Here is a 72,089-nt window from a genome sequence, read left to right as displayed (position 1 = left end):
TGCTTATGAAAAGGTTAATGGAGGAAATGAATAAAATGCGTGAAGAATTAAAAGGAGATAAAAATAAAACAGGTTATGGCCATTTGTAAAGAAATGCAGGAAGGCACAGCCAAATAGTTTGTGGCTTTCAGAGTGGAAATGATTAAATCACTAAAAGAAATAAAAGAAACAGGAATGTTCAAACAAACAGCAAAGGAATTGAAGGAAAATACACTCAAACAGATGAAGGAAATCAACAAAACTGTTCAAGATCTGAAGATAGAACTGGAAAATTACAGAAAACCAATATGGAGGAAATCCTGGAAAGGGAGAACTTAGGAAGGAAAACAGAAACTACAGAGGTAAGTGTAACCAACAGACTACAAGACATGGAAGAAAGAATCTCAGGTAGAAAAGATACAATGGAAGAAATCGATGTATCATCAAAGAAAATAATAATTCTAAAAATTCCTCACACAAACCATCTACAAAATCCAAGACAACATGAAAAGACAAAACCTAAGAATAATAAGAATAGTGGAAAAGATTCCTGACTACAAGTCCAATAAAATATTTTTTTAACAAAATCATAGAAGAAAATTTCCCCAAATTAAAGGAGAGGCCTATAAGCATAAAAGAGGCAAACAGAACACCTAATAAATTAGACCAGAAAATAAAATCTTCTTGCCATATAATATTCAAAACAGTAAGTATACAGAACAAAGGAAAAAAAAATACTAAAAGCTGCAAGGGAAGAAGGCCAAGTAATATATAATGGCAAACACATCAGAATTACAACTGACTTCTCAACAGAAACTATGAAAGCCAGAAGGGCCAGGAGAGATATCATGTAGACCCTAAGATAACATAGACATCAGCCCAGGCTGCTATACAAAGCAAAATTCACAGTCCTCATAGATGGACATAACAATACTTTCAAGAACAACAACAACAACAAAAATTTCAAAATTAAAAAAAAAAAAAACAACAACAAATTTCAACAATACCTACACACAAATCCAGCGATATAGAGAACATTGGAAGGACATATACAACCCAAGAAAATTAACTAATTTCAAGAAAACACAACAAATAATTAACCTCACTACAGAAAAACAAAAAGTAGCCAAGCACACAAACACACTACAACAGCCAACATCAAAATCAAAGGATCTAACAGCCACTGATCATTAATCTCTCTCAACATCAATGGACTCAATTCTCCAGTAAAAAGACACAGACTAACAGAATGGAGGCATAAACAAGACCCAACAATCTGTTGCATACAAGAAACACACCTAAGTCACAAAGGTAGATATTGATATTACCTGAGAGTAACGTGCTGGAAGACTGATTTGCAAGCAAATAGACCTAAGAAGCAAGCAAGAGTAGCTATTCTAATATCTAATAAAATAGACTTTCAACCAAAATTAATAAAAAAGAGATGGGGAAGGACACTTCATTCTCATCAAGGGAAAATTCCACCAGGAAGACATCACAATCCTAACCATCTATGCCCCAAATACAAGGGCATCCACATTTGTATAAGAAATATTAATAAAACTTAAACCACACATAGATCCCCACCCACTAGTAGTGGCAGACTTCAACACTACACTCTCAACAAAGGACAGGTTAACAAAAATTAAACAAAGAAACAATAACTCTAACACACGTCATTAAAAAGAAATGGACTTAACAGACATCTATAGAACCTTTCACCCAAACACAAAAAACTTTACCTTCTTCTCAGCACCTCATGGAACCTTCTCCAAAATAGACCTTGGAGTTGGTCACAAATCAACCTTAACAGATACAAGATTACAATAATCCCTTGTATCCTATCTGATCATCATGAATTAAAGCTGGACCTCAACAACAGCATAAATCACATAAACCCTACACACATATGGAAAATGAACAACTCATTACTCAATGACAGCTGGGTCAGGGAAGAAATAAATGAAGAAATTAAAGTATTCCTAGAACTCAATGAAAATGAAGGCATAACATACCCAAACTTATGGGACACAATGAATGCAGTGGTAAGAGGAAAGTTAATAGCACTAAGTGCCTTCAAGAAGAAATTCGAACATCTCATACAAGTAACTTAATGGCTCACAAAAAGTCCCAGAAAAAAAAAAAAAGCACTCATACCAAAGTGGAATAGACTGCTGGAAATAAACTCAGGGCTGAAATCAATAAATTAGAAACAAATAAAAGAATTCAAAGAATCAATGAAACCAAGAGCTGGTTCTTTGAGAAAATCAACAAGATAGACAGACATTTAGCCAAACTAACTAAAAGGCAAACAGACACTATCCAGATTAACAAAATCAGAAATGAAAAGGGGAACATAACAGACACTGAAGAAATCTAACAAATCATTAGGCCTTATTTCAAAATTCTATACACAACAGCATTTGAAAATCTAAAGGAAATGGGCAATTTTCTTGATTCAATTCCACTTTCCAAAGCTGAATCAAGACCAGGTAAATCAATTAAATAGTCCTATATCCACTAAGGAAATAGAATCAGACATCAAAAATTTACCATCCAAAAAAGCCCAGGGCCAGATGATTTCAGTGCAGAATTCTAACAGACCTTCAAAGAAGAGCTAACAGCAACACTCTTCAATCTATTCCACAAAATAGAAACAGAAGAAACACTATCAAACTCATTCTGTGAAGCCACAGTTACCTTTGTACCTAAACCTCACAAAGACCCAACAGAGAAAGATAATTTCAGCCAATCTCCTTTATGAACATCGATGCAAAAATACTCAACAAAATACTTGCAACATGAATACAAGAACACATCAAAGATATCATCCACTATGACCAAGTAGGCTTCATCCCAGGCATGCAGGAGTGGTTCAACATATGAAAACCCATCCCTGTGATCCAGCATATAAACAAACTGAAAGAAAAGGCATGATAATCTCCTTAGATGCTAAAAGAGCATTTGACAATATCCAACATCCATTCAGGTTTAAACTCTTGGAGAGATCAGGGATAAAAGGCACATACCTGAACATAATAAAGGCAATATACAGCAAGCCTATAGCTAACATCAAACTAAATGAAGAGAAGCTTAAAGCAATACCACTGAAATCAGGGACAAGGCACGGCTGCCCACTCTCACCATATCAATTTATCATAGATCTTGAAGTCCTTGCTGGAGCAATAAGACAATTAAAGGAGATCAGGGTGTGACAAATCAGAAAGGAAGAAATCAAATTATCACTGTTTGCAGATGATATGATAGTGTACATGAGTGAGTCCAAAAATTCTACCATGGAACTCCTACAGCTGATAAACACTTTCAGCAAAGTGGCTATATACAAAATTTACTCAAATTCAGTAGCCCTCCTATATACAAAAGACAAAAATGGTAAGAAAGAAATTAAGGAAACAACACCCTTCACAATAGCCACAAAGTTCATGAAGTACCTTTTTTGTGAACATAACCAAGCAAGTCAAAGACTTGTATGAAAAAAAAAAGAAAATCCCAGTCTCTGAAGAAAGATTTAGAAGAAGATATCAGAACATGGAAAGATCTCCCGTGCTCATGTCTTGGCAGGATTAACATAGCAAAATTCACCATCTTACCAAAAGCAATCTATGGATTCAATGCAATTCCCATCCAATTACTAACACAATTCTTTATAAATCTTGAGAAATTCTCAACTTCATTTGAAATAATAAGAAACCCAAAATTGCTAAAACAATTCACTACAATAAAAGATCATCTGGAGGTATCACCACCCCTGATCTCAAGCTGTACTATAGAGCATCAATACTAAAAACGTCTTGTTCCTGGCATACATACTGACTGGTGAATTAGTGGGATCAAATAGAAGACCCTGAAATAAACCCACACACTTATGGACACCTGATATTGACAAAGATGCCAAAATAATTCAATGGAAAAAAGATAGTATCTCCAACAAATGGTGCTGGTCTAACTGTATGTCTCATGTAGAAAAATGCAAATGGATGTCTTAGTATCACCATAAAGGAAACTAAAGTCCAAGTGGATCAAAGACCTCAGTATAAAACCAGACACACTAAACCTGTGAGAAGAAAAATGTACCTTGAACCCATTGGCACAGGAGACAACTTCCTGAACAGAACTCCAACAGCACAGGCTCTAAGAGTAACAATCAATAAATGGGACCTAATGAAACTGAAAAGGTCCTGTAAAGCAAAGTACACTGTTATCAAAATAAAACAGATTGAGAAAGGATCTTCACCAAACTTATATCTGACAGAGGGGTAATATCGAGAATATATAAAGAACTCTAGAAGTTAAACAGCAACAAATCAATTCAATTAAAAAAATGCGATAAGAGCCAGAGAATTCTGAATAGAGGAATAGCAAATGGCAGAGAAACACTTAAAGAAATGTCCATTGTCCTTTGTCATCAGGGAAATCTAAATCAAAAAGACCCTGAAATTTCACTTTACACCCATCAGAATGGCTAAGATCAAAGACTCAAGTGAGCTAGCAGTGTACCAAAGCAAATGCTGACTCATAACCAAAATTTGGGTAGAATGCAGGGAATCATATGAAAGAAGGGAGAGTTAGTCAGACTTGGAAAGGACAGGGGTTCCACAAGGACCAAATATATCAAGACATAGGGCTCCTCTCTGAGACCAATTCTCCAACCAAGGTAAATGCATGGATATAACCTAGAACCCCTGCTTGGACATAGCCCATGGCAGCTCACTATCTAAGTGGGTGTGCTACTAAGGGGAACAGGGACTGTCTCTGACATGAACTCAGTGGCTAACTCTTTTACCTCCGCACCTCCCGTGGGAGGAACAACCTAGGTAGGCCACAGAGGAGGACATTGCAGCCAGACCTAGGGAGACCTGATAAGCTAGGGTCAGATGGAAGGGGAAGAGGATGTCCCTATCAGTGGACTTAAAGAGGAGCAGGCAGGAGTTGAGGGAGGGAGAGTGTAATTGGGAGGGATTGAAGGAGGGGACTACAGCTGGGATACAAATTAAATAGTGTAATTCATATAAAAAATTAAAAAAAAAATCTCAACTGACAACACATGCTGGAGAGGAAGTGGAGAAAAGGGAACCCTCTGCCACTGTTGGTGGGAATTTAAACTTGTACAACCAATCTGGAAATCAATCTGGACTTTCTCACACAATTAGGAATAGCACCTCCTTAAGAACCAGCTATACAACTCGTAGGTATATATCCAAAAGACTCTCAATAATACAACGAGGATATTTGCTCAACCATGTTTTTGGCAGCCTTTTTTATAATAAAAAAGAAGCTGGAAACAGCCCAGATGACCCTCAATTGAGGAATGGACACAGAAATTGTCATACATCTACACAATGCAATATTACTCAGCAATAAAAACAAGGAATTCATGAAATTCTCAGGTAAATGGTGGGAATGGAAAAGATCATCTCGAGTGAGGATTCCCAGAAGCAGAAAGACACACAGGGTGTATATTCACTCATAAGTGGATATTAGACATATAATAGAGGATAAACCTACTAAAATCTGTACACCTAGAGAAACTAATCAAGAGGAAGGACTCTGGCTAAAACTGTTTACTTCTCATCCTAGCATTGGATCCTTCCTCTTCAACTACCTTTTGTCCTTCATCAGTGAAAACATTAAAAATTAATTAATTTCCCCTAAGAGTAGACAGCTGAACTCCAACACACAGGACAACACCAATCCCCTCCTTCAAAAGGTTCCTTTGCTCAGACTGCCAGAAACAGCTTCACAGCACTGATCTGCAGGTACCTCTAGAGAAGACCCATTGTGATGTGTGATTTTCCTATTGAGATGAATTTTTAAAATGCAATAGAAAGGAATGGAAAAACAACAACAACAAACACTGCATAGTCTGGAAACAATCCAGATGTCTCTCAGGTGAGGAATGGATACAGAAATTGTGGTACATTTACACAATGGAATACTACTCAGCAATTAAAAATGAGGAAATCATGAACTTTGCAGGTAAATGGTGGGACCTAGAAACGATCATCCTGAGTGAGGTATCCCAGGAGCAGAAAAAGACATACATGGTATATACTCGCTTATGTAGACCTATAAGATAGGATAAATATACTGAAATCTATAAACTTAAAGAAGATAAACAAGAAAGAGGACCCAAGTTACAATTATCAATTCTCCCTTAGAAAGACAAATGGGAGGTGCATTGGATGAAGGAGCAAACAAGGAACAGGACAGGAGCCTACCACAGAGGGCCTCTGAAAGACTCTACCTAGCAGTGTATCAAAGCAGATACTAAGATTCATAACCAAACCAAACCTTGGGCAGAGTGCAGGGAATCATATAAAATAAGGGGGAGTTAGTGTGCCCTGGATAGGATAGGAGCTCCACAAGGACCAAATATATCTGGGCACAGGGGTCTTTTATAAGACTGTTTTTCCAAGCAAGGACAATGTATGGATATAACCTAGAACCTCTGCTCCGATGTAGCCCTTGGTAGCTCAGTATCCAACTGAGTACCCTGATAAGGGGAACAGGGACTGTTTCTGACATGAACTCAATGGCAGCCTCTTTGACCTACCCCTCCCCCAAAGGGAGGAGCAGCCCTTCTGGGCCACAGAGGAGGACTTTGCAGCCAGTACTGAAGATACCTGAAAAAACAGAGTCAGATGAAAGGGGAGGAGGTCCTTCCATATCAGTGGACTTGGAAAGGGGGGAGATGAGGAAGGGAGGGTGGATGTTGTAGGGAATGAGGGAGAAGAATACAACTGGGATACAGGGTTAATAAAATGTACAGATGGAATACAGAGTTAATAAAATTTAACTAATAATTAAAAAATAATGAAAAGAGAAAAAATAAAGAAAAGAAAAACATAAGTCAATATAAATGGTTTTTAACTAAAGAAGATCCTTTCTTTTTTCTTATCTTTCTTTCTTTTTCTTTCTTTCTTTCTTTCTTTCTTTCTTTCTTTCTTTCTTTCTTTCTTTCTCTCTCTCTCTTTCTCTTTCTTTCTTTCTTTCTTTCTTTCTTTCTTTCTTTCTTTCTTTCTTTCTTTCTTTCTTTCTTTCTTTCTTTCACAATAATAGAATGGTAATATGTCCATACGTTGGCATCAACAGGCTGAGCCAGATAAGAGAAACAAACAAGGAAAATGCAGTCTTTTTACAGATGACCTAATACTTATAGACCACTTCTCAAAACCACTTTAAAACCCTCTAGAAATGATACCAGCATATTCTTTTTTGAGATAGAAAGATACAGAGGGAATGGGAGCTCCACAAAAAGAACAACAGAGCCAAAACAATCTGGGCCCAGGGGTCCTGCAAAGATTGATACTCCAACCAAGGACCATCCATGGAGATTGCCCAGACCCCCTGCTCAGATATATCACATGGCAGCTCAGTGTTCAAGTGGGTTCCTTAGTAAAGGGATCAGTAGCCTGTCACTGACATTAACTCTGTTGCAGGCTCTATGATCACTTCCCCCTGATGGGTGCAACCTTTCCAGGACACAGAGGAAGACAATGCAACCAGTTTTGAAGACACCTGATAAACTTGGGTCATAGAGAAGGGGAGGAGGACCTTCTCTATCAGTGGACTCAAGAGTGGCATTGCAAAAGAAGATGGAAGGAGGGTGGGTTTGGGAGGACACAACTGAAGGGTTACAGGCTACAGCCGGGTTACAGATTGAATAAAGTGTAATAAATAATAATAAAAAAAGAAAAAGAAAGAAAAGGCAAACTCTAGTGATTTAATAAAATCTACAAAATTTCTGTTTATGAAATAATGAGTATTGTCCTGTTTGCTGAACTTCCATCAACCAATTAAAATTTCATCAATTAAAAACAAGAATTGTAATAGAAATCTGGTTTCTTTGTACGTTTTCTAATTTTTTTTTACTTTTTTATTATTAATTACAGTTAATTCACATTGTATCCCAACTGTAGCCCCCTCGCTGTTATTCTCCCAATTCCACCATCTCTTGCTATACTTGTTTGTCTTTTCCTTCTTCTAAAATCTGTGTGCTGATACGGGAGGTCCTCTTCCCCTTCCATATGATCTTAGTCTATCAGGTCTCATCAGGAGTAGCTGCATTGTCTTCCTCTGTGGCCTGGTAAGGCTGCACACTCCTCAGGGGAAGATGATAAAAAAAAAGGCCACTGAGTTCATGTCAGAGACAGTCTCTATTCCCCTTCGAAGGGAACCCACTTGGTCACCGAGCTGCCATTGGCTACACCTGTGCAGGGGTTCTAGGTTATCTGCATAAGTGGTCCTTGTTTGGAGTATCATCTCAGAGAAGTTGACTGTTCCCAGATTTTTTTTCTCTCTCTCTCCTTGTGAAGCTCCTGTCTCCCCCCGATCCCCGAGACTTTGAATTTTTCTCTTTTCTCCTTCTTTCACAAGATTGCCTGCACTTTGCCCAAAGTTTGTTTATGAGTATCAGCCTCTGGTTTGAAACCCTGCAGGGTAGTGTCTTTCAGAGTCTCTCTGTGGTAGGTTCTGGTCCTGTTACATGTTTTCTTCCTATGTCCATCCCATTTGCCTTTCTGAATGAGGATTGTTCATCTCACCCATTAGCTTCTTTAGGTGTGCAGATTTTAGTATGATTATACTATATTATATGTCTAAGATATACTGATAAGTGAGTATATATCATGTGTGACTTTTGGCTGCTGGGACACCTCACTCAGGATGATCTTTTCTAGTTGCCATCATCTGCATGCAAATTTCATGATTTCCTTGCTTTTAATTGCTGAGCAGTATTACATTTTGTAAATGTTCCACAATTTCTGTATCCATGCCTCAACTAGAGACATCTGGATTATTTCCAGCTTCTGGCTATTACAAGTAAACCTGCTACGTACATAGTTGAACAAATGACCTTGGTGTATACTTGAGCATTTTTGGATATATGCCTAAGAGGTATAGAGCTGGATCTTGAGCTAGCACTACTCCTAATTGTGTGAGAAAACACGAAATTGATTTCCAAAGTGGATGTACAATTTTACCTTCCCACCAGGAATGAAGGAGCGATCCCCTTTCTCCACATCCTTACCAGCATGTGTTGTCAATTGAGTTTTTGACCTTAGCCAATCTGGTGGGTATGAGGTGAAATCTCAGGGTCATGCTGATTAGCATTTCCCTGAAAGCTAAGGATGTTGAGCATTTTTGAAGTGTTTCTCTGCCATTCATTATTACTCTATTGAGAATTCTCTGTTTAGCTCTGGACTCAATTTTTTTAATTGGATTAATTGATTTGTTGCTGCTTATCTTCTTGAGTTCTTTATATATTCTGGATATTAGCCCTTTACCAAATATAGAGTTGGGGAAGATCCTTCCCCAATCTGTAGGTTGTGGTTTTGTTGTGAGGACAGTGTCCTTTGCTTTACAGAAAATTTTCAGTTTCGTGAGGTTTCTTGATTGTTGATTTTAGAGCCTGTGCTGTTGGTGTTCTGTTCAGGAAGTTGTCTCCTGTGCCAATGAATTACAGGCTCTTCCCCATTTTTCCTATTAAAGGGGATGATGTGTCTGGTTTTATATTGAGGTCTTATATCCACTTAGACTTCAGTTTAGTACAGGGTGATCAGTGTGGTTTTATTTGCATTTTCCTACGTGTAGATATCCAGTTAGACCAGCACAATTTTTGAAGGTGTTATCTTGTGTGTGTGTGTGTGTGTGTGTGTGTGTGTGTGTGTGTGTGTGCTTTTGGCATCCCAAGTGTGGGATGTTAGATGGACTACAGTTTGTTCAGAGCAGTTAATTGTCTAGTTTGGGGTATGTCATCAGGTAATGGCTTTCTAAGTGCAGAATAAAGAGGGCTGTGTTCTAGTCCTCTGTGAGTCTAAATATGAGGCTGAGAAAGAGACTTTGTGACTCATAGAATTTTAGAGAGACCAGAGACTTTGAGGTAATTTGGAACAGCCATAGAGAAACAATTAGGTGCACAGAGATGTAGAGGAGCCTGCTAGTTGTCTCTGCAGTTGACAGAGATTTATATAAAGCCCTAAAAGAACCTTTGGCCATAACTACCCTGGGGAAATAAAGAGGTCTGAGCCCCCTCTACCCACTAAATTTTTTCTCTCCTATTTAAGGTTGGTGGTTGATGGTTTAAGGGAGTTACAGTGAAAAGCACCCAAAGTAAAGTAGAATTTTAAGCCATATATATATATGAGCATATATATGAATTAGAATAATATGTATATATAAATTAGAATAAAATAGAATAAAAGACAGCTTATAGCTGTCTTGCATCTAAAATTCTTGTTTTATTTACAGTACTTTCACATTTGAGCATTAGAAAAATTCAAATCAATAAACAATCACTGCAGCTTCCTTTGTCTTACTATGTGTCTATTGTGATAAGTCATTATGGTTAAAACCTATGTGGGGGTTCAAGGCTTTATTTCAGCTGACATTTACAGTCCTGCCTGGAAGGGAAGTCAGGGCCAGAAATCAAGAGCAAGAAACTGGAGGCAGGAACTGACGTAGATACTGTGGAGAGTACTGCTTACTGGAATGCAGCTGATGGATTGTTCAACCCCATTTTACAAATTCCAGGACCAACTGCAGGGGTTTGGCACTACTACATATATCTGGACCCTCCATGTCAATTGTCAATCAAAATAAGTGCCCTCCAGAGTTGCCTAAAGGCCAGTCTAATGATTGTTCCATTTAAAATTCCCTTTCACCAGACATGTTCAAGTTTGTTTCACACTGACAAAGAAACAAACATACAAACAAAAACCAGCACAATTGATCTGGTGTCAAATTGACACACAAATATCTTTTAGTAAACCATGACTTTCTTTTCTTGTTCATCCCCAAATTTCATATTAGTATCTTAATGGCACAATATAAACAATAGTACAGGGAGTTCCACATTCTCAATAATTTCAGAAATTTAAATTCCAACTTATTTGTTTAACTTATGTTTAAAAGTTCAATGTTGCTTTACAAGTTCAGTCTCTCAGCTGCAAACTCATACAAAACATAAGTCCTACTCTCTCACTACAAAAGCTAGAGAAATGGCACTGTCAGAATAATACTAAAACTGAATTCAACAGTGTAAAGACCTTAGTATCTAATATCTGTAACTGCAGATCTTCTGGGCTCCAGAATTCCCAGGCAGCTCCATGTCTCCTGGTCTGTATTCACAGAGTTTAACTCTGAGAATTAGGAAGCTCTATCCACAGCTACAGCTATTCTTGGTGTTCTTCTAACGACCATGGTTTCTCCAATACACTGCGGACCCCACTGCAATTCAGGCTGTACCCTCACCGAAGAAAAGTTGGGGCTGGCATTTCTCGAATATTTTGGAATTAGCATAGTATAGAAGCACATGAGGATTCTTGGTAAGGAACTGAAATCTAGGTGGGAGTTCAGAGTTTCACAAATAAAATGTATAAAAGAAAATTAACTTCAACTTGAAGGAACCTGAAAGCCAAGCAGGGGTGTTGATATCCTGATAGGAGCCATAGGTCAATGGAGGACCATGGGCCTCTTTTGTCAGAAAAAAAAAAAAAAAAAAAAAATGGAACTGACTTTTTTTGCTGGACAAGAACTACCTCCCAAATTTGTGATGAAACTGGTTTTTGTTTTGTTTGGTTTGGTTTTGTTTCTTGTTTTCTTCTAATCACCAGAAATCCTTCTAAACTTTTTCTTTTTTTATAATTTTTATTTTTATATTAATCACAAGTTATTTACTTTGTATCCCAGCTGTAGCCCCTTCCTTCATCCCTCCCATTTCCACCCTCCCTCCATCATCTCCTCCCTGCCCCTTTCCAAGTGCACTGATAGTCCTCCCCTTCCATCTAAACCTAGCTTACCAGGTATCTTTAGGACTAGAGGCAATGTCCCCTTCTGTGGCCTAGCAAGGCTGTTCCTCGCTCTGGGGTTTGGGAAAGTCAATGAGCAGCCATTGAGTTCATGTCAGAAACAGTCCCTGTTCCCCTTATTAGGGTACCCACTCGGATACTGAGCTACCATGGGCTACATCCAAGCAGGGGTTCCCTACATGGTCCTTGGTTGGAGAAACAGTTTCAAAAAAGATCCCTGTGCCCTGATATATTTGGTCCTTGTGGAGCTTCTGTCCTTGCCAGGTCATACTAACTCCCCCGTCTTTCATATGATTTCCTGTACTTTGCCAAAGGTTTGGTTATGAGTCTCAGTATTTGTTTTGATACACTGCTAGATAGTCTTTCAGAGGCTCTCTGTGGTAGGCTCCTGTCCTGTTACTAGTTTTCTCCTACTTCCAATGTCCATCCCATTTGTCTTTCTAAGTGAGGATTGATCATCTTACCCCAGGTCCTCTTTCTTGTTTATTTTCCTTAGGTGTACACATTTTAGTATGTTTATCTTATCTTATAAGTCTAGTACCCACTTATAAGTGAGTATATACCATGTGTGTCTTTCTGCTCTTGGGATACCTCCCTCAAGATGATCTTTTCTAGATCCCACCATTTGCCAGCAACTTTCATGACTTCCTTGTTTTTAATTGCTGAGTAGTATTCCATTGTGTAAAAGTACCATAATTTCTGTATCCATTCCTCCTTTGATGGAGACCAAGACTGACATTTCAGCATATCTGCTTTCCCTGGGACCTAAAATTTTTAGAAAACCTGATTATTTTCTTTACATCTATTTATGTTCACATATAAAGTAATAGTTATAGTATTCTAATTCTGATTTCTTTTTATTTACCACAGTGCAATGTATCAGTCATAGGAAGTCAGCATTATGCAGCAAAGATAGTTATGAAGAACTTTACAATTTGGTACAGTTTTGTTATATTAATTAGTACCGTAAAAATACATACATTAAAGAAACTACGCAGTGTGCAGGAGGCAAAAATGATTACTGCCACACTAACTCCAGAGTCTACTTGAGCATAAAAGTGTGCTATATAAGCATAAAATTATGTTGCTAAGACAAGGAGACACATTTCCTACAGGAATCAACTCCCTGGAAGGCCCTGGATGTTCCCCTTGGCCATCTATGCCAAAAAATTGTACTCTGAAAATCCTGCTTTCTCAGATGGAGGATTGAATTAATGAGCCTTTTGATTTTTCTCTATGATTCCTTGTACAGCACAACTAACTATTCAAGGAAATATATTTTTGGTAGATTATTAAAAGCTTTAACAAAAATAAAATGGTAGAAAACTAATTTTAAAAGAAGTAATGAGTCAGATTTAGTATTAAAAAGCATTACAAAATAGTAAAAAAGATAATGGGCTCCTTTTTAGGAAAAGATGGCATAAGAAAGGACAGCTGGCTCGAGCATGCCTCTCTTTGGCGTCTTCTTGTTTCTAAGGAAGATTATAAATCTTTAGCAAGACATGTGGGAGGATAGTTGACCAAGGTGTAATTAGACTTTAATGTAGAAAAAAGGCTTTAGCAGGTATTCGACTTGGCTCGGAGGACTATTACAGCTCCTGACTTTCCCCTTCACTAGTCCGTGATAATGAAACCACAGTTTGAGGTTTTTGTTTCTTGTTTGCGTTGATCAGAAAGTTTCTAGGCGAAGATTTCTTGTGGGCATTGCTTTATGCTTAGCTGCACTTTTGAGTTAAAACATAAACTTTGTATCCTTGGTAAGAGTCTAAATGTTTTGGGAAGCTTGCCAATTTTATGGTGCTTCCTTATGAAATCACTATAAAATTATTAACTTGACTTCAGTAAAATTGCAACAGAATCACCCTTAGGTGTTGCCTCTGTCTGTCAATCCACTGAACCTGGGTCTAACCTGGTATCCAAAGCCCTGATTTTCCAGCTGTTAGTGGGACCCGACTGGGTAAGTCTGTGGCAGGTTACTATTAACAAAATTCACTCATTTTAAAAACAGGCATTCTAATTGTAAAATAACTGCCCATGATTATTATGTGGAAAAGGATTACTAGATATTTAGTATAAATATTTACGGAGCATCTCATAAATTGTTTAAGTCACAATTATTTGGCTCTAGGATTTAGCATATATTTATAAACATGTAGAGTCCTCTGTAGTCTTCAAAGTTGTCTTATTTCTCTATGCATGAAGCATTCTGACTCAGATAAGCAAATTCATCTTTACAGTTTGCTGTGAAATTTTTCACATCAGCTAGACTCTGACGTTCACAATGTTCATGATTTCTACATGCTACTTTGGTCAAGTAGACTTTCACTTGGTTAAAGAACTAAGAATTGAGACTCTTTGAGCATGAATAGAAATTTCACAATGTTTTACACAATTATCCCTCTTCTTTTTGCTCCTGTATCATTACAGTTTTCTAGTCTATACTTCAACGTTCTATCTGTATCTATCATCTATTTATATATCATCTAGCATATATAACATACATTATACATATATGCATATATGGCATTAAGAGACTGTTATTCCTGAGGAACTTGTTGTCAAAAACAGTTCTATAATAATTTTGAAGGCAAAAGTATGAAAGAAAATGAAATGCATGTGTCATTTTGTCAGTTACTTCATGAGCTTTACAGTGTTGACATCACAATGGTGTGACACTATGACTACTCCAGAACCTTCAGACTTCAGTAGTTGGTCTACAAGCTACTGTAGTGCCTGCAGCTACTTGTGTTTCGTGCCAGAGTGAAAAGCCGAATTTCACGCTCATTGAGAGTTTCTTCATTCCAGGCTCCACCGTAAAGGTATTTTTTACATGACTATTATGATTCTCTAATGGTTTCAGGAAGTGTTGTGTGTTGATTCCTCCAGATCATGTGAACTAATTCTTAACTCAAATGTGGCTTCATGGGAAGCTATGCATGCTAGCCATATTCAGTAGCATCCCCCCAAAGACACAAAGTTATCATGTCTGGAGAGGTATGCTCTGAGCTGTATGTAAGAATGTTGTCTGGATATCTTCAAAATTTGTATGTCCACAATATGAGAGAGGAATATTTTCTGCTCCATCCAGTTGTTTTCCCTGCTATGATCACAAAGCTTAATTAGAAACTCATCAAATTTCAACCCCCAAAATCTAAGAACTCTGTGGTTTTCAAAAAATTTCTACTTTTTCCAACATATAGAGTGTTCTTTGAAACATAATTCTCATTATTTGACATAGATTCACAACAAACGGGAATATATTTCACGATCTGCTCATGCACTTTCAATTTTTTTAATGATGAAACTGATTTGGTACAATTCTTTTCTAATTATTTTTTTATTAATTACAGTTTATTCACTTTGTATCCTAGCTGTAGCCCCCTTCCTCATTCCCTCCCAATCCTGCTATTCCTCTCTCATCTCCTCCTATGCAGTTCTCCAAGCCCACAGATAGGTGAGGTCCTCTTTCCCTTCCATCTGACCCTAGGTCTCATCTGAACAGGGTGCATTTTCCTCCTCTGTGGTCTGGCAAGGCTACTCCACCATCCAGGGGTGTCAATCAAAGAGCTACCCACTGACTTCAGGTCAGTACCTACTTGGATACTGAGCTGCCATGGGCTACATCTGAGCAGGGTTTCTAGGTTATATACATGACTGTTCCTTGGTTCAGTCTCAGTAAAGGTCCCTGGGCCCAGATATTTTGGTTTTGTTGCTCTCCTTATGTTGCCCCTGTCCCCTCCAGGTCTTTCTCTCTCCCCCTTCTCTTAGAAGATTCCCTGCACTCTGCCCAAAGTTTGGCTATCAGTCATAGCATCTGCTTTGATATCCTGCTGGGTAGTGGCTTTCAGAGGCCTTCTATGGTGACTCCTGTCCTGTTCTCCTGTTTACTCCCTCTTCCTGATGTCTGTCCTGTTGGTCTTTCTGAGGGAGGAATGATCATCTTACACAGGTGGGTTTTCAAAACATTTAAGAACTACTTTTGCTTCCCCTTCAGTTAACCTGGAAGCCAGACAGCGGGTTAAATATCCTGATAGGTCACAGGTTATTGAAGAGCCATATGTCCTTTTTGGCAGAGACGTGGGAAATGACTTCTATTTATTGACAAGTTCTATCTCAAAAATTCTTAATGAATAATGTTGGCTATTTTTTGTTCTCTTTTGTTTGTTTGTTTCAAAACACCATAAATCCTTCTGTCCTCTATCTTGATGTGAACAAAGTCTTTTATTTCTGGATAGATGTGCTCCCTAAGGTCTATCTAAATAGTTTAAATCATTAGGAAGACCTGAGTTTTTTCATGTTTATTTATATTTGCTTACTAAGAATTGAGTTTAGTTTAGGCATTCCAGTACATAAATTTCTTTCTAATTTTATATGATATGCCTGTGATTGTAAGGTTTCCAATGAATCCTACATATTCAATTATGAGATTTACAGAGTACCTCACACATTCTTTCAGTCATATTTTTAAGTGTCTCTAGGATTTAGTATATAAAATTTCCACTAATAATCATGTGTCTTTCTCTATACTCCTCAAAGATATCTAATGTCTCTATGCTTGGACCTGTCTGACTGTCTCAGTAAAGCACATTTCACTATAAAATCCCCCGTCCTTTATACATCTCTTAGAGTCTAAGTTTAACAGGGTTAATGATATCTGCATCCTGCTTTTTTCAATTTGAACTTTGATAGGTTAAAAATATTAGGGAGTAATATGTGGAGAGAAATATATATTTCACCACGTTTGTCACAAGTATCCTCCTTTTATTGTACACATAATATTGCAGTTAGAGTGAACTATGATATTCATGTTACTACTCTACTGGCCAATGTTTAGGATTTGACTATTTTGACCTTCATTGGGTGTTTGACATCAATCCATCTTTTTTTGTGAATCTCTCAATAATGTGAATATTTCTTCTTCTGTGCAATAAGATACCTTGCAATGTTTCCTGCTTTACTTTTTAAAACATGAAAAATGTTGGTAAACCCAATTTTAAAAGAATATTTTTTTACTCATTTATTTAAAAAAATGATTTTAATTGAAATAAAATTACATTCCCTACCCTTTCCTAACCTTTGACCAGTGGTTCTGAAATTATGGGTCCTGACTGCTTTGGGTTTGGCATATCAGATATCTACGTATCAGATATTTACATTAGGATTCATAAGAGTAACAAAATTATACTTATGAAGTCGCAATGAAATAGTTATTTGGTTTTTTTGTCACCACAGCATGAGGGATCTATATTAAAGTGTTAAATCATGTGGAAGGTTGAGAACCATTGATCTAGACCACACCGACTGCCTTTCTTCAAACTTTCCCCACCACCCACATGTCGATAACTTCTGAAAAAAGCCCACTCCTTCAATGTGTTCCCAATACATCTTTTCCTAAGTACCTCTTCTTTTCTGTTATTTTTTTCCAGATAATCAAAAGGATTTTTTTAAATTATTTTTATAAATTTATTCATTTTTTAACCTGATGGTAGGCTCCTCTCTCAACTTCTCCCAGTCTTATCCTCCATATCTCTCCTCCCTATCTTCTTCCTCTAGACCACTGAAAGGGAGAGTTCTCTTTCCCTTCCATCTGACCTTTACTTATCAAGTTTCATCAGGAATGCCCAGATCCTCTTCCTCTTTGGCCTGACAAGGCTGCATTGCCAGCCTACAGTGAACAAAGAGTAGGCCACTGAGTTCATGACAAAGGCACCCACAGGAGATTGTGCTGCCTATCAGCTACATCTGAGCAGGAGTTCTAAGTACTCTCCATTCATGATCCTTGTTGGTCCATCAGTCTCTGCAAACCCCCAGGGCCCAGATGTTTTGTCGTTGTTGTTTTTATGTTTTATTTAAAATCTGCCTCTACTTCAAAAGACTCCTGCTTTGGAGCCTGTGTTTTAAAACTATGCACCTCTGAAGATAAGTAATAACTATGAACTGCATGACTCTTCTAGGTGGAGACCTGTATGAAGACAATCCTAATTTTTCCCACATGGGAACCCAGAAGGAGTTCAACACCGAAGCAACACACCGTACCTTGTTATGCCAGGGCCCTGTAGAAATCAGAAGGGGATGGTCAAAGAAGAAACGATATCTTTCTTTATTTGATGACCTTCTGGTTATATCTACTAACCTGTGAGTATGTGTGTCCTGCCAGCCTAACTATGCAAGGACACAATTGATTAGGCTTTAATATGCAAAAATAACGTTTGTATATTTTGTGTATTTTGATGTTAGAATTCATTATTTAAAACCCCTTTTTCTTTTCTTTTTACTTCTTTTTATTTTTTATTAGTTACATTTTCTTAACTCTGTATCACAGCTGTATCCTGCTCCCTCATACCCTCCCACACCCTCCCACATCCTCTCTGCCTAGCAGGACTACTCCTTCCTTGGGGGATGAGGCGGTCAAAGAGACTGCCATTGAGTTCCTGTCAGAAATAGCACCTGTTCTGTTCCCCTTAACTATGGGAAAACAATTGGTTACTGAGCTACCACCACTTCATCCGAGCAGAGGTTCTAGGTTATATACCCTACATGGTTCTTGTTAAACACCCTTTTAAAAATATTCCACATCCTCCATATTCCCTTCCTTGTTCTATAAAAACAAACAAACAAACAAACAAACAAACAAACTCACGGTTTCTTTTTTTAATACTTGTTGTTGTATACATATGTATATTGAGATACATATCTGTTCTTTTAAAATATGTATTTTACATAGATGACTATAATCTTCTCAGTCAATATAATCTTAAATTGTATATATGTTTTCAGGATTGTACATTTGGTACCTGATACACAATTTGTCTGCTTTCTCTACGTAGGAGTATTTCTTTTACCCTTGAAATTACTCAGGGTCCCATACTACTTTGAGCAGGCTAGAGGCTTAGTGGACTTTCGTCTATGCACATTTTTCACTCTCTTTTCACAAACTTTCAGTCATACTGAAAATAATGAATTATTTAAGGTGCTGTTCTGCAATTTGAATCTGAGAAAAGTATAGCAACAAATTTGAAATGGAGGCAAGTGTGGTAGCACATGCCAACAATTCTAGCAATTTTGAAGCTGATTTATGAGAGTTGCAAGTTTATAAACTATGCTAAGAAATTTTCTCAAACAACATATTAAAAACATTTTCTGTTGTAAAGACAGATCGTTGAAGTTGGGGGGGAAAGTCCTGGATTATAACAGTTGCTCAGCAGGGACCACATATTTATGCTCCTCTGAGCTCATAACTTCCAAGTTAGCTTGAAGAGATGAGAAGCAGATTCTATCCCTACATTCATTAGGGAAAACTGATGGAACAAAGTAGGTGATTCTTGGTGATCCTGCAGATGCTACACAAGTCTGCTGTGATTGCACCTTTTACATGGTTGCATTGTCACATATGAGCTTGGAGGTGTTTTCTCGGAGCACATCATATATAATCTCCAGGTGCCATGACTATAGCCTTCATGCTATTTGGAAAGGTATGAAAATGGTACCAATCTCAAGTAAATAATTTAAGGGTATTCTAATAAGTCCATCAATGAATGGATTATAGGACAGACATCAATACAATTCTATTCAGTTTTGGGGGGCAAACTTTCTGGTCATCAGAGAATAATACTCCCCAAGTTCCACTTCAAAGATCATGAGGAAAATGAAAATCCAGGAGAGCATTCTTTTATAAAAAAGACACAACCAACTGTGAACATTATCCTCTCAGCCCTGGTCAGTCACTCTAAGCTACAAACCTAGAAAATGGTAACTTAGGGTATGACCGATGCAGGCTAAAATAAGTGAATGACCCAGCTGTCTGATAGTCTGTCCATCTTTCTTGTGATTTCTTCTCAGCTCCCCTTCAGTCTACAGTTGGAATTCCTCAGATTTTATATATAAAAGATAATAATCAACTCATTTGAAATGTAAAAAATATACTGATCATATTCCACACAGAGTAGTTGGGAAATAAGTGAACTACATTTTGTTTTTTGAGAATAAAGGAAACTAAATTGGTTAGTTTTCTAAAAGACTGCACATTTGTATTTCTTCAGTTGTTAGAGTTGTATTTAATACTATTTTGAAATTGTAATTTATATTATGGAAAGAGTATCATTAAACACTTAAGGTCTGATTGAAATTATTTTCATTTTCAAGGGAGATTGTCTCTTAGGAGAAATATTGAAATTAATAGTTACAGGTTTAAGCATTTTTTCTAATTTTTGTTTCATATATATGCACATATGTATATTTATATACATTTACAAAATATATACACAATTAGATGTCTTGACGGTAGAATGCAAATATAAAATTAATGTCTTGTATTTCTGTGACACTTGTGGGTGTCTCTGTGCTTGTGTGTGTATCCTGAAGCAAATGGTGTATGATATGGTTGAATTTTGATTATAGTATGTCTTATAAGATGGGGGGGGACTTTCTCCTTAGTATCGTGTTAGTCTTCATGTGTACTGACTTTAGAAATATTTACAAGTAGGATTTTCTTATTGTTGTTGCTTTTTTAAGACCTCTGTGTAGCCTTAGGTGTCCTGGACTTTCTTCAGAGAGCAGACTAGTCACTAACTCACAGAGATCCACCTGCCTCTCCCCAACCCCCAAGGTATGGGGTTACAGGCAGTTGCCACCATGCCCAGCTTACATCTCTGATTTTGAACCAGGGTTTATATTTGTGACACACAGTCTCCTGAATGTGAGAGAGGGAGAGTCATGATCTTTAGTTCTATATCTACATTTTGGCTCACTAATATCCAATGGAGAGTTTTATATCCAGGTTCACATAACAAATGACTCAGATGCTACTCAGTGCATCATAAAAATAGCCAAAAATATTTACAAATGAGAGAAGGGGAGCTGTTAGGAGATCTGAGAGAGTGATAAAAGAAAACAGAGCACCTTGTATACATATGTAAAATTCCCAAGAACTAATTTCACATAAACAGAGTGAAAGAATGGAACTTACATTCCCAGGTATTGTTTACAAGAGGATATTGATAACATCAGAATGCTTGAAAGGAAGACATGTTTATAATCACTTGAGAAAGTTCTTGGAAACCTGAATCCTCTTTGTGTTCCTTGTATGAGAAGCACACCTTGTGTTCACTGAAGTCGCAACAGTAGTGAGCAGAAATGACTTCTTAGATCAGGGTAAAGGACCCCAGAAATGGAAAATTAGTACATCAGATAGGATTTCTACAGTATTTATTTTGAAGAGATTATTAAACTATATTATCTAATTATAATTTAAAAATTAACTAATTTTCTATGTAAGCAATTTATGGAAATAAACAAAGGAAAAAATGTTAGTGTCCCACTAGATAGAGGGTAGATATATTGAAAGATGGGTTTCTAAGAATGCTAAGCCTTTAAAACCCATGGTACAGTTTTCCCTTAACACTCATTATTCAGAAAAAGATTAGTGTATGGCTAATTATGAGCATTGAAACTTGAGTACTCACTCACTTCTTTCATCAGAGGCTTTGCTGAGATCTGTCTACCGTGGCATGAGCTGTGTGTGATAGGATCCTAGAGATGGATGAATCCTCTGTTCTGGGGCAGGCAAAACTCTCTGCTTGTCATAAGACAAGCAATTCTAACTGCAATGAAAAGCAAACTAACAGATACTTGATTCTTTTTCTAGGTGCAAGAAAAAATTTAAAATAAAAAATATCATCTCCCTGACTTATCTTTGGATTGATGAATATACAGATATTGTTGAGACAGAAAACAGCTCTGCTTCCAAGTCGATTCCCCTATTGTGTCCTATGGGAAATTTTTTGGCCACTTTTCGGTAAGACCTACAGCTTGGACCAGTGTTCAAAAAAGGCTGGCTGTAGAAATTCTGGGTCAGTTTAATGCTTACTTACAGGCAATATAGAAATCAGTTAATCATAATTACAAAATAAGAATTTCTTATAGTCTCATTGTATTCAGGCTCCCAACTCAAGTGTTCAGCTCCTAAGAAGAACAACAATATGTACTTTTCACCACGCACATTCCTAAATGAATGGAGGTTCCTTAGCTTTTGATCAGTATTGCTCATCACGATGTCCCAAGACCCTTGGGGTAGAAATCAAGGACATTGTGCTCTATGAGGGATGTGACAGGAGCAGGGCATGCCCCACATTTTTCACTCCAAAATGACCAGGTATTATCTGGGTTTTGAAAATAAACAAATTGATCTCTCTCCAAAGATTTTGTGTAGTATAATTAAATTTAAAAAATCATGCTACAGTGTCACGATTATTTCCTAAAAATACAGTATATAATTCTACAGATAAAAATAGTAACCCTTAGATTGTTCAAGGTCCTGAATGTCTGTTCAGTAGAATATCACTTGTGTCTATAGTCAACAGATGAGTTCCAGTGTCATTATACCATCAGAGTCACAGTTGACTTGTGCACTACAGGTAAATTTCAAATTCACTTTTTGGTGATATCTGATGTGTTGTCTATGTTCACATGAGGTTGGGGCCACGGGTATAATCTACCCTTCTGATCAGAATGGTTTCAGGCAGAATATAGAGTGGGGGAGCAGTTAATAGTAGAAACTAGTCTTTTGTCAAGAATCAGTCCATAGCTCCACAGGATGTTACAGAGAATTTCAGTATGAATATGGCACTGACATTATGAATGTAGTAACATGGAGAAAGGAAAAGAATGTTCCTAACCACATAAATCACAATTTTCATCAAGGAGAAATAACTCATATATTAAACGTAAGAATGGAACAACAGTACCTGGTATAGGTGTTGTGAGCAAGGAGAATTAATAATAGCGAACTAGAAAAGGACTATCCTCCAGATAAGAAAAAGATGTTCTTTTTATGTTGTCTTGGATTTCTTGGATGGTTTGCGTCAGGAATATTTTAGATTTATTATTTTCTTTGAGGGATACATCGATTTCTTCCATTGTATCTTCCACACCTTTCTTTCTTCCATCTCTTGTAGTCTGTTGGTTATGCTTACCTCTGTAGTTCCTGTTTTCTTTCTTAGAATCTCCCTCTCCTTGATTTCCTCTGTTTGTGTTTTCTTTAATTCTTCCAATTCTATCTTCAGATCTTGAACCGTTTTGTTGATTTCCTTCACCTGTCTGACTGTATTTTCCTGTTTTTCCTTCAATTCCTTCAGCTGTTTGTTTGAACTTTCCTCTGTTTCTTTTATTTCTTTCAGTGACACAGACTGTTTGGTTGCATCTTCTTGTAGTTCTTTACGGATGACCATAATCTGTTTTATTATATCTTCCCCTAGTTTTTTACACATTTTCTTTACTTCCTCTATTAACCACTTCATTAGCATAGATGTAAGGTCATCTTCTTGAATTTTACTTATGTTAGGGTGTCCAGGACTACTTGCTCCTAGATAACTGGGTTCTGGGGATGCCATGTTGTTTTGCCTTTTGTTGGTTGTGCTTTTTCGTTGGCCTCTACCATCTCTCTGTCTCAGGTTGTCTGTTAATTTGTGGTACCTGCTGAGTCCTGGGGTGGAGAGAATCCACTTGGTGGGGTTCTGAAGTTCTCTGCTTTTTGGGTATGGTCAACTGAATAGTGGTGCTTCTCAGGAATTGTCACAGTTCACTTCAGGTGTCAGACAAGTAGGAATAGTGCTTCCTCAAGATAGAGCTATACCACTCCTAGGAATATATCCAAAAGATTCTCAAGTACACAATAAGGACATTTGCTCAACTGTTTACAGCAGCCTTATTCGTAATAGCCAGAAACTGGATCCAGCCCAGATGCCCCTCAGTGGAGGAATATATGCACAAATTGTGGTATATCTACACAGCAATATACACAATATACACAACTGTGTATATCTACACAGTTTTTTTTATTACTCAGCAATAAAAAGAAAACAAGGAAATCATGAAATTTGCAGGGAAATGGTGGGATCTGGAAAAGATCATCCTGAGTGAGCTATCCCAGCAGCAGAGGGATGCACAGGGTATATACTCACTTATATAGACATATAATATAGGATAAACCCTCTAAAATCTGTACACCTAAAGAAACTAATCAAGAGGGAGGACTCTTGATAAAATGCTCAATTCCTTTCCAGAAAGGCAAAGAGGCTGGATATCAGAAGAAGGAGAATAGAAGGAAAAAGTCAGGAGCCTGACACAGAGGACCTCTGAAAAGCTCTGCCCTGCAGACTATCAATGTAGATACTGAGAATTATGGGCAACCGTTTGGCAGAGTGCATGGAATCTTAGGAAAGAAGTGGGAAACAGTGAGATCTGGAGTGGACAGGAACTCCATAAGGAGAGCAACAGAACCAAAAATCTGATCACAGGGGTCTTTCCTGAGACTACTATTCCAACCAAGGACTATGCATGGAGATAACCTAAGACCCCTGCACAGATGTAGCCCATGGCAGTTCAGTATCCAAGTGGGTTCCATTGGGATAAGAACAGGGAGTGTCTCTGACATGAACTGATTGTCCTGCTCTTTAATTATCTCCCCTGAGGGGGTGGACAGCATTACCAGGCCACAGAAGAGTATATGGCAGCCATTCCTGATGAGACCTAATTGACCAGGATCAGAAAGAAGGAAAAGAAGTCCTTTCCTATCAGTGGACTTGGGGAGAGACATGCATGCAGAGGGTGGAGGAAGGGAGGGATTGGGAAGGAGAAGGGAGGGAACAACAGGGGGGCGGATACAAAGTGAGTAAAGTGTAATTCATAAAGAAAAATAAAAGAAAAATAAAAAAGAAAAAGATCTTCATAAATAAATAATGTTGACCATTATAAGACACTCTAAATATATCCAATATCCCTGAGGTCCAACCCATTCAACCTATAATTTGCATTCTCTCAAATATTAGTGTGGTGCATTCTTCTTTAATCCATTTAAATTTGAGTAGTACATGCTACAGTAAAATAGCGGTGAGTTTATTACTATTTAGCACCAGAAGATTTGATGTTATGACTCCCAAAAATGAAGCACTAGTTTTCTAGGAACCTAATGCCTTATATGTCAATTATGTAATTCATGTGAAGAAAAAACAATTTTTTTTCTCATAAAAGGTATTTTCCCTGGTTTAAGTGTGTTCAAACCAAAGTTCACGTGATTTACAGGAGGTTTGTGTAATGGCACCTTTCCTTTTTTTTTTTTTAATTATTAATTTTTATCATATATCCTGGCTGTAGACCCTCCCCCATCTCCACCTAATCCCATCCTAGCACGCTCTTACTCCCTCTATGCCCCTCCCCTATTCCACTGTTACAGGAGGGTCACCTCTCCTTCTATTTGACCTAGCTTGTCATGTTTCATCAAGACAGGTTCCATTGTCTTCCTCTGTGACCTTGCAAGGATGTATCCCCAGAGGGAGGTAATCAGAGAGCCTGCCATGGAGTTCATGCCAGAAAAAGTCCCTGCTCCCCTTACTAAGGCACCCACTTAGTCACTGAATCTATGGGATACATTTGAGCAGGGTAAAGGTACCTTTCGATGTGAACACTACCTCAAGATTTAAGGGGACACTGTAAGCCTTAATTATCCTTTTAGACATATGAAATAAAGTTTGGAGTAATTTTTGGCACAGCCATGGTCACAGAGTTCTTGTTCCATGGTTATAGTCAAGGCTTGTATTTCCCCACCAGCATCCACACAATAGTTCACTTCTTACCCTGTAAGTTTCCAGGGAAATAACAGGATTAATAGCTACCCAATCATGTGGAGAATGTCACCTACACCAGCATGCTCAAGGATGGCAATTGTCTTATAATATTTGTATGAGGAAGACTGGCTCTTTGGTCACATCCACTTGGTTGGGGGCAGAACAGCCTTGACAGGCCCCAAAGGAAGAAAGTGGTAGCCTGGACTGATGAGACCTGATGGACTAGGGTCAGATAGTAGGGTAGGAAGACCTGTCCTATCAGAGGACTAGAGGTGGGGCATAGGGGGAGAAGGAGAAGGGAGGCTTGTACAGAGAGGAGATGAGAAATGGGGCAGAGCCTGGATATGAAGTGAATAAACTGTGACAAATAGTAATAATTTTAAAAAGTGTGAATAATTTTTGGCATTTCTCAAGAGTGTAATTTTTTTTCACTTTTTACATTACAGCTCTGTGGAGCAGAAAGAACAATGGTATCGTGTTCTCCACAGGTATTTCACTTGTTTAGTACCTTAATTTTTTAGTGATGTATGAATGACGTTCTGAGTACCATATCTTTTATTAAAATTGTATTTGGTAGTTTTCGCCAAGTGTGCTGTTGATTACAGGTTTTCTGGCTACTAGTTTAAAGTCTCCTGTTAAAGTGAATATTTTGTTTAATTTTGAGGAAATTCTGCATGCTGTGCTCTTTATTGTAGTGAACTCTCTTCTGCTCTCAGTAAAGATTACTGTACCATGTGTTCTCCAACCACCTGCTGCTTCCTAGTTTGAAATCAAGCAGGTTTCTGACTTTCTCTTGCAGAAAAAAACATTTCGAGACTGGCTTTGCTTGCTAGGTCAATGTGCTGTTACCCAACCATGTCTTTCTTTCTGAAACATTTTTGAATACTTCCTAATCCAATAATGCATACCACTGAACTGTAGTCTTGTATTTAAAGGCAAGATGATACTGATAAAATATTAACAGTGATTACCTTGAAATATTCTACTAGAGAATTCATCTGACTGTATTGTGTGTCTTGATTGCATTTGAGCAGATCCATCGAAGATGCCAAAAAGGGCAACAAGAAAGCTCTTCCCCTGAAAATATTCATCGAGGACATCCCAAGCTGTGACAATGTATGTGAATATAAAATGAAAACTAATATTCCAAATTCATGACTAGAAGAGAGACTGTTTGTTGAGTAATGAAATAAGAAGACATGAAAAGAGAGTTGAGGAGAGAAAGTGAGAATTTAGGCAGTGGTACGCCAAAAATTAGAATTTGTTGTTGTTGTTAAATGCCTGAAAATTGAGTCAGCTAGATCCAACAACATACATTTTTCAATCCAAGTATTCCTCCTAGAATTCAACTGTTTTCTCCTGTCTTTATAGCTTACAGTCTTTATAGACTTACTCACGTAGTGTTTGCACGATTGCTTATATTTTAAAATATATTTGTCTATTCATAAATGTTTAAATAATTTTTAAGCAAAGTGTTATCAATAATTACATTCACTCTTCATATTGACCTGTTTGGTGACATTTTACCTATTCAACTCTGCTCTTCCTTTCTCTCACTCTTCATTGTCCCACCGTATTTGAAGCTCAGGTACTACATAGTCATGGCTCCTTATCCTCAGATACAAGTGAATCTCCTAGGTAAAAAGATATCTTTTCATGTAACTTCTGCTCACAAATCACCTTTATAAATTTGTAAGAGTGAGAGAGACATGGACTGAAAGAGAGAGAAAGAGAGAGAGATTTTCTTCTGTGGATAGTGCTTATGGTAGAACCCAGGACCTCACATATACTACAGAGCTGTTCTGTCTTTGAATATTAAATACTCAGAGACATACTATTAAAATAACTATATATTCTTTCAATTTTCATTTTATTGTTCTATTTTCTACTACTGGAGTCAGTGTCGATCAGCAATTGAACTATTATGTAGAATGCAGAGCACTGAAGGCCTTTCCTACTGTCATACCAGAATAGTATAGCTAAAAGGATCACCGTGTTTCTGAACTTCATAAGTGCTAATGGCTATTAAAACACATTTAGAGTCAATTTTCTAAAGTGTTACTATTGGAATTGCACTAGAGAAAACAAGGTGTTAAATATGAAGAAATTTTAGTTCACAAAGTGATGTGTTCTTCATACCTCATTCTCCATATTCTCCTGCGAGTTTTCAGCAATTATCTTTCAAATACATATACATATATGTATATATATATATATATATATATATATATATATATATATATTTATATATGTAGGTATATGTATGGGTGTGTACTTTTCTATGGAAAAATTAGAAAAATGTTTTTTAAGCTATTCTTACTCTAGGACTTTTTACCTCCAAAATTTTCTGTTGTTCTTATTAAAATTCTTGGAATTCAACATAGATCCTTCATATACTGCTTATATTTTGAACACATCGATGAAGATGATTTTTAAAATCATCTTCATTTGATAATTATATAGATGTGTACAAAGTCACTGCCAACTCACATCAACACTCCTAATATATCCCCCAACACTTCACATCTTCTTGTGTTCCTGCACTCTTCTCTCTGCCTGTCCTTCTGACTTCAATTACAAGTATACGAAATGCTGATATTCTGACTTAATATTTTGCAGATAACAAATATCTGCACTCTCAGTATGAGTCATTGGTTATGCTATGGCTGGAAGAGAGAATTTCACTACATGCATAGATGACTTTAATGTATTTTGAAATTCATGCCTTTTTAGTAATAGCAATTATATTATTTAAACTTATCACTGTTTTTCAGTGATAAGTTACTTTAAAGTGTAATTTCAATACTACAGGTTTTCTATTTCTATCTGAAAATATACTTAATTTTTGCATTGAATATATTTCCTTTACATCACTGAGCATTATTATAAAAAGCTATTATTTATATTTTGAACATGTGAGCAATTGTGAAGTTGCTCATTACTCTTCTTTTAGTTCTCTCTTATGTATTATTCATTACAGTTCATTCGCTTTGTATCCCTGCCCTAGACCCCTTCCTTATTTCCTTCCAGTTTCACCCTTCCTCCCTCTTCTCCGGCTATGCCCCTACCCTGTTCCCCTGATGGGGAAGGTGCTCCTCCCCTTCTATCTGACATTATGTCTTGCTGTATCTTCCTCCTATGTGGCCTGGCAATCCTGCACACCCCTAGGGCAACTTGATCAAAGAGCTGACCACTGAGCTCACGTCAGAGACAGCCCCTGCACACATTACTAAGGAAACCCACTTGAAAACTGAGCTGCTGAGGGAATACATCTGAACAGGGGGTCTAAGTCCTCTCCACCTTCTTCAATAAGATTCCCTGAACTCTGCCCAAAGTTTTGTTATGGACTCTTCACATCTGCTTGGACACTCTGCTGGGTAGCCTTTCAGAGGCCATTTTGGTAGGCTCCTGTCCTGTTCTGTTTCTTCTCCATCTTCCAATAGTCGTCACTCAATAATTATTTGTATGTCCCTGGTTCATTATATATCAAGTTTATTTTAACATATATACCAAATTTTAGATTATATTTCCTTTAAATGCTTTAATAAGCAGTATTTTTAGAAATTTTTGGTTTAAAAAGACTCTTTCTCTTGAACTGTGTTTGTTTTAAAACATAAAAATTTTATCAAAGGAAATATACACATCATTGCAATCTTAATTTAGGTCTTAATATGGTCCAGATGTAGGTAATCTGTTCTAAATTCTCTGAAAACACGACTTTACGTGATGAGAATGAAAGGCTACTACCCTATCACATGTGTGTTTTTTCTATAAAATATTTCACTGGTTAAAATGATAGGGAAGAGTTTTTAGATATTCAACAAATTGTCAGAAGCTTTATTTATCTTTAAAATTTTTACTCTTACCATATTTTGTGTGTGTATGTATGTTTTTATGTGTGTGAGTAGTTTCAAGTGTGCACACGTAGGTCAAAGTGCCAATTTTGAGGTAAGAAGGAAACTTGCTGGAGATTGTCTAGTTACTTCTATCATGTGAGCCCTGAACTATCTTTGTTTCCAGAGATGATTAAATCCACATTCTGAGAGGAAACACACATTGTTCCTTCATGCTTGCATTAGTACTACAAGAGTAGAGCTCTTCTTTCAGGGGTGCTCTTCCATACTTCCTAGCCTATAGTTAGTAAGTTGTAAAATCACTAAGTGTAATTTATCCTTGCTCATAAAATTCAATTAACCTGGTATGTTATGGTAGGATCTGGGGTAAATCGTCAGCAACAACAACAACAACACACACACACACACACAGACACACACACCATTTTCAAGGGAATATTTTATGCCTAGTGTTTAAAAGATAATGAATATAAACACATTGAATGATACAGGTTATCCATTAGTGTCTTTTGGCCTTGTTTATTTTATCTTTATTTTTTAATTGTGGCTGCCGAGAAGGCATTTGTTCTGATTTTCTTTTTAAAGGGACAGATTCCTAGATTCTTAGAAACTTTAGTGAAGATAATCTGATACTATCGCAACTATCTGCATAAAATGTACCTATCTACTCATTGTTATATTCTATGGCGACAGTTTATAATTCCAGTATATCAGTGGTATCAATTCAGATCAATCCCTACCATTTGAATTTATTCCATTTTCTTCAAGCTGTCTTCTTAGGTCTCTGGAAGCACATTTAAATATGAAGGCAGTAGAAAGCTAATATTATAAGCCCTTGTTTATTCTCGAGAATATGAAGTGATGGGGTTTCATAACTAAAATATTTATTTTGTATTCCTACATAGATGTAGGAATGATAGATCACTGCGACAGATTTTCAACATTGTATATCAACTCATTACAAAGACTGATATAGAGAACATACACATTCACATTGGCTGAAAGTTCATAGTTGAATGTCCACTTCTTATCCTGATTGTCCTACAACTGTGCACATGCAGTGCATGAAAATAAATTAGTAAAATGGTGGAAGTACAGTCAGGGAGGCAGCAAATGGTTCTGCTCTCTTTCTACTGCCTCCAACCCCTGCTGCCATGCTGAAAGAAAAGAGTTCCAACACCCATGGCTCCTCAGTCTGCCTTCATCATACACCACATGTTACCTGTTATGTTTGAGGACCTGTTACCCAAGTACTTAATTTAGATTTGTGAAACTGACAGTCTTCTAGCATTGAGTTATAGCAATTATAAAAATTTAAGGTATTTAGGCTACATTAGGTTTGTTATTACAGGTTGTACATTATAAGTAGTGATTAATAATAAATAATTGTATAATCGTGTGACTTAAGTTATGTCATAATATTTTTTCTCTGTATTTTATAGCCATTATATTTAACAGCAACAAACACTGAAACAGTGAATGATATTATAGAGAAGGTGGTGACAATGATAGGAATGCCTGTAAGTTACTTTCAAACTACTTCAAGTTAATATTCAATTTTGTTTTTGAGTTCTGCATATGTGCAGATATGCATATAAATGGATACAGAAGATACTTGATCATGACTAATTTGCCAATCATGCTTTACAATATCCTTCAGTATATTAAATCATCTAAGATATAATAATAGTCTTTAGAGAGAGACTTTGTTTTTTGAACTGTTGTCTAAGGTTCATGTGAAATAAAACTCATACCCCAATGGCATTGAGCTACACTTTTAGTTTCACTAGCTAATTGACATTGATTGTAATAAATAATTGAGATTTGTTGGCCATATGCCCATATCTGGTTTAAAGGATGCCAATCTTAGAGGAAAGTAGGTTTTTCTTTTCATTTAAATTACATTGTATTTCCTCTTTGGTATAATTTCTTCTCTTATCCCATTCCTTCTATTTTCATTCTTGTCTGTGTTCAGGTACTGGTGTATAAGATTTGAATGGTTTTTCTTTTTTTTTTTTTTGAACCTTTAATAAATATGTCTCTGTTCTTTCTGCATTCATATCAAAAAGTGTATAACCTTTTCTTTCTGTTTTAAATGTGCATGTATATCTCTGTGTAATTGTCACCAGCCAACAGTGACACCTGAATACCACCTTAGAGAGGGCTGGGAAAGAAAGAGACAGGGTGACACAGAGGACACCAAGTCTATGCTTTGTTCAAGGTGTCGATTTAATGGACGTCAAGTTAACACTTAAGTAGGCAAAAAAGTACAAGCAGTTTCTCAAGTAGGAGCTTTACTTGGTCAAAACATAGGAGAGCTCACTCAAGGTTACACAGAGCCTGCTGTCTGGTTACTATGGTTGCACAGTTTCTCGGGGTCAGAGCAGTCTGCTTTAGGACCATCAAGGTCAGTTTATGAGAAACTGGACTTTGGAAAATAGCCAAAGCCAAGAGGCCGAATTTCACTGCTCAGATGCCAATAACTCCAAATTTGCCCTTAACTCCAAAAAGGCTGCCACATGTAATTACGTCTCTCTATCTGGGTATGCTTCTCCATATGTGTATATGTCCTTCTCCATCACCTTATATGAGTTTGTAGATCTTTGTCAGGCTGTCTCTCTGTCTCTCTGTGTTTCTCTGCTTCTATCTCTGCCTCTCTTTCTTTCTGCATGTGTGTGTGTTTTTGTGGACGGTTTTGATGTGGGTTTCTACCTGAGTGTGTATGTCTGCTAGTTTTACCACTTAAGAATCTTATAGGGCATGACAATGGCTTGTAATCAGCAATCAACAATAAGTAAAATTATTGATTAGTCCAATTAGAGCATATTTTCACTTTAGCCAGTTTTTAAGGTGTTAAATATTTCAAGAGCATATTCTATTTAAATGATTATGTCAAATGGATTCATGGCACTGTAAGCAGTAGCTATGTTGTGGAACTTGTTTTCAACATCTGGCCTATATTCCAGGTTGGACACATATCCTCCTTCTCCACAGATTGACCATGTCTAATGAAAGCCAAAAGTTTACTGTTTTGTTTTGTTTGTTTTTCATTCCTAGGCACTCTGAAAGCTTCTCTGTGTTTATTTTTTGTTGTTTTGTTTTCTTCTTCTGTATTTCCTTTTCTCTTTGTTTGTTTGTTTGTTTGCTTTTTCCTATATTGTTTATTGTTGCTGGATTTGCCCAAGTCATCATAGCCACTGTGGGTGTAAGGCACTCTGGATAATACATTATGTAAAGGCATCAAATTATAGTTCAATGTTCCACTTACAGGCTGGACAGACAGATGTAAGAAATCTTAGTTGACCACATTCTTGGCTAATGTGTATGGCTGAATGGAAATTCTTAGGCCATAATAATTCAGATCCAATTACAATCAGTAGATCTGGGCTCCATCAGAGATGAAGTACTCAGGATTTTCTCCTGAAATCAGCCCTATTTACTCAAACCTGTGGTTATAAAACAAATCATTAATACTGCTCTTATAAACATTTCTGCTAAAGAGATGAAACTGGTTAGGAAAGAAATGACAAGACTTTTCCAGAGTCCACTGTCAGATGATTTGTGATTTTTTTTAACCCCCTAGAATGTTCAAGATTATGAACTGTGGTTCTGTTGTGGCCATAAAGAAACTCCCAGACCACTGCAAGGTGAGTGGCAGAAATATCTTGAGTTCAGTGTACTAATCTTGAATTCCCAATGCTTACATTTTTATTCTTAAATTTAAATACACATTAAAAACAAAGAAACTTGGAAATCATTGTATTCATTTAAGTCATAATTGACAATAATTTAATATAACCTTCAGACACATGATAATTTCTCTTTATGTAACATTTTGAGGTCTGGTGAAAAATTAACTGGAATTTTCCTGTGCTTTTTCCATTTGAGAAACAAGTGTTCTAAAAAGACAAACAAAACAAAACATTGGTTGTCTTGTTTCTGGTGAAAAAAAAAATCATTTGTTGAACATTAATGAAAATCTAACCAGCTAGGGAGGTGTGTCAGTGGCTCCCAGCATCCACATGGTAGCTAGCTCACAGGCATTCAAAGCTTCACAAGGATTTGATGCTCTCTTTCAACCAGCTCAGGTACAAGGCACAACATTGTACACAGATATACTTGTTAGCAAAACACTCACATACAAAAATATGTCTAAAATTAAAATGTAACACTTTTAAAAATTCTCTGTATGCTCCATAAAATGTGAATTGCATTTTGGACAGCAAATCTGAAATATAGTCATTTCTGTGAATCTAATTAAAAATATTCAGTTCACAGTCTCTCCACTAACAGCATTTTCTCCCATTGCATGAGAAACCATGTTCATATTCCTGGAGCCTTCCCGACTGAATCACCTCCTATTCCATATGCTGTGATTTTCTGGAATTTTTCACCAGATAATTGACAAATAAGTAATATTAATAAAATCAAAGAATGCATTAATGTAAGAATTATGAATATGAAAACGCCAATGATCAAACAAGCCTGACTTTCTAATTTTAGTTTATTTTCTAAATTTTTAAATTAATTACAGTATTCCACTTTGTATTCCACCTGTGGCACGCTCCCTCATCCCCTTCCAATCCCAAGTTCATTCCCTCTTCTCCAATCATGCCCCTCTCCCAGTCCACTGTTAGGGGAGTTCCTCCTCCCCTTCCATCTGATCCTATTCTATCATGTCTCACCTGGACTGGCTGCATTGTTTTCCTCTCAGGACTGGTAAGGTTGTCTCCCTCCCTCAGAGGGAGATGATCAAAGTGGCAGACACTGTGTTCATGTCAGAGACAGCCCCCTCTCCCCTTATTAGGGCACCCACCTGGACCCTGAGCTGCCATGGGCTAAATCTGTGCAGTGCTCCTAGGTTATCTCCATGAATGGTCTTTGGTGAAAAAGGGGGAGATAGAAAGACCTGGACAGGACAAGAACTCCACAAGGAGAACAACTGAACCGAAAATTCTTGGCCCAAAGGTCTTTTCTGAGACTGACCGTCTAACCAAGGACATTCTCTTTAATTAATTAATTAGTTTATTCAATTTACATGTATGTTGTAGTCGACTCCAATCTTTCCTCCCAGTCCCACCCTCCCTCCTTCAGACACACTCCCCCACTTCTGAGGAACTGGGAGACTCTTACCCCAATACCCTGGCTCCTCTGGTATCCTAAACACAATCTGTGGAACATTCTTGACTATTCAAAGTGTAAAGTAAAACTAAACTACTATGATTTTCTACAATACTTATTTTTAGAGTTTTAGTGTATTGGATATACACATGGGGTATAAAATATCCACACTTTGGATCTTTTCTTGTTGTTTTGTTTTAATGACAAAGTGTACTGCACTTATGTGTAGAAGGTAAGGGTCTGTCTCTTAATCTTCTCTGTCACTAAAATCCTCACTGTCAGTATAATTCTAACTGTCACTATAATCAGTCCTGAAAATACAGACACATGCCAAAAAAAAAAAAATTCTGGTCCTTGTTTTTTGTTTTGTTTTGTTTTAATTTATTTATTACATCCCATTTCAGCCTGACCCCCAGCCCCCTTCGTCCTGTTCCTCCCCTCATTCCTCCTCTTTTGTATTCTCCCCTCTCAGTTTTCTTAAAGGAGGGACCCTAAGTGATATGAAACATCCAGGGACCTCAAGTTCCAGTCCACATTCACTATCGTTGGAACACAATTCAAGAACATAGTTGTGCAAAGGAAATTCTGAAAGATTTTGAAAAAGCATCAGGAAAAACAGACTAAGGTGTTGAAACCTCAGTTTCCTTGAAAGCACTGAACTTTTCTTAAATGTGTTTTCAAGTCCCTCGCAGGTGAAGCAGACAGGACTAGATTTGTTTCAACTGTTGTTATTCACATGCCTCTATGGAAAAACAAATTTTTGCCACATGCTGCTTGTTCTTGTGGTTGTAGACTCTACCCAGGTGACTCCGATTCTCTGAATGAAATTGGCTATCACATGAAACTTTCATCTGCCTCATTTTTAGGATGAACTTTCTAGGAGCCATGCCCCCAACTAGAAAGTTACACAAGTGCTGTTGTGTCCAGAACGCTAAATGTGTTTTGTATAGCAAACAGCATCAACCTGACCATCGGCAGAAAGAACAGCAGCTGGAGGAAGGAGAAGCCATCCTACTACACTGCTCTTGAGAACACTGTTCTCAAACTGGGAATGGAAATGGATTCTTTATAAATGTGGCAGACATCACGAGAGAGAAAAAAATGTACAAAGCAGTGTTTCCCATGGCGAATAGAATTAAAGAGTGCAGGCCCCCAAACTATATAAACATCTTTAATTTTATTATATACAAAGGGTGGTAAATATTCAACCTGATTAATACAAATAAGGACAAATGTAGAAAGCTTCTAATGATGTAAGAATCTTAGTGACATCAAGGTTGAAGCTGGAAGGCTTTAAAACTTTCAAAGGGGAGAACAGCAAAAGCCCAAATCCACAAACACACAGTTTAATGATGGGCCTTATGTTCTCCAAACAAAGCGAAAAGTTTTCATTTTCCTTCCCAAATTTTATGAGTTCTCAGTTACACAGGCTTACTTTGTCAGAGTATCCCAGCGAGAGTGCTAATTCTCTAGGGTGTCCATTGTTCTGTGTCCATAAGTACAAGGGAAATAATATACAGCAGTGCATGCTAAATCCTATTGGCAGGTTTGCTCACACTTTTTACCATTAGTTTTATATTCACATTGTCTTCCCATAGGACATGAGATCCCACAGGTCATACTTTTGAAGAACATAGAAAATAATTTCAAACAACGGGAGAGGAACATCAAAGCATTTCCATCCCTGCCTGGAGTGTACGGGAATCATGACAACTTGGAGGATTATGGACGCTTTGTCTTAAAGATCAGAGACCCTGCAAAAAACCAAGAGCAGAGCAGTGAGTTGATGCTTCCTTGGAGTGCCCTAATCAGTTCCCACTTCTATTCTGCATAATATGTCAACGCCCAGTGTCATTTTCTTGCATGAGAAAAGGGGCACCATAGAAAACAAAAACATACAGCATTACAGCTCAGTTCAGGCTCACGAGCACACTAAATTGTGATGTCCAGACTCAGCTAGTTTTTAGGGAGAACTTTTTAAAAGTAATTTACATATTAATCACAATTTATTCATTTTGTATCCAAAATGTAGCCCCTTCCCTCCTTCACTCCCAATCCCACCCTTCCTTCCTCTTCTTCTCCCATGCTCCTGCCCCAGTCCATTGAGAGGGGCCATCCTCCTCCAATTCTCTGTGACCATAGCCTATCAGGTCTTATCAGGACTTGGCTGCATTGTACCCCCCCATCAGGGGAGGTGATCAAAGAGCCAGCCACTGAGTTCATGTCAGAGACAGTCCCTATTCACCTTACTAGGATACCCGCTTGGACACTGAGCTGCTATAGGCTACATCTGAGCAGGGATTCTAGGTTATCTCTTGGCATAGTCCATGGTTGGACTATCACTTTCAGAAAAGACCACATTTTTTTGGTTCTACTGTTTACCTTGTGTAGCTCCTGTCCCCTACAAATCTTTCATCTACCCCTTCTTTCATAAGATTTAGGGAGAAGTTTTCATTTCCAACTTTCAGGTAGATAGTCAACACAGGGAGGAATGCCAAGGCACTGTGTACACGAAATTGTGTGCACACATCTTTTGTCCCATGAGAATATGATTTCTAAGAGCTGGATCCTCATATGTTCCTTATTTTGTGGGTTTCATGAGCAGAGCAGAAAATTCCCTAATAACTGCAGGTAGACAAACCTATAAGGAATGTTATACAGAAAAGTTAAATGTATGGAATGGAAGATAATTCATTTCTGGGCTTGTGTGAAAATGGCCATAGGCTCCAAGGCCAGGCTTTAAGCTCATTTCCGTTCCCACATCAAGGATGTTCTACATGTGTCTTTTAAACCTGGCTCTGGACTAGAAATTGTACTAATATTTATACACTGGAACATTTGAATTTATTTTACTGTTTTTCCAAAATATAATATGCTTCTGTTCTATAGTCTCCTTTGCTGAACTTTCTCCAATCCTCTCATGCATTTCCCTTGATGGCTTCCAATTTCTTGTCTTCTTTACAAAGATAGTTGAGTATGTATATGTTTTAGCACTCATGCATACACACACACAAACATGCAAACACACTCACATATATTACTCATCTACCCAATAATACTTGTGTATTTAGGCATGACTATTTTGTGTTAGACAGTCACCCAGTATTTTCTACTCTGAAGAAACCTATATTATGTTTTATGAGTATTTTTTTTTTTTTACTCTTAATGCATTTGTTCTAAGTAACTTATTTGAGATTTCAATTTGGTCTTCTATTCTAAAATAAATCTTAGATGAACAAAGAAAAATGTTTAAATGATCTATTTATTTATTTATTTTATTTTATTAATTACACTTTATTCATTTTGTATCCCCCCATAAGCTCCTCCCTCTTCCCCTCCCGATCCCACCCTCCCTCCCCTTTCTGCATGCATGCCACTCCCCAAGTCCACTGATAGGGGAGGTTCTCCTCTCCTTTCTGATCTTAGTCTATCAGTTCACATCAAAACTCGCTGCATTGTCCTCTACTGTGGCCTGTTAAGGCTGCTTCCCCCTCAGGGGGAGGTGATCAAAGAGCAGGCCAGTGAGATTCTGTCAGAGGCAGTCCCTCTTCCCATTACTATGTAACCCACTTGGACACTGAACTGCCATGGGCTACATCTGTGCAGGGGTTCTAGGTTATCTCCATGAATAGTCCTTGGTTGGAGTATGAGTCTCTGGGAAGTTCCCTGTGTTCAAATTTTCTGGTTCTGTTGCTCTCCTTGTGGAGACCCTGTCTTTTCCAGTTCTTACTATTTCCCACTTCTTACATAAAATTCCATTCACTCTGCCCATCAGTTGACCATCAGGCTCAGCATCTGCTTTGATAGTCTGTAGGGCAGAGGCTTTCAGAGGCCCTCTGAATGCTCCATCTGAAAGTATACCTACATGCCAAAAGAAGGAAATAGATCACACTATAGATGGTTGTTAGCCACCTTGATGTTGCAGAGAATTGAACTCAGAACCTCTGGAAGAAGAGCTAGTGTTCTTTACTGATGAACCGTCTCTCCAGGCCCCACAAAGAATCTGATCTCAGATTTGAGCTGAAACTATGGGAACAAGAGTCCAGAGTCTGGCAGACAAAAGTAATCATGCATATTTCCTCATGAAGGGCACATGCTGATGATTAACAAAATTTGACTCAGTAAGAAAACTAAGAATGGGAAGAGATGCACTGAGACATTGAGGACAATAGAAAACTTTCTAATATGAAAACCAATGAAGGTAGCTGTGGAAAAGGACATGACCACTGAAGCAACTGACTGTACATATATCTCAGGAAGTTGGTTCAAATGTGTATCAAGTGCCTCATGATTCAATGTGGGAGTTATTCAATATTATCTTGTGAGAATTCCAACAGGCAAACTCATTTCATGTCTCTAACATTAAAGACAGTATAGAGTATAAGGAAAAAGAATATCCACACAATACAAGATGACTAAGCAATATTAGTATGTGGGGAATGTTCTATTACAAATAATGTGTTTGTTCATTACGACAGCACTTCATGCAATTGTAATTGTTTTGTATTTTTGAGGTTGTATAAATTATACTGCTCCATGTAATAATCTCATTCTGTCTTTAGATGTGGAGGAAAAAAAACTGAAGAAAAGATGGCCCCACATGAGTTCGCTCTTTCACAAGGGCTCTGTGCCCCAACCTGACAAACTGGTGGAAAAGCAAGGAAAATTGTTTAGAAATAGTCTAGTGGCTATTTGCAATGACGGCAATCTGCCCTATGCAGTATTGGTGGGTCTTACAAGGTTCTTTTCTGGCTGTCTTAAGGATAAGATCTGCTTCTTAAATACCCCCTCCCTAGCCTTCAATTCTGTCCTCAAGTTGAGAAACTACTGTGATTCAAAGGGTTGGCTTCAGAATAGGGAGGAAAAAGAGGGTTATTCACCTGAAACAGGTATTGGGAAAGTTGGGTTTAATCTCTTTACAATGGTGGACAGCCTGATAAGAGAATGTTGCCTGGGGCTTCAGAGTTCTCATTAAGGTGGTATAAGAATAACAAGAGATGGAGGCACCCAAGCAGTTCAGGGTCCTCTTCATGCCAGCTTTTGCATTGCACCAGTGAGCAGGGTTGGTCTGGTTCATAAGAAGCAAAGAGTGCCCTGTGCTGTCGATGAAATGACAGGTACTTCCCTTTCTTCCTCTCAGGACATGCTGTCAGTCATGAAGAACAAAGGGCCGAACACTGAGGGTATTTTTATGTTACCAGCTAATGTCACTTCAGGCCAAATTTTGAAGGAAAAACTTGACCATGGGCAGTATGTAAATTTATACATGGAAGATGTTCATGTCGTTGCTGCAGTCCTAAAGGTAGGGTGATTCCTTGTGTCATCTACCCTCGGATTCCTCTAGGGCTATGTCAGTAGTTTCTTCATAATGCATTTCCCGACAGACAGTAGATACCACTGGTAGAAATGTGGTAACCTCAAAGGTTCCCCTGATTTTCACAACAGAAGGAATAAGGAATCCAGCATAAAGCAGCCATCATAAACTGTAATGTAATGAAGAATATTCCATCCTCCTCATGGGACAAATGAGGACCATGAGACACATATTATTTCAAAATAATAATAGTGTGTGTGTGTGGCGGGGGTCATTTCATATACACATGTGTCACCTGGTATGCATGCCTAGTCGCATGCCTTTGGTACCAGTGTTCTTCAATTAGTGTCACTAGTTTATTTCTGAGAGGCAAGTTTTTCTTTCTCAATATACAGCATGTGTCTCCTTCACAGATATCTTCATGACAAATCCCTTTAAGACCTCAGGATCTCTCTCTCTCTTTCACACACACACACACACACACACACACAACTGTACTCAAATACAAATCTTCATGACAGGGAAATAAGTGTTCTTAATCACTGACATATCCCTTCAGCTGCATAAAATGATATTTGTATTTTATTTTTAAAATTAAAATTCAATTACAACATTTCATTTCTTCCATTTCTTTGTTCTAAGATTCTTTCCCAACACCCTCAGACTTCCTGTCAAATACATGGCCCATTTTCTTTGTTATTATATAAATACATATAAATCCATAATATGTTCAAACATCCTGATGAGTCCCCTTATGGTTGGTGGTATATGTATTATTTCTGAGCTAACCGTTCGGTATTAGATTACCAATTATGGATTTATCTTGTGGAAAGACTAATTTTCTCACACACAGTAGTATTTATGTGCATATAGTTCTTTGTCTAGAGTTTGGCTTTATGACATTTCCTCATACAACTAACTTGGATGATGTTTTTCATCAGGTATTGTTAAAGCAACCATATTGTTGGACTATCATGACTGAAGCCTGCCCCTCATTTTTAGGAGACCCAGATTTAAGACAGATTATCTGATTCTCTGCTTTAGAGTCTTTCTGAGTTTTTTAACTGAAGTTCCTTGAGCCCACTGTTCAAGAGTTATCTCGCATATGTGTCCACTGGGCTGTGAACCACGGGAACATTAGATCTCTGTATTTTGAACAGCTATAGTTATCTGTAATAATCTCATTCCATTGCAAAGAGAACCTTTGATGAAGGGGGTAAGAGTAACATTATCTGAGAGTATTAGCTTAAATATTTAGAATGCCTTTAAGACAAGTCCTTCTCCTCTAATAGGCATGACCTTAGTTGCAAGGTTTCCAGTACCGGGCATGGTTTTCTGAAGCTGAGAAACTACGCAATTACTTAACACACTTGTCATTGTTGTGGTTCATAGGTGCAGTTATGTAGTATTACTTTTTCCTGGCCCCGAGGCCCTACTGTAGCTTGCATAACACCTTTGAATACTGTTAAACCTAGTCCTCAAGAAGGAGCTTTACATGTCAGCCCCAGCTTAAATATTTCATCCCCTAAGTCTGAAGTTCATGGTGTGTTCAGCAATGGAGACTTATTGTCAACTTCTGTGATCTACCCAAGGGTAGGAACAATAGCATGTATACTTAGAAGAATCTCTTAGACTCTGAACCATGTCGAATGTGATTTTTCAAGCCTGGTTCTGGGATGTTTATTAGTCTTCGTCCATTGTGTGGAGCATTGTTATCCTTAATTTTAATTTTTATGTATACTTAATACAAAGAAACTTATGTGAGTTATGTGCAAGTTTGCTAAATAAAACAATACTGTGATTTTTTTATAGATTTTTCAAACAACCTGAGTGACTTTTGCTGTTCCCTTTCTTTCCTTCTGTATTTGTTTCTCTTTCCTCCTGAATTAAAACTCTGCCTGCCCAAGTTTATAATACATAGATTTTTAAACAATAAGCAAGAATTATTCTTTCAATTATTCTATAATCAAAACAAACCAGAGGGCTTATGAAGTACTCTATTCATTTACTGGCCATAACCCTTCCCATCTTCAAATACTTTTACTTTGATGTCTGTCTGAAAAGATGACTCGATGGGTGTGCCCTTCACTGTTATGCTATTAATTCAGTGTAGTTATTCATCATGCCACATGAGAAACGTTTTCTGCATGCAATCATTTTGGATAGGTCTGCTTTATATTCTCATTGACAAAGACTAATTTGAATTTTGATTTCTGAAAATTAAATTGATTTATGCTTAAAAAGAGTGATGGAATAATAAAATAATTGTATAAATACCTTGAAGAGAAAACATTACAATAGAGTAATAATTCATACTGATGTATGTTAAGAGGTTTTAATTATGTTAATATTTAATTATTTTTTATATTTTGTGTCCAATAACATTTGCCTGCATATGGGAAGGTGTCGGATCCCTGGAACAGGAGTCTCATACAGTTAGGAGTTGCCATGTGGGTTTTGCTAATTGAACATGGGTCCTCTAGAAGAGCAGCCAGTGCTCTTAACTGCTGAGCCATCTCTCTAAATCCATATATCTCTGAAAGTAACCGTTTCTGTTACTCAGTATTTCCATGACCTCCATTATGATATGGTTACATGATAAATGGCAATATTTCAGAAATACTTTACAGCAGATCAAGTCATCTATCCTATAGGTATATAAAGGACTCAGGTATTGCCTATATGTGGTACACACTGAGTGATTTGATAATATAGCAACAGCATATATTAACAAACACTACACTTTCTAAATTTTTCCTCATAATACCTTGTCACATTCTCAGAAAGTTACCTTACCCTATTAATAAATATGGTGTCAGCACCACATAGAACTAGCCATGTTGAACAATGCAGATTGCCAAAGAAGGTTTGAAGCATCTATTATATATTTATGATATAAGGAGATGGTAACTGAGAGTTTCTTCACTGGTCTATCCCAAGTACTTCAAACCATGCCTGGTATATAGGCCAGCTCTAAAAATATTGGGCTACTCTAGAAATTTCTGAACTGAAATCATAAGAATAGAGGGGTGCTTTTCCTGAAAGTTAAATCTGTGAGACCTATACAAAAGGCATGTGTCTGGAAACTATCAAGGTGATTTGAATTCTTCTCCCTGTTTTTGAATGACTCAGCAGGAAGGTTCCACTGAATTTTCTCTAACAAAGAATTATCCAGATTGTTGCTGTATCTCCAGGGTTGAGATCTAACTTTAGATTGCTGTTTTCCTGTCCTGAGCTCTGAGTTCACACACTCATTCCACTATGGATCACAAAGTGTCACATTCCCAGGTTTCTGATTTTTATTTACAGTCATTACAAAAAAAAATAAAAATAAAAATACACATTCCATTTCCTCCATCACTTACAGGATGTCACTAGAAACATTTCCTCTCAAAGTATAAATTACACAAGTAAGTCCAGGCTTACTCAGCCTTGGCTTTAAAGTACGGGGACACATGCAGTTAGATCTCTTGATGAGAAACCATTAAGGTTAAAAGCAAAAACCTTTGACCTGCAGAGTTTACCATAATGTGTCTCTTGATGTCATTTAAAAATAAGAGTTGAGCTGGGATATTGGTCCCTTCAGTGTGTGCTAGTTGGCTCAGCTGTCCAATAGAGGCACTTTGAGCCAAGGGAATATCTCTCTGCAGTAGCAGCACTACTGAAAGATCTGCTTTTACATTTCTAGTTTTGATGGGCCAGACTTAGCGGACCTCCATGTCAATGAAGGTTCTACCTTGGGCACAGGTTGAGAGCTATGACAAAAGTTTTGAGTTAATTTATACTTTAAAGTAGTTTATGTAATTTCTTTGATTAATATCTTTTTCACAAAATATTTCCTTTCTATGTATATAAGGAGTTCTTACAAAACCTTGAAAATAGTCTGATGACAGCTGAACTCTATGAGGAGTGGCTGAGTGTGCTAGACTGCCTCACAGAACAGGAGCAATTGGCTGCTGCAAAAAGGTAATGCCGTGCTAATTTCTTAAACAACATCAACAAAAGCAGACATAATGTTTGCTTAGACACATTAGAGTACATATCAGAGAATTGCTTAGTAAAATTAATTACTGACACTAAAATTGACAATTGTTCACACACCAGAAAGAAATGTTAAGAAGAGTCATATGGTGAGTCACAGTGTCCCATGATCATAATCTCAGGATTCATACAGAAGTTAAATTTGTCTTTTTTATTGTTTGTGTGTTTCCAAAATCTTTATTTGCAAAAGGAATAAAACTTCAGAGCATGGTTGTAAGCAGGGAGACAGATTTCTAATCTTTAGGTAGTGTTTTCAAAATCCATGCTTAAACTTGGGGCCACACTGCACTGTCAAACATTCCAAGAGAGGAAGCAAGAGTGAATAGCAACTTCTTTGGAAAGGCTGTCTGGGTGCAAAGATATTCTTAGATAAACTTGTGGCCCAGGCAGGAAGCTTTTTCCCTGCTGATAATGGAGGATGTTTTAGTTTGCTTTATTTGTATAGTACAATTTATTCACTTTGTATCCCAGTTGTAGGCCCCTCCCTACTCCCGTAAATATGCTGTGCATACTTTCTCTTCTTCTCCATTATCCCTTCCTCAGTCCACTGATTGGGAAGGTCCTCCTACCCTTCTGCCTGACCTTAGCCTATCAGATCTCATCAGGACTGTCTGCATTGTTTTCCTCTGTGGCCCAATAAGACTGTCCTGCTTCATGAGAAGATGATCAAAGAGCAAGCCATTGAGTTCATGTCAGAGACAGCCCCTGTTCTCCTTACTAGGAAGCCCATTTGGAGACTGAGCTGCCATGGGAAAATCTGTGCAACAGTTCAAGTTTAGCTCCTTGAATGGACCTTGGTTGGAAAATCAATCTTAGAAAAAGACCCCTGTATCCATCCAGCTTTTTTGTTTCTATTGCTCTCCTTGTAGAGGTCCAGTCCCATCCAGGTCTTTCTATCTCCCTCTTCTTTCATCATTTTAGTATGTGTATCCTATATTATACCTCTAATATCCACTTATATGTGAGTATATACCATGTGTGCCTTTATTCTTCTGGGATACCTCACTTGGGATGATCTTTTCTAGTTACCACTATTTGCCTGAAAATTTGATGATTTCCTTATATTTTTGTAGAGTACTATTGCATTGCGTAAATTACCACAATTTCTGTATCCATGTCTCACTTGAGGGACATCTTGGTTATTTCCAGGTTCTGGCTATTACGAATAAAGCTGATAAAAACATGGTTGAGCAAAAGTCCTTGTTGTATACTTGAGCATATTTTGGGTATATGTCTAGGAGTGGTATAGCTGGATCTTTAGTTAGCACTATTCCTAATATTCTCAGAAAGCACCAGATTGATTTCCAAAATGGTTGTACAAGTTTAAATTTCCACCAGTAATGGAAGAGGGTTTCCCCTTTCTCCACATCCTCTCCAGCATGTATTGTCATGTGATTTTTATTCTTGCCTATCCTAATGTGTATAAGGTGAAATCTTAGGGTCCTTTTGATTTGCATTTCCCCAATGACTAAAGATATTGAACATTTCTTTAAGGGTTTCCCTGCTGTTCAATATTCCTCTATTGAGAATTATCTGTTTAGCACTCTACTCCCTTTTTTAATTGAATTATTTGATTTGTTGCTTTTTAACTTCTTGAGGTTTTTTATATATTCTGGTAATTAGCCCTCTGTCAGGTATAGGGTTGGTGAAGATCCTTTCCTAGTCTGTAGGATGTTGTTTTGTTCTGATGACAGTGTCCTTTGCTTTACAGAGCTTTTCAGTTTCATGAAGCCCCATTTATTGAATGTTGATCTTAGAGCCTGTTTTGTTGGTGTTCTGTTCAGGAAGTTGCCTCCTGTGTCAATGAGTTCAAGGCTCCTCCCCACTTTTTCTGCTAACAGGTTGAGTGTTCATATTTAAGTCTTATATGCACTTGGACTTTTTTTTTTTTTTTGCAGGGTGATAAATATCGATCCATTTGCATTTTTCTAAAGTAGACGTTTAAATTTGGAGAAATATTCCAAGAACATTCCTACTTTCATTTTATTCTCATAAAACCATTAATAAGATAGAATTACCTTGTGCCCATTCTTTATTTTTGCAAATCAATGAGTAAAATTTACTTGTTGAAAGTAACTTGTCATTGGGTTCAGTCTTCTAGAAAAAGTGCCACCTGTGAATGCCCTTCTCATCATACATCTCTTCAGAATACTTCACACAATTTCTAAAAATTCAGAAAAGAATATGATGTGCAGTGACCGGTTAGCTTTATGCCTAGCCCCAATTCTGCTCTGGAGCCCTGGTTCAGGATTCGGGGAGAAATTTGCCAGAAAGGTAATGATGCATATATTTAGCTATAAGATTAACACGTCTACAAAGAGAAAGGAACAGAGGGTTATCCTGGAAGTCTGTTTTGGTTTTGTTTTGTTTTAAATAAATGTACCCTTGAATTATTTTCCTCTGGGGAGGAAGAATCATTGGTTTCTTTTAAGTAATTAGACTGAAAGTGGGTGTTTGAACTCATTCTGTCATTTGTCAATTAAATGACATTAAATGGCAATAAAAATATCCTATACTTAAGCTAACCCACAGAGAGCAAATGTTGTAAAATGATGCAAACTCGTGGGTGCTAGGTCCAGCAATCAAAACTGAATCATCATATCTTTACAGAAGAATGAGTGAACTCTATTTGATTCTGAACTGGTTTCCTCATAAAACAGGCAATATGGGTTCCTTTTAACAGATATGGTTGTTATTATGCTAAGAGCGTGTCATTAGTAAGTTGCTAATTATGGTTGATTTAGAGAAATTCTGGTGAACACGTTTTTATGGTACATACATTTCATATACTATTATTTAATGACTAAATTTATAGGAGATATATATATATATATATATATATATATATATATATATTCATCAAGTGGTTATTTTGATTACCAGTATTTGAGTTTCTGAGTTATTATTGCTTTTGGACCTGTAAGGTTTACATTAGAGGAAAGCATAACTCAGAAATTATTTTCCTCATAGTGTGCAAAATGAAAGGACAGGAGAAAAAGATAGGGTACCTAAGAACTGGCATTACAGGAACATGATTATCCAGTTTTCTCCAAAAAGGCCTTATTTCAAATGCCTCTCAATACAACGGGCCTGTGGATGAGGCTTTGACCATTGAGTCTGCACTGAGCGATCAGAGACTCATGAAGGCTGCTGCTTAGTTTTATTTTGCCTCTGTCTTCCTTTAAATCCCCGAACAGGATCTTTCAATAGGATGGTGTCTGCATTCAGAAGTGCTACATTCCCTTCTGAGCTGTATGTTTCTATGAGCATCCTTTTCCAGCATGCTCAGCCATGCGGGTGAGAAGTGGAATTAAAATTACTCAGATGGACAGTAGATACTAGCCATCACAATGGGAAAACTGGAAACCATCCTGTTATGTAGTCTTGCACTTTGATGATCATATTTTAAAATCTGATCTCAAAAATCAACTTTCAAATTTTTAACAGACAATCCCCCCTTTATCTTATAACAGCTGACTCTTTCTCAGAATTTTGGACTGCATATTTTTAGCCTACAAGACTTATATATCAAATGTGATTTCAAGACCCTCTTTTTTTGCCATGTTTTTGTCACAGGTTTCTTTAGTATCTTTCCTTATTAAAAATTCACCATATATATTTGGAGAAGACATCATTTTCTATGAAACATCGTTTTTTAATTCTTACGGTAATAAAACTTCAAGTGTCCTGCAAAAAGAAATAGAGCAAGAAAACCGCTCCCACAGTGGGATGACATGCCCCACAGAAAGTGACACAGTGCCTGGAAGTACAAGGGCTTCTCTTGAAAATAAGGAGATTCTAGGTAAGTATAGAAGTTCCATTATTGTTAATTTTTTTTCACCATTTGTTTTAATGTTTCTTCACAAATGGTGACAATACTAAAGTAGAGACAAGGAATAATAAAAATGTTACTGCCAACATTATAATATGGAATTACACATTTAAAACATTTTCTGGTTTAAAAATAAATCTGGTCATCAGTAAAGCACAACAGATCTCTAGTAAGGTGGGTCTCTATATTCCTGAGGGTGTTCCCTTTTTTCCCTATCCCAGGGCTTTCATATCTGCCTGATCTTCCTCTGATGGAAGGTCCAGGAGATCCCCCACAATCAGCGCCTCTTTCTCCACCAAAGCCACCTCGGTCCAAGAAAGGGCAACCTCAGAAGTATCATCTATCTCAAGATAAGAACAGTCCTGCAGGTCCACCAGGGTCCATCAGTCCTTCTCCTCAACCTCACATGGCAGCAGCCCCAAAGTCACCATCTGGAGGTGGGAAGGGTGACAGAAGGAAGTCCTTGGTGTTAGGGGTCTAATACAGATTGCATTGTATTCCCCAGCAAAGTTCTGGTTTCCAGAGCACATACTGAGATACTGTCACTCTCTAGTTCTGGGCTGGACTAATCTTCTTCCAGAGGGGGTTCCCTCTTGAGCCCTGGGATCCATTTCAGGGTGAAGTCTATTCTTACTCTTCCACAGCCTCCTATGTGGCCGTGAATCCTCCAAACTTCCTTGGCCTCCAGGTTCTTCACAACATCACAGCTTGATTCTAATGCATTTATGCATTGCATTCAAAGCAAAAAGTAGCATTTACAGATTAAACCTAAAAGGATGAGCCATATGCAACTAGCGATCGAGTGCCTCATGATGCAATCTCTTTTTAATACATGTTAAAATATTGATTATTTTCTGTGTATTTGTGGTGAGGCACAAGTTATACATGCTATGAAAAGAAAAGAGCATTCAAGCTTAAGTGAGTTCAATTGAGATGTACAATGATTGCCCATTTTTCTTAGATTCTGTGACATCTGAGGGTAGGACACCAACATCAAGACCAGAAACGAAGGAAGAATCTCTGAACATCACTCCCCCAGAGGAAGATACTACGGTGTTTTCGCCCTCTCCACCAGGGCCATTTGTGTCTCCACCAGGACACCTATTTGGAAGATCTCTCAAAAGTATATGTAACAATGGAAACCTGCCTGCTGTTATACTTGTAAGTTAAGTTTTGGTCTCCATAGCTGTCCTGTCCAACATACTTGCTGGGGAGCCTGTTCTCTCAATTCATTATCTTACAAACATAACCTATCCATGAGGGTGAGATCCTTTTAAAATAGTGCCTCCAAGAAATAAATCCCAGTGAAATTGGAGTCGTGTAATTCAAAAAAATTGAAAACAAATGTATAACATTCCCAAGGTTCCCCCTGATTTCCACAGGAATCCAAACCCCCCATCTAGTTGGAGGAAATAATTCTATGGATGGGAGTCTCCTCTGAGTCCCAAACTGTCAAATCTTCCAGCTTCTTTTATCCTCCATATTATTCTGGAGTCTCCTGTAATAGTGCTGCCTCTGAGATCATTCAGTCTTATAATTCAATATATCTAGAGTGCTTTGTTTTACTTTACCAAGGAATTAGGTGTAAACATTTTTCTTTGCTTTATATTAATCCTTTCATCCTAGAAAAATATATTTCAAAGTCATCTAATATGGCTTGATCTATTTTAAAGAAGTTATTAAATTGCCATAGAGAATGAATGTATTTACTGTGCAGCAAGCATTTTAAAGCTATATGGCAGCATGTCAATAGGATTAAGTCAGACACATGATAATTATTGCACATACCTTGAGTATTTTACAGCAAACTCTTCTGCTAACCATAACTATAATCATAACCCAACCATGAAAATATTGAGTAAAGATGTGTATGGTAGTCAATGTTACATGGTGAAACCATGGAAGAGGAATCGAAATCTCCTTGAGTTCTTGACTGGGACATCTTTCTATATTGATAGCTGAAACTAAAAAGTCCCAGGAAAAAGAAATGAAAGTCTTTATGAAAGAAACTTTCCTGAAAGGCAAAAATCTTTCCTGACAAGAGAGATATTTAGATTTCCAACAGAAAGCAGCACAGGCAGGACACATTTGCATGCTGAAAGGGAAATATTCCAGTAGTAACTGAGAATGGCATGCTTGGGAAGAATATTCCTATAGAAGAGGGAAAAAGTAAGGGAGGACCCATCACCAAAGTTATTTAGGGAACCTAATTGCGATTCAATGCCAAGGAGGATCTGATTCCAACAAACCCCAATGTTTAAAATTGATATAAAAGGATTAGGAGAGAAAATGTATTCAGAAGTTAAGAAAAATTACAAAATACAATATCTTCTTCATTCCTCCCGGTTGTAGTTACTGACCTATAATTGCCATTGCTCTAGTTCACAGTAAGAGACACATTTGTTCTTCAAACTATTAGATGTGTAATCATAGAAGCATGTGTTTATCTCATACAGGAGATGATTTCAATTATTCATGAAAAGGGACTAGATGAATACCGTTTATTCAGGTATTTGGGGACCAAAGCATTCTGGGACCTACGTGAAAGGATTGACACTCAACAGGCTGTAAATTTAAATCAGGAATCTGTGAATGTCATAGGAGCGGTCTTAAACGTAATGTTTTTAGCCTCCTTCATACTTAGCATCCCTCTAGACATGCCTAAGTACTTTCTTTCCTTGAGACAAATTTCTGATGATAGATTATTTCAGCTGTGGAAACTGATGATCTGAGGACAAGAGGATGGTAGATAAAGGTCTGACAAGCTAAGTGATTCATCACAAACATACCATTGAAAACCTTCTGTAGGAAGTTAACTTGCTCATAGGTCAGATGTGCTTTGGTTTGGCATTGCAAAACACCCTGCTGATTTCACCTCTGAACACAATATTTGAAGTCATAACAAAACAAGTAATAATAGTGGTAAAAGTGAGATTGACAAAATTCAAGTCTTAAATCATACATACCAAAAATATATCCTTCATAAATAAAAACAGTTCAAAATGGCTAGTCCATCACTGACTTGTAACAAGTTCACAGAGAGGTGGATAATGCCCCCGTCCAGTACATACATGAAATTGTTCTCCTTCTCTACCAAAAAATTAATCAAGTACTTTTATAATTGCTAGATCCTTAACCCTTGTCAGATAATCAACAATTTTCTTAACCTACTTAAAATACTCTTTCACACACTGAACTTACACTGGAGCAACCAGTGGCTCTAGAGAAACACCATTGCTTGATTTTAATTGGGCCATGCTCTGAATTCACCACTCAGCTTATTCTGGAGCTGTAGCCTCAGACATAAAGAGAGAAGGTACTGCTCTGAGAGCAGGCAGGATTAGTAACATCAGACAAAGGTACCACTGGATCCCTCCTTGTTCTGGAGCTTAGCAAGTATGGTTTGCTCTCATTGCCAGAAAGCTGGGACCACATCCTGGGAAAGAAAGTGAAGATCAGTGATCACAAGTCAGGGCTGTTCATTCAGGGTACTTTAAAGGTACAGGAACACCTGGACTTTTCCTATTGTTCTCATTTCTCTATCCTTGGAACCTCAAAATATGGCTGATCCTTCACAGCTCAGAAATCTTTAAAATGAATCAACCTTTACTGAATTATGAACATGAAAGTTGGTTGTGGATTTACTGAACTAGTTAGTCCTGAACAGTTTTGGGCTGTTTAGTAAGAAGAGAAGATATGCTAGTTTTAAGCTATGTAAGGTAATTTGATACTTCTTTTTCTAACCCCAGTAATTAGGGATTTCTCCAATTTTTGTTGTTTTCTTTATTTTTTATCTATTTACTGTTTGCTTGTTTGTTTACTTATCTGTTTATTTATTCATCTACTTTGAGTCTTGTCTGTGTTTGACACTCACTCTAATCTCTAACCTAAGGCCCAACTGCATCATTATGCGTTCTGAGTTTCTAACTGTATACCACCAATGCTTGCCTAGGCCTCACATATTTCAATATACCTAGGCTTTTAAAACTGCAGTGTATGTGTGACCCAGTACCAGAGTTAGAAGGAATTAAAGAAAGAGACATTTCTGCCCATCAAACAAGCTGTTAGTCACTCTTTATTTAAAGATTTGAATCTTTATACATTTAAGGGAATGGATGTGAAAGTGTGAAAGCTTGTCTCATGAGACACAGGAAGCTCAAGAAGGAATAATGTTCTTCCCTACTCCAAGTGTGCCTGTAAGCACATTAGAACCTTCATTCTATGAAGTATAAGCACTGATTCATCAAGTTATTGAATCAGGACAAGACATTCTCTTGCTCTGCCTGTTTGGGATGCTTGCTTATTCCAAGGAAGAACACTTTGAACATACAATAGGTTTATTTCATTGCTACCTATTCCAGAACTGTGCATCTGTGATTCCAACCTTAGATGAGAAAACACAAGCTCCTCCTCTTGGGATTTACAGTTGAGCCAAGAGTCTGGGTAGGTGACAGGGTGGGACGCTCTTAAGAGAGTAGACTCTAAACCTGGGTTCTCAGCCTTCCTAATCCTGTGGCCCTTTAATAATGTTACTCACTGCCATGGGCTATGTCTGTGCAGGGGTCTTGGGTCATCTCCATGCCTAATCCTTGGTTGGAGTATCAGTCTCAGGAAAGACACCTGTGCACAGATTTTTTTGTTTCTGTTGCTCTCCTTGTGGAGTTCCTGTCCTCTCCAGATCTTACTGTTTCCCACTTCTTTCCTAAGATTCCCTGCACTCTGCCCAAAGGTTGCCCATAAGTCTCACCATCTGCATTGATAGTCTGCAGGGCAGAGCCTTTCAGAGGTCCTCTGTGTCAGGCCCTGACTTGTTCCCTCGTTTCTCCTTCTTCTGATGTCCACACTCTTTGTCTTTCTGGATAGGAATTGAGCATTTTAGTAAGAGTCCTCTCTCTTGATTTGTTTCTTTAGGTGTGCAGATTTTAGTAGGCTTATCTTATATTATAGGTCTATACCATGTTCATTTTATGCTTCTGGAATAGCTCACTCAGGATGATCTTTTCCAGTTCCCACCATTTCCCTGCAAATTCATGATTTCCTTGTTTTTTATTGTTAAGTAATATTCCATTGTGTAGATGTGGGTTCCATTGTAATAGGAACAGGGACTGCCTCTGACATGAGCTGATTATCCTGCTGTTTAATTACCTCTCCCTGAGGGGGAAGCAACATTACCTGGTCACAGAAGAAGACAATGTAGCCACTCCTGATGAGACCTAATTGACCAGGATCAGAAGGAAGGAAAAGAAGACCTCCCCTATCAGTGGACTTTGGGAGGAGCACGCATGCAGAGGGTGAAGGGAGGGATTGGGACAAGAGGAGGGAGAGAATCACAGGGGGGATACAAAGTGAATAAAGTGTAATTAGTAAAGAATTAAAAATAAAAATAGTAAAATAAAATAATAATGTTACTCACGTTGTGAACCCCCAACCACAAAATTAATTTACTGCTGCTTCATCACTGTAAATTTGCTATTGTCGTGGATTGTAATGTAAACATCAGATATACAGGCTATCTGGTATGTGACCCTCAAAGCTTCACAACCCACAGGTAGAGAATCGCTGGTCTAAACTGCTATTTTTCAATAAGAATCTTATCTATCATTTCTCCAGTATACATTGACCTTTACAATTCTTGTTTATTTCCTAAAAAATAAAAAATAATAAATAAATAAGGATTTCATCGGAAAGTTACAAGGAAGCCTTCTTTGTTGTGAATTATATGAAGACTGGCTTAATGTTCTTGATGAAGGTGATTTGGATCAAAAGATTTCTACAATTCAAAGGTAAAGTTGCATTAAACACTGAGAAAACAACACAAAGCTAGGAGCAATACATTTCTTGAAGGTATTATTAGCTTGTTTTTAAGAGATTACCCACTTGAAATGACGACCCATGCCAAGAGGGTTCTTTTGCTTGCACATGTGTAGTCACTTCATGAACAGATGCGTTGCTCAGGCAACAGCATTGCCTCGTGCTTATAATCCCACCACTTGGGAGGCTGCCACATTTTAATTGTTATGGATTGCAGGATAGCCGTGATTACATAGCTGAGTTCAGTCCAGCCTAAAATGTGGGTTTCGGTTCCTGTGTGAGAGAAATTAAAAGAAGTATGTGTATGCAATACCTGTGTGTTATTTCTGTCCAAATAGTATTACCATGGAAGAGTTAAAGATACTTCACACACTAAATAGATGACACTGCTTGGTACATAAAGCTACTAGTGAGTTCAACTTTCTCAACTATAGCAATATAGAGTAGTCTAGATCAAGGTCAGCTTAGACTTCATGGAAACATTTTCCTGTACAATACTCTATAGAACGATTTCTCAGGTAACGGAGGACTTTTCAGCTCCATGACAATCCAGAACCCCAGCATGTCTGCTTTATCTAAAGCATCATCTTTCATACTGCATTGCTATGTTTCATTAGTGTGTTTTCAGCTCATCCTAGTCATCAGATCAAAAATGCCTAAAAGTGTTACTTGGGTTTACATTAAATTGTAAATTAAATGTGTCCTCATGGTGCTTATACAGATATCACAGTGCTTAATAACTCTGGATATTTCCATTGTCAGAACCCACATGATGGCTTGCAACAACCCAGGTTCCATTTCCAGGGTTTCTGACACCATCCTCGGGGCTCATGGGCAATAGTCAAACAGGTGGTGCACAGATATTATTACCTATTTTTTTTTTTTTATTTCCTATGATTCTTTACAAAGACTTGTTTGGAAGAAACTATTCTAGACAATATTTTAGCCTCTTTTTAATTTTTGATTTTTGATTATCATATGATCTGGTCTATGAAACATTTACCCTGCATTTTCACTGAATTTGGAGATTGATAAGTAACTTTCCCTGTAAAGTCAAACAAGCATAAAGTCCTTATTTTTCTATATTTAGACTTTTATTGAAGATGCCACGACCAAATCTGATTCTTTTGAGGCACTTCATGCATTTGTTACACGAGATTAAAAGTCATTCTTCCATTTGGTTTGTGAACGCTTATATTTTATCATTTCGCATTGCTGATAGTCTTCTATGGAAGGATACTGCTGACTACTCAATATCTGAAACAGATTTCTCAAAAAGGGTAAGTGGATCTCTTGGTTTCTGCCTTTGTGAACAAAGTCCTTCTTGTGATCTAGGAGTTGGAAAAGTCATTGCTATTAAAGAACACCCTAGGATTGCATTCTTTTGGAGTTGAAGAGGTATTGATCTATTTCGGGGAGGTTGGGAAGGGACCTTGTTAATGTGGTTACAAGTTGTGAATCATCCTTATTTAACTGGCTTTGAAAACCAAATCAACTTGAAGCACAGACACTGAGGATGATAGAAAGAGATGAGGAGGCTCATCACACTAAAACTGAGGACTGTGGACCATCATGGATAAACACTGATGAATAGAATTGGACATAAATTTCCAAAGTAGTTTTCTCATCCCTGGGAGTAGCACTTGTCCCCAGCTTCACTGCACTTAGTCCCCCTTTGTGTTTGAATAGAGCACAGAAGAAACAATGCAGCTGATATGTTAGGCAGCTTTTCATTTCTACAACAACAGACCTGTAGAACTACACTTATAAAAAGGAAACATTTATTTTAGTAAAATACCCTGTGTGCTAACCTTCTGCTTTCATGTGATTTTGCATGTATCAACTTTTCTTAGTGCCCTGCATGCCCAAAGAAACCTTTGAAATCCATGGAATTAGAATTACATAATACTCTAAACAACCGTGAGGTGCTGAGAACCCAACCTGATGCTCTCAAATAGCAAATAGTGCACTTAATAGTGAGCCATAATTCTGGAACCAAAATATTTATTTTAATTTATGTAAAGCAGGAATGAAATGTTTTTTTTTTTTTTCTTTTTTATGTGGTCTGCATGGAAGTTGTGCACTGCTTGCATTGTGGTGCCCTTGGAAACAAGAGGATGGCATTGGCTCTCATAAAACTGAATTACAGATGCTTGTGAAATTACAGATGCTGAGTCTTTTGAGATAGCTGCCAATGAACATAACTTCTGACACATCACTTCACATAATAGTTTACCTTAAGCTTGTTTCATCAAGGAATTTACTTTAAATTACTTTACTGATTGTCTCAAATTTTTATTGATAAGGTTATTTTTTATTACAAGCCTGAGAGGAATATTTCATGTGGTGGGAGAAAATTCCTGAGAAGAAAATATATGCTCACCTGTTAAGAAGAAAGCTGACTGAGAGAAAGGCAGAGAGAAAGATAGGACTCCTGCATTCGCTCTAATGCCAGAACTGCATACCATTTGCCTCACAGTGGGGCTTCCTTCTTAAAGCATAATTCCCAGGAAAAAAGCCTTATAGATTTAATGATTAGCGCATATGTCTCCTGAGCAGAACAGTCACTAAGAAGTTGGATATGATAGATTTGAAAACAGAAAGGGTACAAAGTTCAGTAGGATTAAGACTAAATTTTAAAACTGAATAAAATTTCAAAGTGTAATGCCCTAATGTGCAGATGGAGAGTGATAAGACCCTTTTCGTGTTTTGTGTCAAAATGAGAGACAAAATGTTTTAAGAAAGTATGGGTGTGCCTTCTTGTTAAGAAGGTGCACGAGAGCTGGCCCTGGTGGCATGGTTTGCAAGGAGAGTTGGCAAGCTATGTTACTAACGAGATCCAAGACTTTGAGCTGGCCCAGTCCAACATCTCCATCTATGAACTTTTGGAACGTGTGAAGAGGCTGGTCCTGAACACCCAAAGCTGCTGGAAATCCATGGTCAGGGGCAACAGGAGAATATCCGGAATATCTGAGAGAGTCTCTGAGAGGATCTATTATTGATGTTGTAGCACAAAACCATAGGCCCTGACCCAGAGCATTGCCTCATTTTAGTGAATATTTGCAAATTGAGCTGTTTGAGCAAAAGGATATTAGTTTGACACACAGTGGCACAACACAGCTTACATGGAATAATTTAGTGATTTATATACAGATACATATATTTTTTTTATTATTTCTTTTTGTGGGATTTAAAGGGTGGAGAGCAGTAATGGAAGCAATGGGAAATTTGTGGGTTTGGGGTACATGATGGAAAATTCACAAAGAATCAATAAAGTCATTTGTTTACCAAGAAAGAAAAGAAATAAGAAGAAAGCAAGGGGTATATATAACTAGTACCTTTCAGGAATCAGCTGCACAGGACAGAAATCATGGTACAGTGGAGTAGTACAGCACAGAGAATCACTTTCACATCCAGGACTCTACTTGGCTCTATTCAGCTATCAAGCTACTGGCAACCTAAAATCCAAGTTTTATTAAAATTCATGTTCAGTACAAAAAGAACAATGCGATATATTTTTCACTCTTAACTACTGTTAATGATTCTCTTTTCTAAACAGTTCTATTCAAATATATTCCTGTATGTGGTCAGATATGAAAGCCAAGAAGGATCACTATTCTGAACTATTTGTGTAGGAAATAAGAAAATCATCTAAGTATGATATTCCTGAAAATTATTTCTTTGCTACCCTGTTTAAGACTGGTCAAATTTTTTGGTTGTGAGCCCAGACTTTAACTGCTGACCTTGGAGGGGGTTCTCCCCTGTCAGGGAACTAGGGAAGGGGCACAGAAGGAGAAGAGGGAGGGTGTGTAGTTCTAAGAGGAGACCAGGGAGTGGGCTGCAGTAGGGAAAAATTTGAATAAATAGTAATAAATGAATAAATTTTCAAAAGACTGGTCAAATATAAAATTAGGTGCATCATGGGAAGAAAAACAAAAGTTAAACAGAAACAGTCATTGCTGTGAGGATACTAAAACTTTTCGTAATTTTACTGAGAAAATATTAAATAGGTGCCCATACTATTCTTACTCATTTCATGGGTTCATAGCTGCGTATAGTAACTACTATTTTTTTTTGTCATTTCAAGAATCTAATATCAAATTTGTAAGCAATGTGAAATGAAAGGATCTTGTTTCTACACTGTTGATTTACAGGTTTCCCTTATAAAACTTCTAATTGATTATTTCCCCAAGATTTTTAAAGAGGATACTAGTAAATTGTATAAAGATGTCCAAAGGAGTGTGGAGGACATCAAGAACTCCTCTGGTGATAAGTCTCCTGATAAGGCTGATGCGGATAACCAAAGTGAGTATGACTTTCCTAATGATAATAATGAAGAATTAAAGCTTACATCTGTTCCTTCTAAGGAGGACATTCCTACAGGTAACAGGAAGCTTTAAAGAAGTAATCAGATGAATGGAAAGACAACATCCTCTCTTGATTTCACAAAACTGTAAATAGCATCACAGCAGTATTGTCACACATCATGATATTAGAGCATGAGAAGTCTCTTTAAACAACAGTGTAATTTTAAAATATAAATATAAGCATACATACATATACTGTTAAGCACATTTATCCACATGCATGTTTATACTCACATATATACATGCATGTATGTATGACAGATACCGTCCTAATTTAGCCCCTGAAAGGATCCCAGAATATTCCTGCTGTGTTTCTCACCTTTCCTTCTCCTGGTCCCTGAGTCAGTGTAGGATATCTTGGATACTGAAATTATTACTTTTGGAAAGAGCACTAGAGACAATGATTTGATTCAAAAACCCCTCAAACTTTCTGGGAGATAAAGCCTTGTGCCACTGTCACCAAACTGTGCAATCGTCTTGCAAAAACACTAACGTTATTTTGATTTCTTATGAGAGATAAATCTTATCAAATGCTCAGCATTATGTAACTATTGGATTCACAGGATCCACTACAACAAGTATGTGAAGAATGATAAATAGGCTAAAACATACCGGAATCATAAATTAGCACCTCGCAAAATCAGATATGTTGTAAACACAAGAAATTTTCTGTGTGGAGTTGTATAAATAGACTGAAAGACTCATTTCATCTGAATCGAGAGGAATCTGTCTTCTGAGAATGTTTTGAATCATGATATTTGTTTGTTTTATTTGACAGTGGATATTGGAACAACTTTCTTCTACAGTACAATTGATCATCCTGTGGAGGATGATAACTGAAGAAACGTTTGGATTGTCCAAGCAACCTTACTTCCCTTCAGTTTCTTACCAAACTAAATACTTGGAATCCCCACAATTTCATTTGTCTACATCCTTCCCTTCCTCTTATCCCTCATTGTAATACATTCGTAATGTTCTCTATTTCACTTTATTATTGTTTACAATGTTTCACTTCCATTTCATTTATGCTGTGTATTCAGTACTTTTATTGTAGTAATAAATGTTAGATTTGGAAAATGCCATTTGGCAGTCTTCTCCTCCATCTCAGTTACTCAGGAAGTGGCGTTCATGTGATAGATCCAAAAGAAACAATTTATTATTATTCCAAACTCCAATCAGAATGGCATAGTAAGTTCTGCTTAATAAATGAAGACAGGGGATTTCTCTGACCGAATTCTTTCAGACTCTAGCCACCAAAGTGTCCCAAAGTCAAAGAATCAACTACCAGTTTTCCACAAAACCTGACTCATTCTGGGCATTAGAGCAACATTTTTGTTTTTAAGTTATTTTCATCTTGGTTTGAAAAATTGCTTTAGAATATTATTTGCGTTAGAAATACATTTGGCTCAGTGTTTGTGGGCTCATGCCATTGCTACAGGGCAGGTCTGATGTCAGGATGTCACAGCAAGTGAAGTGGCTGACTTAGTTAAAAAGCAGAGGAAAATGACGGCTCATACTCACTGAGCTTTTTCCTGTTTATGCATTCCAGAAATCATGCTTGTAATTTCACAGTCCAATAATAGTTGTTATAGTTTTCTCACTGTGATAACTTAATCTAGATAATTGCTCAGAAGCATGGAAAGAAGGTAATGTAATTGAAATAATCCTGCAGAGTTGTGCTTAGAGTCCTGTATCATAGATGGCTCCAGATAAAATACCATTAACAATCAAAATTAAGCATCACACATCATGAAGTTGGAAGTAGATTCCAATTGTAAGAAAGTGCACAATGGCCTGAAAAGGTGGTTCAATATTTAAAGCAACTGAGATACAAACTTTGTAACTGACATGAGTCCTGATCAAGACTGTAATTAATATAAAAACTAAAAAATTGGTGGCTACCGCTGGAATACAAAGTGAATAAACCTGAATTAATATAAAAAATAAAAATTTGTTTTTAAAAAAAATAAAAATTTAATTTAAAATAAAGCTTCAGAAAAAAAGAGTGTGCATCACATATTGTATCTTAATTATTATATGTGACTAGCAGGAATAATATGTGAATATTGGAAATTGGGATGTCCTACACATACCTATAAGATATTTTATTCTCTGTGTTCTCACATGTATTTGTTGAAGTACTGGAGATCATGACCCCAACCACAAACCCCTCAGTTCAAATTTGAAATAAGAGGTGTCCTACACATACCATAGAGATTTTTTCATTGTCTGTGTTCTCACGTGTGCCTCTTGAAATACTGGAGATCATGAACCCCTTAACAAAGATAGACATTTATAAGAGGTTATTCCAAGGGAACACTGTATACATGCACACCAGTTAGAAATAGAAGGCATGATCATGGTTGTAGTGATGCAGTGAAAGCAGAACAGAAATTAGAATTCTGAGTGTTTCATTTATGTAATTTCTTCGTTCAGTTGGTTCATTGCAAATGTAAATGAGAAAGGATAAAACACATGGTTTGAGATTAATATACTTTACATAAACCAAAGTGAATGCTTAGTTTACAGCATGAGACAAGTCAATAAATTCTACCAAGGTGACAAATGAGGATAGAAGACTTTTAGAACAGGGAGTCCTTCAAGAAGTAAAAAGTTAAATTACAGTGATACTCAGAAATCATAAAATGGCAATCAGTTTCCCTTCAGGAAAACAAGACAAAGGGCATAGGCACCATGGTTAGGTTATACCATAAACATGAAGGAGACCTGCATAGCACAGTCATATAGTATTTAGCCCATGAAGAGATAGCAGTAGTTGCCAGTTAGGAGTTAAAATCACATTCTCCCCAAGGACATACTTCTGCGAGCTTTTATTCAACAAGAGGCTGTCTGGATGTGACAGTGGTATCATAGAACCCTTCCTTCAAAACACCTGGAGCTTCTTCCAGTGGATAATTTTGACCTGTGTATTCCTCGATATTTTGGTAAAAACAAAACAAAAAAGGAGCAAATTGCAAAATACTTAAGAATCACTTTGGGAGAAAAAATATTCTCAAATACAAAAACAGCAGGAAAATTATAATATAAAAATCACATAAATATAATATAACTCTCTGAAATATATGAAATATCTAAAAATAATTCAGAATCATAAAGTTACACATTGCTAAATAAGCATAAATAATTTGCAACAATTTAAAATTCAATGCAATTTCATACAGGAATTAAGTATGTTCATTAGAAACATGAACTCAATTTAAAGTAGATCATTTTTACTAATTAGTTAAAAAAAGAAAATAAAAGTTTTTATTTTTTGTTTTTTATATTAATTACAGTTTATTTACTTGTATCCCAACTGTAGCCCCCTCCCTCATGACCTCCCTATCCTACCCTCTCTCCCTCATCTCCTCTCTGCCCTTCTCTAAGTCAACTGATAGGAGGTCCTTCTTCCTTTCCTCTGACCCTAGCTTATCAGGTCTCATCAGGACTGTCTGCAATGGCCTCCTCTGTGGCCTAGCAAGGCTGCTCCTCCCTCAAGGGAGGGGGTCAAAGGGAAAGCCACTGAGTTCCTATCAGAGTCAGTCCCTGTTCACCTTACTGGGGTACCCCACTTGGATATTAAGCTGCCATGGGCTATGTCTGAGCAGGGATTCTAGGTTAGATCCATGCATGGTCCCTGGTTAGAGAATCCTTTTCAGAAAAGAATCCTGTGCCCAGATATATTTGGTCCTTGTGGAGCTCCTGTTCTCTCCAGGTCTTACTAACTACCTTCTTTCATAAGATTCCCTGCACTCTGCCCAAGGTTTGGGTATGACTCTCAGCATCTGCTTTGATACTTGTAATAGCCAGAACCTGGAAACAACCCAGATGTCCCTAAATGGATACAAAAATTGTGGTACATATACACAATGGAATACTACTCAGCAATTAAAAACAAGGAAATCATGAAAGCTGCAGGCAAATAGTGGGATCTAGAAAAGATCATCCTGAGTGAGGTATCCCAGAAGCAGAAAGAGACACACGGTATGTACTCACTTATACTTGGATACTAGACCTAAAAGATAGGATAAACATACTAAAACCTGTACACCTAAAGAAGCTAAACAAGAAGCAGGATCTGGGGTAAAATGATCAAGCCTCACTTAGAAAGACAAATGGGATAGACTTTGGAAGTAGGAGAAAACAAGAAACAGGCAGGAGCCTACCATACAGGGCCTCTAAAAGACTCTACCAGGCAGAGAAAATAAATTTCTGACAGGAGAATGATTATATAGATATTTCTAAATTTATGTAAAACACATATGCAAGTTTAAAAATTGCATTAAATAAAATATGTTCAAGGAATCAGGGTAAATTTAGAGAGACAGAATACAAAGTAGACTATACATATAATTGTTATTGTATAAAAAGAAACATAAGGAATAGATAAAAATAAATGAGTACCGTCAAATAAAATTGTTAAAAAGCAATACAGTATTCTAACATCTAGAGATTAAAGACTAGAAGAAAAATCTAGTCTAAGAATAAAAAGAAAACAGAGAAATCCATTTGTCACTTGGATTGTTGATGAACATTTTTTTTAATTGTAAAAAGACACAAAGACATTGAGACTTAGAGAAGGTTCTGATAAGATAATTTAAACAGATATAAATTGCACTGGTAGATTATGGTTTGTCCTCTTCTAACTCACTTTGAAGAGTGAAATCGTGACAACTTGTAAGCAACACTTAAACAAGTATTTGTGTTCTTAGGAGAAACTCATTATCTTCTCTTGAGAATGAGTGACTGCATTCATGAGGTTGCAGTGCTTACCCTGTGAGATGGTTTATATTGTCTGCCCACTTGACATGATCTAGAATCACCAAAAGATAAACCTGGTCAGATGCCTGTGGGATAAGCCCTGATTAGATCAACTGAGGTGGAAAAACTTCTAAAATAGTGTAGCGCTGTAGTGATGGTTGGCTCCATTATATGGGTGAGGTTCTAGATATATTAAAAGTCAAAAACAAGCTGAGCATGCTTTTCACACAACCTTCTCTTGGCCATGATGCATTAGCTCCCTTCAAACTGTCAATCAGAATTAACTGTCCTCACATGAAGTTTCTCTTGTCAGTTATTTTTTCACATCAGTGAAACAAGGAACTAATAGCGTATCCAAGGACGTTGTTATAAAGCAAGTCATACAAACAAATTTTCAATTTCTATTTGTCCATTTTCCCTTCTCTTCCTCAGCCATCTTGTTCCTGTTGGCAAGCTGTATGATAAGCTCCAAGACAGGGACTCTATTACTGTACCAACAGTAGATTTCCTTCAGTAAACATGTATACGAATATAAAAAACATGAAGACAGAAACTATGTAGTATTAATCATACTAAAAAGTATTTTATTGAGGTTGAGTATGTAACTCAGTGTTGCAAGGTTGACCATGATTCTAATCCATACCACTAGATGAATAAATCTTGAGCTTTAAAAGCTTAATTATTTACTAAATGGTTTGGTAACCATGACAAAGAACCTGACATACGCAAATTTCCTTTCTACACATTCATTCTTAGGATTGATTAGCCCATTATTATAAAAGTATTTTCATTATTTAGTTACAAGAATAGGAGGAAAGAATACATGTAGAGCAGTAGGAAATTAGCTTAAAATATTTTAATAAACACAGTAAAATTAATATTGGCAAAGATTTTAATGAGAATTATTAAAATATACATAATGCGGATCTAAGATGGCAGTCCCTGGAGGACACTGTTCCTGACCACCAGCACAGCAGGGACAGAGAGTGACCAACACACAGAACTCTTGGCCCTAAAACACCAATGATTGTGCGTCCCAGGTGAGAGTAAAGCCCATGTTGTGGGAATCAGTTGGGTTCAGGTCACCCAGCTAAACTCCTGGAAGTGCAGTTAGTCCCAGCTGGCACTTGGTTGCCAGCCCAGAGTCACACACCTGCATGCTCTGATCACTACCCTAGACTGAACTGTGGGCCCCACAACACCTGAGACCGGGATTTCCAGTCTGGAGAAAACCCCACGGTGAAGAAAGTGATTGGGAACTAACCCCAGGACACGCAGACAACCCCTGCAAGAGGTACCAGGGTCCTGCAGACACTCAGTTGCCAGCCCAGAGACATGCTGTGTACCTGACTCACCTACCCAGACAGAATTGTGTGCCCCAGGACACCAGAGACTGTCTTCCTCTGTCAGGAGGAAAATCCACAGTGTGGGAAACAGCAGGTCCTAACTCAGGGAACCACAACTCCAACCCTCCCACCCCCAAGCCAGCAAGGTTCCTGCAGAAGTCCAGTCAATAGCAAGGCAGAGTCAATCTGCCTGCATGCTCTACTGGCCATCCCAGATGGAACTGTGGATGCCAAAAACACCATAGACTAGATCTTCCTGTTGGGAGGAAATCCCACAGTGGGGGATATATCAGGACTGACCTCAGGACACCTAGCTCCAGAAGAGTTTCTGGGGTCCTGCTGAGTTCCCACTGGGTTCCTGCAGGCTCCAGGATCTGGTCTCTGGTTGCACACATGAGCACTGGGTTCAACTGCCACGTATTACCACTAGGGTACTGTGGCACACAGCTCCAACCTCAGACCTACATAAACCTGAGAGTCATTGTATCAGCCCCTAGAGACTGCTACAAGTTGCAACCAGTTATCTCTAGCTAAACTGAAGAAACCACTGGGCTCCCTGGTTCTTCGAGTGGGCTATAGTTAGAAAACACAATAAAGGAGCAACAGCAACAGCTCAATAAGTTCTGAGCAAGAAAGACAAAGGTAGGGTAGCTCTCTCCAGAACTTCTCCTGGGGAGAGGAGAGCCTTCCTGACTACCAAGGACCATAGTTACCACACAGGTCCTTACGCCTGAAGTGAGCTCTAGCAATTTCTGAGAAGCACCACCATTAAGTTGACATACTGAAAGAGCTGAGGATGCCTTCTTCAGAATCCTGCCAAGGAGATTCTCCCTACCTCAGGATTCCAGCAGCTACCACAAATTAACAGCCCACACCTGAGACACCAACATGGGTAGAGGCCAGTATTAAAGCACAACCAACAAAAGGCAAAGCAATATGGCATCCCCATAACCCAGTTATCCAGTTACTCTGGGCATCCTAACATAAGTGAAATTTAGGAAGATGACCTTACATCTATGTTGTGAAGAGGATGATGGAGGAAACAAATAAAATGTGTAAAGAAATGGAAGGAGATAGTCAAATTATGGCCATGGTCAAAGAAATGCAGGAGGATGCAGCCAAACAGTTTGTGGCTTTCAGACAGGAAATGATCACTGAAAGAAGTAAATGAAACAGAGGAATGTTTAAACAAAAGGTGAACGAATTGAAGGAAAAACAGGAAAATACAGTCAGACAATTGAAGGAAATAAAAAGAATGGTTCAGGATCTAAAGATAAAATTGGAAAAAAATTAAACAAATCACAAACGGAGGAAACCATGGAGAGAAAGAACTTAGGAAAGAACACAGAAACTACAGAGGTAAGCTTAATCATCATACTACAAGATATGGAAGAAAGAATCTCAGGTGTGGAAGACAGAATAGAAGAAATAGATGTATCCATCAAAGAAAATAATAAATCCAAAAAAATTCTGACACAAAACATCCAACAAATCCAAGACAACACCTAAGAATAATAGGAATAGAAGAAAAAGAAGATTCCCTCCTCCAAGGCCCAGAAAATATTTTCAACAAAATCATTGAAGAAAATTTCCCAAGCTTAAAGGAGAGGCCTTTAAGCATATAGGAGAGGCCTACAGAAAACCTAATAAATTAGACCAGAAAAAAAATATATCCTCCTTCCTCATAATGATCAAAACAGTAAGTATACAGAAGAAAAAATACTGAAAGCTGCAAGGTATAATGGACAAGTAATATATAATGGCAAACCCATCAGAATCATTCCTGACTCCTCAACAGAGACTATAAAGTAAGAAGAGTCTGGACAGATACAACGCAGACCCTAAGAGAACACAGATGTCAGACCAGGCTACTATACACAGCAAAACTCCCAGTCCTCATAGAAAAGAAAACAAGATATTCAATAACAACAACAACAAAATTCCAAAATACCTACACACAAATGCAGTGTGACAGAAGATACTAGAAGGAAAAATACAACCCAAGAAACTCTTAACAGGAAAACACAGGAAAAAAAAAAAAAAACAATACAGTAAAACTAAAAGTATTCAAGCACACAAACACACTACCATAGCCAACATCAAAATCAAAGGATCTAACTGCCACTGGTCATTAATCTCTGTCAAAATCAATGTACTTAAATAATAATAAAAAGACAAAGACTAACAGAATGAATGCATAAACAAGACCCAACAATCTATTGTATACAAGAAACACACCTAAGTCACAAAGATAGACATTACCTGAGAGTAAAGGGCTGGAAGACAGTTTCCCGAGCAAATGGAACCAAGAAGCAAGCAGGAATATCCATTCTAATATTTTTTTTAAAAAAATAGACTTTTAACAAAAATTAATCAAAAGAGATTAGGAAGGACACATCATACTCATAGAAGAAAAATTCAAGCAGGAAGACATCACAATCCTGAATATCTATGCCCCAAGTACAAGGGCAAACACATTTGTAAAAGAAACATTAATAAAACTTAAATCACACATAGATCCCTACACATTAATAGTGGGAGACTTCAACACCCATCTCTCAACAAAGGACAGGTCAACAAAACAGAAATTAAACATAGAAACAATGACTCTAACAGAGGTCATGAATCAAATGGACCTAAAAGATATTGACAGAAAGTTCCACACAAAAGAGAGAGAATTTATCTGCTTTTCAGCACCTCATGGAACTTTTGTATTCTCCAAATTACACCATATAGTTGGTGGCAAAGCAAGCCTCAACAGATAACAGATACAAAAGTAATGAAAAAATTTCTCGTATCATATCTGACCACCATGCCCTGAAGCTGGACCTCAACAACAACAGAAATTAAAAAAAAAAAAAAAAAGCCTACAAACTCATGGAAACTGAACAACTCACTACTCAATAATGACTGAGTTAGCGACAAAATAAAGAAAGATGCTACACTCACTCCAGTGTCTGGTGTAGCATATCAGTAGATAGTGCTACTCAGACTAAGAGATATGTGTCTTTCAGATTATGCTCTCTGGAGGTACCTAGCAGATGCCCCACCCCCGCCTGGCAAAAAGACATGTTCTGAGATTTCTGTGCTTTTCGGTCACGGTTTTGGTATTGGAACTTTGAGCGTTTTGGTTTTTCTCTGTGACTCCTGATATAGCACACCTAATTTTACAAAGAAATTTATCATTAGTAAATTATTAAAGGCTTTAACAAGAATAAAATGTAAAAAGAATAAGCTTTAAAAAAGTAATAAAACAGATTCAGTATCAATAAGCATTATAAGAATAGTGAAAAAAAATAATGGGCTCCTTCTTAAGAAAAAAATAGCATAAGAAGTACAGCTGGTGGGAGTTTACCCTCCCTTCAGCACCTTGTTCCTAGGGAAGATCGTAAATCTTTAGCAGGACATACGGGAGGATGGTTAACAAAGGTGTAATTAGATTTTGATACAGAGAAAGATTTTGGCAGACATCTGACTAAGCTCCTGACTTTCCTCTTCATTGGTTAGCAATAATAAAACTGCATTTGAAGTTTCTTTCCCTTGGTCTGCTTTGATCAAAAGTTTTCAGGCCAAGATTTTTTTGTGGGCACTCCCCTCTGTTAAACTGTAAACTTTGTATCTTGGTAAAAGTCTAAATGTTCTGGGAAGTGTGCCAAATTTAAGGTGCCTTTTTGTAAAATCATCATAAAAATATTAACTTGAATTCAGTAAAGTGCAGCAGATTTCAAAGCCTCACTGGTCTCTGTCTGTCAATTCGCCCAAACTGTGCCTTCCTGATATTCAAAGCCTCATTCCCAGGGAATCAACATAGCCGACTGGGCTGGTCTGTGGCAGAAAGAAATTAAAGTCTTTCTAGTTCCAATGAAAATTAAAACAAAACATACCCAAACTTATTGGACACAATGAAAGCAGTACTAAGAGGAAATTTCATAGTGCTAAGTGCCTTCAAGAAGCAATTCGAAACATCTCATTCAAACAACTTAATGGCTCACCTAAAATCCCTAGGAAAAAAAAAAAAAGAAGTAGACATACCCAAGAGGAAGGGATGGCTGGAAATAATCAAACTCATGGCTGCAATCAATCAAATAAAACAATTGAAAGAACCAATGAAACCAAGAGCTGGTTCTTTGAGAAAATACAGAAGATAGTCAAGCCCTTAAACAAACTAACTAAAAGGCAGACACTATCCAAATCAACAAAATCAGAAATCAAAAGAGGTTACATAATGACAGACAGTGAGGAAATCTAAACAATGATTAGGTCTTACTTCAAAAGCCTATATGCCACAAAATTTGAAAATCTAAATGAAATAGACAATTTTCTTGATTGGTTCCACTTACTAAAGCTGTATCGAGACCAGGTAAATCAAATAGCTCAATATCCCCTAAGTAAATAGAAGCTGTCAACAAAATTCTCCCATCCAAAAACTGCCCAGGGCCAGATGGTTTCAGCCCAGAATTCTACCAGACCTTCAAAGAAGAGCTAACTCCATTACTCTTCAAAGTACTCCACAAAATAAAAACTGAAGAAACACTACCAAAGTCATTCTATGAAGCCACAATCACCTTGTAACCTAAACCTCACAAAGATCCATCAAAGAAAGAGAATTTCAGGCCAAACTCCCTAATGAACATTGATGCAAAAACACACAACAAAATACTTGCTAACGGAATACAAGAACATATCAAAGATATCATCCAATATGACCAAGTAGACTTCATCCCAGGTATACAGGGGTGGTTCAATATATGGAAATCCATCAATGTAACCCAGCATATAAACAAACTGAAAGAACAAAAACACACACACACACAGTAATCTCCTTAGATGCTGAAAAAGCATTTGATAAATTCTAACATCTATACATGTTTAAAGTCTTGGAGAGATCATGGAATAAAAGGCACTTACCTAAAGTAAAGGCAATATACAGCAAGTCTATAGTCAACATCAAACTAAGTGGAGAGGAACCTATATCAATCACACTGAAATCAGGGCAAGGCTGCCCACTCTCTCCATAGCTCTTCAACATAGGTCTTGAAGTCCTAGCTATATCAATAAGAAAATTAAAGGAGATCAAGGGACTCTGAACTGGAAAGGAAGAAGTCAAAGTATCACTATTTGCAGATGATAGGATACTATACATGAGTGACCCCAAAATTTCTACCAGGAAACTTCTACAGCTGATAAACACCTTCAGCAAATGACTAAATACAAAATTAACTCAAAAACAATCAGTAGCACTTCTGTATAAAAAAGATAAAATGGCTGAGAAAGAAATTAGGGAAACAGTCTCCTTCAAAAGAGCCACAAATGACATAAAGTACCTTGGTGTGGCCCTAACCAAGCCAGTCAAAGACCCTGAAATAAACCCACATACTTATGGATAGCTCATTTTTTAAAAGATGCCAAAACCTTACAATGGAAAAATGATAGCATCTTCAACCAATGGTGCTGGTCTAACTGGATGTAGACATGTAGAAAAATGCAAATAGTTCGATGCTTATCACCCTGCAGAGAACCAAAATCCAAGAGGATCAAAGACTTCAATATAAAACCAGACACATCAAAGCTGTTAGAAGAAAAATCAGGGAAGAGCTTTGAACTCACTGGAACAGGGGACAACTTCCTGAACAGAACTCCAACAATACAGGCTCTAAGATCAACAATCAATAAATGGGACCTCATGAAAAGAAAAAAGCTTCTGTCAAGCAGAGGACACTGTCATCAGAGCAAAACGACTGCCTACAGATTTGGAAAGGATCTTCACCAACCCTATACCTGACAGAGGGCTAATATGCAGACAGCAAAAAACCAAGTAAACCAAATTTGCAAATGGGGTACAGAGCTAAACAGAGAATTTTCCATAGAGGATTATCAATTGGCAGAGATATGCTTAAAGAAATGTGCAACGACGTCCTTAGTCATCAGGGAGATGCAAATCAAAACAATCCTGAGATTTCACCTTACACCCATCAGACTGGCCAAGATTGAAAACTCAAGAGACAACACATGTAGGAGAGGATTAGACAAAGGAGAACCCTCCTCCATTGCTGGTGGGAATGTGAACATTTAAACCACTCTGGAAATCAATCTGGTGCTTCTCAGACATTAGGAATAGTGCTTCCTCAAGATCCAGCTATACCACTACTAGTCATATATCCAAGTTACTCAAGTATACAACAAGGACATTTGCTCAACCATGTTTGTAGCAGCTTTATGTGTAATAGCCAGAAACTAGAAACAACCCAGATGATCCTCAGTTGAGGGATGGATACAAAACTTGTGGTGCAATTACACAATAGTAGAGGACTCAGAAATGAAAAACAAGGAAATCATGAAATTTGTAGGCAAATAGTGGGAACTAGGAAAGGTCATCCTGAGTGAGGTATCTCAGAAGCAGGAAGACACACAGAGTATATATTCACTCATAAGTGGAGATTACACAAATAATATAGGATAAACATACTAAAATCTGTACACTGGAAGAAACTAATCAAGAAAGAAGACTTTGGGTAAGATGCTCAATCCTCATTCAAAAAAGCAAAGAGGATGGACATCAGAAAAGGGAGAAAACAGAAAACAGGACAGGAGCCTACCACAGAGGGACTCTAAAAGACTTTACACAACAGTGTATCAAAGCAGATGCTGAGACTCATAACCGAACTTTGGGCAGAGTGCAGGGAAGCTTATGAAAGTAGGGGGATATAGAATTACTTGGAGGGCACAGGAGCTCCACAAGGAGAGCAAGAGAACCAACTGTCCTGGATAAAGGGGTGTTTTCTGGGACTGATATTTCGACCAAGGACCATGCATGGATATAACCTAGGACTCAGTGTCCAAGTGGGTGCCCTAGAAATGGGAACAGGGACTGTCTCTGATATAACTTACTGGCCTGATCTTTGATCACCTCCGGGCTTTCAGCCTCGCCAGGCCATAGAGGAAGACAATGCAATCACTTCTTATGTGACCTGATAGTCTAGGATCAGATGGATGGACAGGAGAACCACCCCTAACAGTGGACTGAGGGAGGGGCATGGGTGGAGGAAAGACAGAGAGAGTGGACTGGGAGGGGAAGAAGAAGAGAGCTACAGGTGGAATACAAAGTGAATAAACTGTAATTAATAACACCTTCAGCAAAGTGGCCAGATAAAAAATTAACTCAAAGAAATCAGTACCCCTCATGTATACAAAAGGCAAAACGACTGAGAAATAAAATTAGGGAAACACCCCCCTTTACAATAGCCACAAATGACATAAAGTACCTTGGTGTAACCCTAACCAAGTAAGTCAAAGACACGTATGAAAAAAATTTCAAGTCTCTGAAGAAAGAGTTATTAGAAGATATCAGAAGATGGAAAGATCTCCCATGCTCATGGCTTGGCAGGATTAGCATAGTATAAATGGTCATCTTACCAAAAGCAATCTACAGATTTAATGCAATTCCCATCAAATTGCCAACACCATTCTTTACAGACCTGCAAAGAAAAATTCTCACCTTTATATGGAATAACAAGAAACCCAGAATTGCTAAAACAATCCTCTACTATAGAAGAACTTCTGGAGGTATCTCCATCCCTGATCTCAAGCTGTACTATAGAGCAACAGTTATCAAAACTGCATGGTACTGGCATAAAAACAGAATGGTGAATCAATGGAACCGAGCAGAAGACCCAGAAATAAACCCACACACTTATGGACACCTGATTTTTGACAAAGATGCCAAAACCATACAATGGAAAAAAGATAGCATCTACAACAAATGGTGCTGGTCTAACTGGATGTCTACATGTAGAAAAATGAAAATAGATCCATATTTATCATCCTGCACAAAACTGAAGTCCAAGTGGATCAAAGACCTCAACATAAAACCAGACACATTAAATCGGCTAGAAAAAAAAAAAGTGGGGAATACCCTAGAACTCATTGGCACAGCACAACTTCATGAACAGAACACCTACAGCACAGGCTCTAAGAGCAAAAATCAATAAATGGGACCTCATGAAACTGAAGAGCTTCTGTAAAGCAAAGGACACCGTCATCAAAACAAAGCGACTACCTACAGATTGGGAAAGAATCTTCACCAATCCTTTATCTGACAGAGGACTCATATCCAGTATATATAAAGAACTAAAGAAGCTGAAAAGCAACAAACCAAGTAATCCACTTGAAAAATGGGGAACAGGGCTAAACAGAGAACTCTCTGTAGGGAAATATTG

At 37.5% G+C, this 72,089-nt stretch overlaps 1 protein-coding gene across 1 annotated transcript; it reads left to right on the top strand.

The window, feature by feature from the left end:
• Nucleotides 1–25,120: 25,120 nt before the first annotated feature.
• Nucleotides 25,121–47,233, top strand: LOC132656210 (rho GTPase-activating protein 20-like). The gene is made up of 9 exons (XM_060390622.1): nucleotides 25,121–25,138; nucleotides 25,873–25,914; nucleotides 30,723–30,800; nucleotides 32,864–32,927; nucleotides 36,000–36,179; nucleotides 39,519–39,703; nucleotides 43,572–43,681; nucleotides 45,850–46,030; nucleotides 47,204–47,233. Exons 1-9 carry the CDS (start codon nucleotides 25,121–25,123, stop codon nucleotides 47,231–47,233), a joined length of 888 nt encoding a protein of 295 aa, XP_060246605.1.
• Nucleotides 47,234–72,089: the final 24,856 nt, after the last annotated feature.

This window comes from Meriones unguiculatus, chromosome 9 (assembly GCF_030254825.1).
Source record: "Meriones unguiculatus strain TT.TT164.6M chromosome 9, Bangor_MerUng_6.1, whole genome shotgun sequence".
Lineage (NCBI taxonomy): Eukaryota > Metazoa > Chordata > Mammalia > Rodentia > Muridae > Meriones > Meriones unguiculatus.
Note: the sequence above shows the minus strand (reverse complement) of the source record. Positions and strands in the feature narration are given on the sequence as shown.

Excerpts from the sequence above, each read along its gene's own strand:
- LOC132656210 (XM_060390622.1), top strand. Across the intron at positions 25,915-30,722 it reads TGGTATCGTGTTCTCCACAG|CCATTATATTTAACAGCAAC; the intron begins GTATTTCACTTG and ends TGTATTTTATAG. Across the intron at positions 39,704-43,571 it reads TCGTTGCTGCAGTCCTAAAG|GAGTTCTTACAAAACCTTGA; the intron begins GTAGGGTGATTC and ends TATGTATATAAG.